The following is a 72,089-nucleotide window of genomic DNA, read 5'->3' as shown; positions in this document are numbered from 1 at the left end:
GGGCCAGAAGAACATTCCCTGCATCCTTCCTTGGGGTCAGAGAAAAGACTGCCTGACCTGGGGCATCTTTGGAGAGTCCTACTGGACAGAAGGATTAGAGATTCCCTTTGAGCGAATGGAGAAGGAACCAGCTTCCTGTTTGCGATGGAATTTGCAGTGAACCACAGAGCTTCAGAGTTGAAGAAGGATTGACTCTTCAGTTTCTGTGCTCGGTGAGTCCTGTGAGTTTGGTCTCGGTGGGACCATGAGGAATCACTGTAATGCACCACCAATCATGGGCCTCGATGTAGCATTGCTGGCCGAGCCAGTCTCACTTTCTCTTTCTTGCACACTGGGTGGTGTAGACCCTCTGTGGTGCGGGTACCATTTAATGTGTGGCCCAGGTGGGAGCCCACAAGGACAGCCTGCCCTTCAGCACATGCAAGGGCAAACTAAGTTTAGAAATCTGTTGGCTAGCTCTGTTCACTAGAGGCAGAGTAACTCTCTTGAATTGTCCGGGTTAGAGTTTTCACATCATGATGAACCCATACTCAAGATCAAGCCTCCCCTAAGTGGGGAGGGCTGAGTGCTCAGGTCAGCATACCTGATTACATCATCTCTTTTTGCCCTGAGCTCTTCTATGGCTCCCTACTGCTTCTAGATAAAGATAAAAGTCTTTAGAAAGTCTACAAGGCCCCCACATGGCATACTTTCTGGAGAAAGGTGCTCTTCAGATCTATCTTACATCATTCTCAGGACTCCAGACAGTCAGGATCTCTTACTTTTATTTTTTTCCTTTTCTTCCCCAACTTATTGAGATAAAATTGACTTAAAACATTGTCTAAATGTAAAGTGTATAATGGGTTTCCCTGGTGACTCAGTGTTAAAGAACCCACCTGCCAAGCAGGAATTGCAGGTTCAATCCCTGGGTTGGGAAGATCCCCTAGAGAAGGAAACAGCAACCCACTGCAGTATTCTTGCCTGGGAAATCCAACGGACAGAGGAGCCTGGTGGGCTACAGTCCATGGAGTCACAAAGAGTTGATATGACTTAGTGACTAAACAACAATAACAACAAAGTATACAATGGGTTGATTAGATATAATTGATGTCATATATTGCAAAATGATGACCACCACAGCATTAGCTAACACCTCCATCACTTCACAAAGTTACTGTCATGTGACGAAAACGTATAATATTAACTCTCTTAGCAACCTTCAAACTACTATATATAGTATATGTATAATGCAGTTCTGTTAAATATAACCATCCTGCTGTACGTTAGATTCCTAGATCTTTTTCATCTTATGACTGAAGTTTGTACCTTTTGACCAGCATCAACATCTCCCCATTTCTTTCACTTCTTAGCCCCCAATACCCACCATTTAACTATGTTTCTATGACTTTGACTTTTTAAAAATTTCACATAAAAGTGTGATCACACAATGTCTTCCACTACCTGACATTTCACTGAGCATAATGCCATCAAGGTCCATCCATGTTGCCCCAAATGGTGGGATTTCTTCTTTCTCATGGCTGAATAATATTCCATTGTGTATATGCCTATACATATACATGTATATACATATACAAGTATATCTATCTATACACATGTCTGTCTATCTATACATATATATATACTACATTTTCTTTATCCATTCATCTGCTGATAGACACTCAAGCGGTTTCCATATCTTGACTATTGCAATGAATATGGAAGTGCAGCTATTTCTTTGAGGATCTCTTAGTTTCTTGACTTTGTCATACTCTTTCCAACTCAAGGCTTTTGCACATGTTACTCTTATTTCCTGGCATGCTCTCCCCTATCCCCAGCCCCCCAGTCTTGGAAGCCTAGGTGTCACTTCCAAGAAAGCCTTCTCGGACCTCCCAGATTAGATCCTGTTATATACTCTTAAAGCTCTGGTAGCATTTTCCGCAATCAGAAATACTTAGAGTTGTGTGATTATTTTCTCTTCCCCCTGTTACAATTTAAGTTTCATGAGTGTGAGGCCTATGAGTTAATTTTGTTCACCACCCAGCATAAATTATATAGTCAACAAATATCTGCTGAAGGAATGAATGAAGAGGGGATAGCCAGGTTGCCTATAGAATCCCTCTCATCTTTTAGCACACTCACTTCTGTCTTAGATTGTATGGAAGATTTTCTACCTTACTACTAGTTGAAGGGGAGAACCACAGATAAACTAAGTAGCTCTACATGATGCTCCTGTGATGTTTGAGGCTTGGCTCTTGTGAGATATGATCACTAGTCTCATCTCCTCCTGTTTTATTAATATCTCTTTGCTAAGATAGAGTCCAATCCCTGCCATGCCTCTTTCCTTTTCTCCTCCCTGTTCTTAGGCTTATAACTGTTGTGTGAAGAAGGTGGCTTTCTCTAGGCAAAGTCCAGAATGCTATCTGGTCCAGGGAAGGATGTTGGCTCTTATCCCCTGAGTTCTAGCTCTAGAGCTAGGCTTCTTGGATTGGTCTACGCTGCCTCACAGGAGACCGAGGTGCAGGTCATCTGAACTGCCTGGGATGACATCAGAAGAAGCTTTAATATCTCCTGAAGCAATTAGCATTTGGTTTCTGCAAGTCCCCCAGGACACTGTATCTTGAGACCTTGATCAGGGGCAGCTGAGAAGCCTGCCTCGGAGCATCCCATCCCCCAGAGAACTAGACTGTGGATTGCTGGCTGAGCTCTGAGCATCCCTGAGCCACCCCAGTTGTCTGCAGTGGGTGTGCTCCACCCAAGCGACTCCCTCACCTGCCTGTCCTTGGGCTCCCCTGCGCTGAGTCAGCAACACGCCCCCTGTGGCCATCTTGGCATTACGCAGTCCAGCCAGGCCAAGTCTGGTTACAATGAGTTGGTTCATCTGGAAGCTCACATCCTGTGCTGTTTTCCAGTATGACATTTAGCCAACTGGCTCCCAGCGGTGAAGAGCAGCCCTGGGAACGGAGGCTGCTCAGGACTCGTGACCCTGCACCAGCCCACAGGCAGGGCGGTGCTGGGGGCACGGCCATCCTGCTGCCAGGCCTCCCCTTTTGTTCCATCTTGGTTCCTGTCTAGCAGCCCGTGGTTCTGGCTGGCAGTCAGCAGTCCGCCGCTGGCGCTTGCTGGTGGCTTGGCTCTCCTCCATCTATCCAGGGCATTTGGACCTTCTTCTATGTTCTGCTTGGGAGTTTGGGAAGTGAGCCAGTGGGCCTCCTTAGAAACTGCCTCCATCGATGTCATTTTCCATCCTCCTCCTGAGTGAGACATGTTTCTTTATTTTTTCCACATGGACACCTTCTCTTGCCCTTGGCTCAAACCTGAAAACCTCATGTAATATCTATACTGGGGTGAGGGAAGGGATGTGTAGGAGGTGGGGGTGGCAAAATCGGGTTCTGTTTGGTCACCTGTACTGGATGAATCCCCAGGCTTCTAAGTCAGCCAAGAGAGGAGGTGATCACAGGCCTATTTCTTGGCTCCCGGACTGATAACCTGTGGCTTTTATCAGGAATTCTCTTGTGCTTCTGTGAACACCAGGGTTGACCTCTGTTATGGGCTGAATTGAGTCCCCTCTCACCCTAATTCATATGTTGAAGTTTTTACCCCAGAATCTCAGAAAATAATTGTATTTGGTGAGAGAATCTTTTCAAAAGTTAATTAAGATAAAATGGGGCTTCTCTGATGGCTTGGACGGTGAAGAATCCACCTGCAATGCAGGAAACTCAGGTTCAATCCCTGGGTTAGAAAGATCCTTTGGAGAAGGGAATGGCTACCCACTCCTGTATCCTTGCCTGGAGAATTTCATGGACAGAGGAGCCTGGTGGGCTATGGTCCATGGGGTCACAAAGAGTCAGACATGACTGAGTACATGCACAGACAAGGTAAAATGAGATCATATAGATGGACCCGAAACCAGTATGACTAGTGTTTTTATAAAAAGAGGAGATAAGAGGGAATTCCATGGCAGTTCAGAGGTTAGGACTCTATGCTTCTACTGTAGGGGGCATGGGTTTGGTCCTTGATCAGGGAACTAAGATACCGAAAGATGAAGGGCACAGCCAAAGGAAAAAAAAGAAGAGCTGAGAGAAAAGGCCATGTGAAGACAAAGAGGAGAAGGCAGTCATTTGCAAGCCAAGGAGAGAGGCTCTCAAAGAAACTAACTCTACTGACAGCTTGATCTTTAACTTCTAGCCTCCAGAATTGTGAGAAAACACATTTCTGTTTTTAAACCACCCAGGCTGCGTAGTTTGTTATGGCAGCCCTGGCAAGCAAATACAGCCCCCTCCAGACATAGCAGACAAAATTTTCAGAAGGGCCAAGCCAAGAGTGCAGCAGGTGAGATGATCTGGTTTTGACCAACTTCTTCACTGGCTGCCCAGATTGGTGGTAGCCCTCTGGCTTTTCTAGTTCTTTGTTTTTCAGGCAGCTGCCAATCTCATCTTGTTTTGGTTGTTGGCCAAATAGCCACTGTTATTGGTGGCTAACAAATAGAACATTTCTCCTCTTGTTTCCTTATGAAAATCTAATGATATGAGCCACGGAATCTCAGCATCACCAGCATGCCTGGTTCTGCCCTCTAGAAGCTCTCATTCTATTGGGGAGAAAGTCATGGAGATCATTTCACTGCAGCATAGTATGTGCAATGCTAGTGGTCAGCAGAAGGATATTAGACCACAAAGGAAGGCAATCTGAGCCTGCCTGGGGAGGTCCTGGAGGGCTTCTTGGAGGTGATGGCAGAGCTGGAAGTCTGTTACTTCTGTGACGATAGGAACTCGGTCTTGCTCCCCTGCCTTCGCCGGTGGAATCTGACACAGTGCTTTGTATTATAGTAAGTGCTCATCTGGGTTTCCCCGGTGGCTCAGCAGTAAAAAATCCGCCTGCCAATGCAGGAGACTCAGGAGATGTGGGTTCGATCCCTGGGTTGGGAAGATCCCTGGGAGAAGGAAGTAGCAACCCACTCCTGCCTGGGAAATCCCCATGGACAGAAGAGCCTGGAGGGCTACAGTCCATGGGGTTGCAAAAAGTTGGACACAACTTAGCGACTCAACAACAACAACAGCAAATGCTCATCTAGGTTGTTGGGTGAATGACCCTCTTGAAGTGCCTCCCAGCTTTATGAGTCTGTGATTTTACGGCCTCAGAGGCCCACAGCAGTAAGATGGTGGAGGGTGTTAATGGCAGACAGCACAAGGGATGAACAGAGATGGGGGGTGGGTTGCCATATGCAAAGTCACTTATGAGCAATTAAACTGGGAGGAGGGTGGAGAGCATCATGAGCGTCCTTCCCATCTCGGCGTCTCTGGGAGAATCCTCGGGCGTAACAACAGGAGCCCAGCCAGCGCACCTGCCCACGTGCGTGATCAGAGGCGACGTCTCCCTCTCCACAAAGCGAGGGCTGGTCAAGCCCCCTCGCAGCTGTTTCCCGTGGAGAGGAAAGCCCCTAAGTTCCCAGGCAGTGTAAACTGCCCGTGTGTTTATACAATATGCCCCGTGGCCCGAGAACACGACAACGCCTCAGACGCAGAAACTGGCAGCTGGTGCGGTGGAGATTCAGGGTGCTTGGAAGCAGGGAGGAGGGCATGGGAGACGGGATGCTTGAATGCCAAATCAGCGTGGCTCTCCTCTGGAGAACACCCAAATGGATCTGAAACCGAAGCTTGGAAAATAACAAACATCCAAGCCTTTTGAAACCCAAGTTGTGCCCAGACATCTTTTAAAGCTGAGCGGCTGACCCCCAGACGGTGTGCTGAAAGCGGGGGCGCGGACACTGCCCAGCACCCTGGGGCAGCTTCTGCTCCCTGCCCGAGGTCTGCAGGAGCTTTGCTAAATGCACAGCTGCCTGGCTGTTGCAAGAGGGAGCAGAGAGAGCCCACTGGTGAGAGGGTGGGAGTCGAGCAGGGTTCTCTCTCCCTGTAGGGGGGTGTGGTGCCTTCAGATGAGCTGTTTTGTTTCACGCTGAGCTGAGCTCACCTGGGCGATGACCTTGTGACAAGCATACCCGGCCAAATCCAGATCAGCAAAGAGAGGACAGGAAGAGGAAGAGGAAGACAAGCGGAGGCAGCCATGCGGAGCGGTGACTGGCAGAAACCCAGTCACAACTGCTGGTTAGCATCGTCCTCAGTCCTCCAGCCAAAGTCGATAAAACCCGGATGAGGGCAAATCCTTTTGTTAATCTCTCAGCCTCTCAAAATGCTGGTTGAGACCCCGGGGAGCCAGGACAGGGGCATTGGAGTCCCCAGACGCTGTCTGAAATATAAACCCACCCTGAGGCTGCCCTGGGGCCGGAGCCCCTCAGGGCACCGTGTTGGTTCAACATCCTCAAGGGCTCACTGGGACTTGGGAAGTGCTGGGGGACCGGCTGCCTCAAACATCTATTTTAAGAGAATTCACTGGAGGCCCAGTGAGGCTACCGACCTGGGGGAAATTCATGATAATAGTAATAAAAGTAATAAGAACGATGATTAGTTACTGAGTGCTTGATCTGCTCAGTTGCTGTGTGAGGTGTCACAGCAGCTCATTTTGTCCTGTTGAGACCATTAGGATCCTCTTTCTACAATTGAGAAAATGAGGTTCAGAGAAGTCAAATGACGTTCTCAAGATCACAGAGTATGCAGAGGAGCCAGAATGCAAATCCAGGAGCCCTAACCCGAAAGTCTGTGGGTCAGTGTGACCTGTTCGTGGGCAGAGATCCTCTTCCTTCAAAGGGTTCCAGGCTGGGAGGAGGCATGAGTATTAAACTAGAATCAAGGTGTGCTCTGGATCTACCCGAAGGACTCCAAACCATTACACTCCACTGGCGTGATGGACAACTTCTCGAATCTATTCTTCTGACCTGACCTCAGGAAGCCAGAGTCCCCCCAGGTCTAGGGTATGTATGTCTGGCGACCCCGAGTGAGGAACACACCTTACCTGGGAATCAGTGTAATCATATAACCAAGAAGAGGTTAGAGAGAGAGGGCGAGTCAGTTGTTTATACCCAGAGGCCAAGAAAGGAACTGAGGAAGGTCCTATAGACTCAGAGTCTGCAATTCCACCCCCCAACCAGGCAGCCCCGTAAGCTCCTCTCCAGCTTTCCCTTCCCCACACCTTCTGAGCCCTTCTCCCGTAACAGCTAGATGTCTCAGGTTGCCTGGAATGAAAACTATCCTGGAACTTAACAGAGGGAGCTGCCAGATTCTACCATCCTTCCAACCTCTGGGCCTCTGGTTCCCCTACCGGGTGCCCCGAGCCCCACCCCCTACCCCCAACCCCAACCCCCAGACATCCACTCCTTCCAGCTCTGTGACCAGGTGGACTGCCTTTCTGGAAGCCAGATTCTCTTTCTTGTTTAACGTGACTGTGTCTTGGGAGGCTACTGGGCTGCCCATCTGGGGAGGACATGCCAGGGTCCCACAGGGCAACAAGCCATAACCCCAATGCATCCCCTCCTCTTCCTTCCAGGAAATACGTGAGAAATCCCAGTCTCCCCTTCCCCAGCCTGACCTCGGGACTGGACATCAGGTCGGGAGGGTGAGATTCTTTTCATTAGTAAATTAAGGGGGAATCTCTAATCCTGTTACCCTGTACGCTCTCAAGCCTTCTACCCCATGCTGCCTCTTACTCTCTGATTTCTCAGGAAACAGCCTCAAGGTGACAAGTGCTACCAGCTGCTCCCTTGTATGACCAGGGGGTCTAGAGTGGAGAAGGAGAAGCCTTGGAGGAAGGAGGAATGATCACAGTGTGAGATTTCCCTCCCCTGGAGCTGGCGGAGCTCGCTGGGAATTAGCCAACGAGGCAGGGGTAGTCCCGAGTGAGGCCCGTTCTGCTCTGTGCCCTGGGTGAGCGTCTGAAGGCACCACCTCGGCTTCCCGCTGGGTTCCAGGAGAATTAGTCCCTCTCTTAGGACACCTTGCAGCTGGCAAGGCAGCTAAGAGCCAAGGGTTTGTGTGCATCGTCATGAATTCTCTTAGCTGTCTCTCTCTCTTCTTCCCAGAGCTGTCTGCTCTCCTCATCCCAAGCCCCCCAAAGACCCCCACCATGGGTTCCCTCCTAAGTACTCATCTCCCCCCCAGCCCTCACAGCCAGAAAGGTGGCACCATCTCCGCAGCCCTGGGCTCCAGGCTCCCTCTGTGAGGCAGGGGTTGGCAGCCTATGCAAATCAGTTTTGCCTGGAGACCTTCTGAGAAGAAAGGGAAGCTCAGAGACCTTCATCTTCTTGCCCTGCGTTCTGGGAAGCTGCGTTTTTCTTTGCTGCTGCTTTCAAGCGAGCTGGATCTCATCACAGATATTGAAATGGGGCGTGATTCTGAGGAAGCGCCTGAGAAGTGGGAACTTGGCTTGCCCGCTGCCTTTGAGGGCCGGTGGGGGGAGAACCACAAGCCCGTCCAGATCTTATCTCCTCAGGAAGGGGCAGGAAAACAACACAGCAAAACAGCTGCCGGCCGAGAACGCCACCCCCCGTGTCTTCACACTACACACCCACTTGTGGTGAAGTTGCCGTTTCCCATGAAGATGAAAGTGGAGGGTGAGGCCCGCTAGGGATTCCCTGAGCCCCGGATGGGAGGCTCAGCCGGGTGAGGAGGGACCGTGGAGCCGGTCTCTGGGCACGGACTCAGCACTCAGCACCCATCACCTCCACCTGCCTGCTCTCCCTGGAGGCACCTGAGAGAGGCTGGGCTGTTTCTGCTCTCTGGGGTGAAGGGGCAGTCCATCACCCCACACTTGTTAAATACGCACGGTCTCTGCCAGGGCTCTGGGGAACCCAGTGAAATCCAAGATAGTCCTGCTCCACAGGGAACTTAGGGAAAAAACCAGTGGGGAGATCAACCGCAGAGAGAGGAAAACTTAAATAATACACAACACACTCACATACAGAAATACCACGCAGGAGCGGTTACAAGGTGGCACATGACTAATTGGCAAATTAAAGACACGTTCACTCTCGGTTTGCTCCCACACTGACATTTTGCTGAAGAACGGAACACAGGCTGCAGCTAGCTGAGCTGGGGGTGGGGAGCCCCGAGTAGGGCAGCAGGTCACGCTACACTACCTCCACAGGTCTCCTGTTACTCTGTCGAAGGGAACTGTTTTCCGAAAGGGATTCAGGGCCATGTCTGCCACCCTCTCAGGAGTCAGTAACACCTGCTCGCCTCTGCCCTCACTCTTTCCACTCCTGAGACACCTTCCCTTCCTCCACTGTCCACTGCAACACACGCTAACCCCTGCCAGCAGCAGCTTCTGTTTGTGTCGGCCAGGCCGCTCTTTTCTCAGACCCCAGGATGAATTTCCATCAAATTACTCATAGGAATGCAGACAGAATTTGAATTAAATTGGTTTGGTGACAAATCCCAGCTCTGCATTTATCAGGCATGTGGCTGTGACTGTGGGCCTCAATTTCCTCATCTGTAAAGTGGGTACAAAAATAATAGTTTTGGGGATTGAAAGGGGTTGTGAATGTGAAACACCTGGAGTGTGTTCCAAGCCTCTTGCTGTGTGGAAATTCACCAGGCTATGCTAAAGTGGTGCTTCTCAAACCTGCAAGTGCCTTCATCACTGGGGGATCTTGTTAAAAATGCAGATTCTGATTCAGTAGAACTCAGTGGGGCTTGAAATTCTACATTTCTAGTAAGTTTCTCACTGATGCAGATGCTGCTGGTCCCAGGATCACACTGGGTAGTAGCAAGTTACTAAAAGACTTCTGGTTAGAATCTTGCATTTCCAGGATTTCCCTGGGTGTTCACTGCTTACACTGACTCCTGACTGCTCTGTATTTGAAACTTCCTGCCTCATCGTTCTGGGCTCTGTTTTGTCCCATTCCTGTTGCTGACTTTCTTGGCTCTTTGACCGCTTCAGTCTCCAGCTCTACACTTCTCTCTGCTGGACTTTGCCCCCTAGAGTGGCATTGCTCCTGCAGATACCCACTTTTAATGTTTCTGGCTTCTTCTCACATCATTCTCTTACAATTTGCTGGAAGTCACCTTTGGCTAAAACTCATCCCATTTTCCTTTTTTTCCTGGGCTGCCAGGAAGCTTACAGTTAAGTTTATGGTGCGTTTTATCAGTTCTCCCCCCAAGTTTTATGATAAAGTTAGTTTCTTCCCACACCATGTCTTTTCTTCTTTTATGACTTGGTTCTTAAATTTCTTAGTTTTGCTGTATACATTGCCATTGGTTAGCAGAGTGGTCTTGGATAGGTCACTTAACTTCCCTGGGATTCAGTTTTATCCCCTATGAAGTGGGGATAATAATAGTACCTACCTCAAAAAATTTTGGGGACAATTAAATGAGTTAAATCTGTAGAGTTGTTAGAAGAGTGCTTGGCATATGATAAGCACCACATGAGTGTTATTTATTGTTGTTGTTATTTTATAAAGTGCTTCAAATCCTTTGACAAGGAAGATGGGTGCAGTTGTCATCACCATCATCAACTATGTTGATATTAAAGTGCTATATAATAGATCATGAAATTATCTTATTATCTTGGAATACTTGAGTTATGGTACAACTTATAAACTAGAAAGAAATGAATTTAGAACCAATTAAATTATTTATAGTACTTATTTCTTATCTAAAAACAGGTAGTTCCAATGGAGAAACAGACAGAGAAAACAGACTTATGGACATGGGGAGAGGGGAGGAGAGGGTGAGATGTATGGAAAGAGTAACATGGAAACTTACATTACTATATGTAAAAGAGACAGCCAATGGGAATTTGCTGTCTGGCTCAGGAAACTCAAACAGGGGTCTGTATCAACCTAGAGGGCTGGGATGGGGAGGGAGATGGGAGGGAGGTTCAAAAGGGAGGGGATATATGTATCAGTTCAGTTCAGTCACTCAGTTGTGTCCGACTCTTTGCAACCCCATGAACTGCAGCACGCCAGGCCTCCCTGTCCATCATCAGCTCCCAGAGTTTACTCAAACTCATGTCCATTGAGTTGGTGATGCCATCCAACCATCTCATCCTCTGTCGTCCCCTTCTCCTCCTACCTTTAATCTTACCCAACATCAAGGTCTTTTCCAAGGAGTCAATTCTTCACATCAGGTGGCCAAAATATTGGAGTTTCAGCTTCAGCATCAGTCCTTCCAATGAATATTCAGGACTGATTTCCTTTAGGATGGACTGGTTGGGTCTCCTTGCAGTCCATGGGACTCTCAAGAGTCTTCTCCAACACCACAGTTCAAAAGCATCATTTCTTTGGTGCTCAGCTTTCTTTATAGTCCAACTCTCACATCCAAAGGTCCGTCTAGTCAAGGCTATGGTTTTTCCAGTGGTCATGTATGGTCAACTGATGTTGAAGCTGAAACTCCAACACTTTGGCCACCTGATGCGAAGAGCTGACTCATTGAAAAAGACCCTGATGCTGGGAAATATTGAAGGCAGGAGAAGGGGACGACAGAGGATGAGATGGTTGGATGGCATTACCAACTCAATGGACGTGGGTTTGGGTGGATTCTGGGAGTTGGTGATGGACAGGGAGGCCTGATGTGCTGCGGTTCATGGGTTCACAAAGAGTTGGACACGACTGAGTGACTGAACTGAACTGAACTCACATCCATACATGACCACTGGAAGAACCATAGCTTTGACTAGACGGACCTTTGTTGGCAAAGTAATGTCTCTGCTTTTTAATATGCTGTCTAGGTTGGTCATAACTTTTCTTCCAAGGAGCAAGTGTCTTTTAATTTCATACCTATGGCTGATTCATGTGGAGGTTTGACAGAAAACAACAAAATTTTGTAAAGCAATTTTCCTTCAATAAAAAATTAAAGAAAAAATCAGGTATTTCCAATATGAGTGAAACGGAATAGAATTTGTCCTTCCAAACTGTGTGTCTTTAAACCAGCACAGTCCATGGAGGTACTGTATAGCCTCCACCCTCCAGAGTGGGCTTTGAGCACTGCAGTCGTGCCTGAAGCAATTTTCTTGAACTTGTTCACTTCTCTTTTGCCTGTGCTCTGGCGTTATAGTTCATTTCAGCTCCTGGCTCTTGGGCCTCACCTCTTAAAGCTGGCCCAACTCATTCTGTAAACCTAATGACTGGATCAGCTGAGCTGATATGATTCTGTTGCCTTCTCGGGCTCATGGTCTTTTTGTCTGCTTCTGGAAATCAACCTGTTGGCTTCCATTTGAACTCCTAGGACTTTATTAGGTGGCTTTCTGGGGTTTTCTCCATGCCTGCTTCATACCCTTATGCTTCCTTCATTCATTCCCTCTGTGAAATTTATTTTGTGTCTTCTCTGTGCCAGTCACTGATACAAGTCAGTAGGGAATGTAGAAGTAAAAGAAGTTCTGGCTCTCACAGAGCTTTAGTTGGGGGAGAGAGAAAATAAATTAATACATACTGTGTACTCTTATCTCCCTGCTACTCAAAGCATAGTCTGTGGGCCATGTTGGAAATGGTGTCTAGAAAATCAAGTAGACATACTAAGGAGGCAGATTTAAGCAAGATGTTTACTTGCATCTCTACCAACCACATCATTTCATAGTTGAACAAGATGAGTTTGTGTGACGTGAATAGGCCTTTAACCAAGGGCACACAATTAGTTGGTTGTAGAGCTTATTTTTGGTCTTTTCTGCTCGTGACACCCCATCTTTTCCTACACGATGTCTAGGTCAATGAATTACTAAGGCAAATTGGTTTATTTAGGGGAATTCCCAAACCTGATGGGGTTGTGGAAATTTAGGAAAATCCATTTCTGATATTTTCTGTTCAAACTTCATTTCTAAGTCAGAGGGCTCATGAGTTGGCTCCCACTAGGCAAATCCTGAATCTCTAATCTTATGTGTCCTAAACAAGGAGCGCGTAGGTGTGAGCGACAGTGATGGTGCAAGTTCTTTTCTGAAACTCTGAAAGAGGGCTCTAGGCAAACAGATTAAGAAAGGGTTTCAGAGAGACTCATAGATTCATATGCAAATATGGAAATCGAGGCTTAGAGAAGTCAAGTGACTAATTCAAGGTCCCACTGCAGGTTAGCAGCTGGCCAGAGCCCAGAGCTAAGTCTCCTCAATCATATCAGAATTTAAGATCTGAAGTTGGAAGATCTAAGTTTGCTTCCCATCATTTCCATTAGCCAAGTCCCTTACCTTCCCCATAGACCTCAGCTTCATCATAAGGGTAAATAAGGGTTCATCAGATGAAATGATTTACATAAGGTAGTTTTGTGAAATTGCCTTTTTTCCTACCATAACATATGGCATTTCTTATGCCAAAACTTCTAAAAGAGAGGAAATAATCATTATCCAAATTGCTTCTGCATTAGGACGAGGACACTGACTCGGGAGAAATGCATGAACCTCACACATGTATACATCTGGTTAACTCCTTGTTCAGTTCTCTTCATCTCCTGTGTGTGTGTGCTCAGTCACTCAGTTGTGTCCAATTCTTTGCGACTGCATGGACTGTAGCCCGCAAGGCTCCTCTGCCCAAGAGATTTTCCAGACAAGACTACTGGAGTGGGTTGCCATTTCCTCCTCCAGGGGATCTTCCCGATCTAGGGATCGAACCCACATCTCTTGTGTCTCCTTCCCTGGCAGGTGGATTCTTTAACACTGTGCCATCTGGGATCTAGTCAACTGCCTTTTCAGCTCCCTTCAGCTCTTAAAGTGGTGATTTTTAAAACTTTCTCCCTTCTATCACCTCTTCCATTGTTCTCAGAGAAAATATTGGCTGATGAATCAGAGTTCAATCTCCTATAACTACAGCGGACAAACATCTGTATAAACTTTCATCTTTACCTTCTCCTGTTTCTGAACTGGCATTATCATACCCTTTCTTCCCATGGTTAACTCCAATTTCCACGTAGACTTCACAATGCAACTCAGAGGTCACAGCACCTATCCTTATCCACCTTCTCTTCTCAGTCATATCCTGATCCACCTTCCCTTGACTGATTGACACCCCCTTCTGTTCTCCCAGAGCACCCTGTGTCTCCTTTACAGGCATGAATCCCATTGTCTTAGGTATTTGTTTACTTGGAAACCTCGCTCACTAGAACACAGGGATTCTATTTACTTCTGTATCCACATGGTGTCTGGTACATATATGTTTTCACTAAATGTTTTTTGGATGAATGAATGTATGTGTGATGCTTACTTGGGTCACTGATAAAGATGACTTTATCATTTTCTGTTTTATCATCCCTCGTGGGTTTGAATATCTTGGTGAGAGAAATGTCTCCAAGTTGCCTGGGCCCTCTGCACCTTCCAGCCTCAGGTGGAAATGAATGGAAACAGAGGTGCTCTCCTTGGCTCTGCCCTACTGTGCACCTGTGCCTTGTGTCTGAAATCTTCCTATGGATGGTGGAGGTGAGGATGTTGAGAATGGCTTCTGGAGGAGGCAGGCCTGCCCTGGCCAAGTGTTAGAAACTCTGGTTTAGAAGTGTTAGAAACTCAGCTGTGAGCCTGCTCTTCTTTCTCCTGCTGGGAACCTTCCCTGAGGTGCTACAGCATTCTCTGCCCTCAAAAAAATCTCTCCCCAGGGCCAGCGAGTCAGGCTCATGGGCCTCTGAGTAGGTGGTGGTAATTGGTATTGGTGATTGGTATCAAAGCAACCAAGAGACAGAGGCAGAGGGGGATGTAGGAGAGACAGATGAGAAGGGGATGGGGCTGGCTTCTTGCCTCCTACCCCCCTGCCAATCGTGTGATCTCAACCTCAGTGACTCTCTCCACCCATTTCCATCTGTCCTCCGGTTGCCCATCTCGGGTACCATAAGAACTTAGAGGTTTTGGATGGGGAGGGCTGAGTATTATAAAAGCCCGACCTCAGTAGAAGTGAGACTGCAGTGGGTGTGTGAGACATTTAATGTTCTTTCACTGCCCTGACAGCACCTCTTTGCCCTAGCACTGTTCTCTGGCTGTAGAGGCCTTCCTCCCTGTCCCTTTCCATCCTAATTCCCCCCACACTACGCTCTTCCTGCCTTCTGGCCTGCGTCAAAAGTCACACATCCCGAGGAATGAGGCAGGGTGGTTAAGAACTTGAACTCTGGAGGCAGTCTGACCCGGGTGTGAACCTGGCCCCACCATGGACCGCTGTGCAAGTTACTGACCCTGAAGATGGGTTTTCTCATCCAGCGCGTGAGCAAATGTTATCCGCTCATGGTGTTTGGTGAGGATTATGTTAGATAGTGCTTACAAAGGGCTTAGCATATTTTGAGCTCATAACAATTAGTGACTATTGTTGGTTTATAGCTATAACTCTTTCAGACATACCTTAGAAATAACCACTATTTCCTTGCTGTTACTAGGGAATATTGTAACAATAATATATAGTAATTGTAATAACAGTGTATATTATAATAATATGCTGTGTATGGTATATATGCTCTATAGTATATGTAGATATATACTTAACATGGTATTAATATAATTATCTATAGTATATATACTATAGATAATATATACCATTATATATTTATATTTAATATATATATATTTAATATATATATATTTAATAACATATAAATATACAATATAATATAATAATAATAACTTTTGTTAAATGCTTACTATGTGCAGATATTGTTCTATGAGCTTTATATGTATTAATTCACTGAATCCTCTCAAAATAGGCATAATCGTTAGCCAAATTTTATTTTATTTTATAATTTTTATTTATTTATTTTAATTGGAGGCTAATTACTTTATGATATTTTGAGGGGTTTTGCCATACATTCACATGAATCAGCTGTAGGTGTACATGTATCCCCCGTCCTGAACCCCCTCCCGCCTCCCTCCCCATCCCATCCCTCAGGGTCGTCCCAGTGCACCAGCCCTGAGCACCCTGTCTCATGCATTGAACCTGGACTGGCAATCCATTTCACATATGATAATATACATGTTTCAATGCTCTTCCTCAAATCATCCCACCCTTGCCTTCTCCCACAGAGTCCAAAAGTCTGTTCTTTACATCTGTGTCTGTTTTGCTGTCTCGCATATAGGGTCATCATTACCATCTTTGTAAATTCCTTATATATACATTAGTGTACTGTATTGATGTTTTTCTTTCTGACTTACTTCACTCTGTAGAATAGGCTTCAGTTTCATCCACCTCATTAGCACGGATTCAAATGCATTCTATTTAATAGCTGATTAACATTCCATTGTGTATATGTACCACAGTTTTCTTATCCATTCGTCTGCTGATGGACATCTAGGTTGCTTCTGTGTCCTGGCTGTTAGAAACAGTGCTGCGATGAACATTGGGGTACAAGTGTCTCTTTCAATTCTGGTTTCCTCAGTGTGTATGCCCAGCCGCGGGATGGCTGGGTCGTATGGCAGTCTATTTCCAGTTTTTTAAGGAATCTCCACTGGTTCTCCATAGTGGGTTAGCCAAATTTTATAGACCAGAAACTGAGGAGCAGACAAATCAAGACACTTGCGTAAGAATATAAGTTAGTAAAGATGAAGACCAGCATTGGAAACGAAGCGGGTGGTTCCAGTGTGAGAGTTTGCTGTGTGTGTACTGGGCACCCACCCCTGGCCTGTGAGTGTCAGGGTGTGTTGCCTGTGTTTGATTCATCTTTGTAGCCTCCCCAGGGCCTTGCTCCAGATTTGCATTGGTCCTGGGTGCCTGTACAAAGGAGATGCCATGAGTGAAAACACCAGCTCTTCAGCAGCTAACTGCCCAGGGAAGAAGGATGCTGGCTTTCTGGTGCCCATGTGCCTGCAGCCCAGGTCCTAGTTCCCAAAGCCCTCTGGCACATGTCTGGCCTAGCTAAGCTGGCTATATCTGAGCTTGGCAGCAGATTTTCATCCCCAGGGAAAAAGCACTTAGAGTATACCAGGCTTTCAATAATAGGGCAAAAGAACCATCAAACTAATTAGAGCAAGGAAAATAGAGGTTCATTTTGCAGCTAGGGACTGTGTCCAAGGAGCAAGCAGAGGTAAGATATAGGGCACAGGCATGGACTTGATTACGTGGGGTTGGTCCGCCTATAAAGAGAGATGATCCTCAGGAGTCTATCCAAAAGAAAAATCTATTGGGGCCAGTAAGGCCCTGCTGAGCCATCTGCCCCTGCCCCTCTCCAGGAGGACCTGAGGTCATCTGAGGACCACTCTTTGCACCATCATCAAAAGACGAAATTGTATGGCCAAGTGAATATAGCATGGCTAACAAGTCACTTAAGTCCTCTGATTTTATTTTTTGTCCTTTAGGTAGTGAAGATGATAATATAATCTGTCTCCTGAGTTTGTTGGGACAAAGTGAAACATTTTCATTGTAAACAGTGGCAAAAATACCTCATATCTGCAGAATGTTTTGATAATAATTAAAATCATAGCAATAATAACATCTAACCTGTATACAACACTTGCTATATGTCAGGAACTCTTCCAAGTGCTTTTCGTATATGAATCCTCACAACAGTCTTTATGAGATATTCATTTAATGGAAGACAAACTAAGGCACAGAGAAGTTAAGTCAATTGTCCAAAGTCACATAGTTGGCAAGTAGCATGGCCAGCATTCAAAAACAGGCAGTCTGACTCCTAGTCTATGCTCTTAATTACCATTTGGTGAAGATGAATGAGAGCATTTATAAAGTATGCCTGCATCCATCATCTCAGGGAATCCTCTCTGCTTCCTGCAGAGCACAACTCCTTGGAACTGGGGAAATGGGCAATTCTTTACACTGAACTGAATCTGCCTCTTGGAGAAATATCCTGAGTCTGCTACAGGTTCCAAAGCCTGGGAAAGCTTGCCTGATGCAGAAAAATATCGAGGGTCATCTTTGTTGTTACAGGTAGAACAGATAGTCTCCAAACTCTCTGGGTTCCCATGGTTCTGACATCTCAGTGCTGACTCTGTCTGAGTGGAGGTCCCTCAATAAATCAGAACACAGGTATTCATTTGGCACCTACACCATGCCCAGCATAGGGGCACGGGGGCATGCTGTATAAAGAAGCAGGGTATGGTCTCCATTTGCAAAGCATTTGCAGCCTAGTAGGGGAGGATCAAATAGATGAAACAATAGACCAATTAATAAATAAGATCATACCAGTAAGTAATAATGTGATAATATAAAATCATTTTTATTGACAACGAGACCATAGGAGATGAATGGAACATGTTACTAACTGTGTCTCATTCATCTCCTGGTCTTTTTCTCAAAGGTCTGAGTTTTTGTAGAGACATGTATGCAACCTGAGTGACCTGTCCTCCCTTTCCAGGGAAGAAAAGAAAATTCCATGTAGAAGAACATTTTTCTCCCAGCCACTCATGCCATGTTCACCAAGATGTATCTTTGTCTTTTCCAATATTTTTTTTTTTAAGCAGAGATGGTAGAGAAGTAAATTTGAGGTCTGTTATGCCTGTAATAACTATCATAGTGACATTAGCAGAGGGTACTGGAAGTCAAAGGGTTAAGTCAGATGATGCTCTTCCTTCTCCTCCTTTTGTGGTGTGCTCTTAATTCTCCAGGAAACTTGAATCTCCTTCCTAACCCTGGAAAAGTAGGGTGCTTCAGCCAGGGCACCATCTGAAATCTTTGGGGAGCTTTAGCCCTTTATCTCCTAGCTGGGAGGCAAGTTGCCTAATCTCTTTCAGTTTCATTTTTCCTCTTCTGTACAATAGATACATAAAAGTGAATGTGAGGATGGGAACTTCCCTGGTGATCCAGTGGCTAAGACTCCAAACTCTCAGTGGGGCCAGGGTTCGCTCCCTGGTCAGGGAACTAGGTCCCACATGCCACAGTTAAAGCTCCTGCATGCCGCAAGGAAGATCCCGAATGCCGCAATTAAGACCTGGTGCAACTGAGTAAGTAAATATTTTAAAAAAGTGAACATGAGGACGAAGTGAAATAATTAACAGAGTGCTTATTATAGTGAATGGTACATACGTTTTTCAAAAATGATATTTCTTGTTAACAGCTCTACTACCAATACCCTCAACCATTATCATCACCATCATTGTCCCCACCATCTTTAGCAGTATCATTGCTATCATCTACATCCTCTTCCTCTTCCTCATCATTGCCATTATCACTATCATCATCAGCAGCAGCAGCATCGCCATCATCTAACCAGTACATTCCCATGTCCCTTCTCTTTGTTGTTGTTGTTTAGTCTCTCAGTCATATCAGACTCTTTGAGACCCCTCGGACTGCAGCACGTCAGGTCTTCCTATCCTTCACCATCTCCCAGAACTTGCTCAAATTCATATCCATTGAGTCAGTGATGCCATCCAACCATCTCATCCTCTGTCATCCCCTTCTCCTCCTGCCTTCAATCTTTCCCAGCATCAGGGTCTTTTCTAATGAGTTGCTCTTCGCATCAGGTGGCCAAGTATTGGAGCTTCAGCTTTAGCATCAGTCCTTCCAATGAATATTCAGGGTTGATTTCCTTTAGGAAAAGGAAATCCCTTCTTTTAAGACCTTTTAAAATGACTGTCTGGCTAATATGATCAACATCAACTTCTTGCATGACAATGGCTTAATTTGTCAGCCCCCTCAGATAATATCTTTATTCAAGTTTTCAAAGATGAGGGATTGACTTACTGAAAATGGATGGCCCTTTGGATACTCCTCAAATCTCTTCCTCTGCAGCTGTTAGATCTGTTCCCAAGATAAATTCTTTCACAGAGTTCTCTGTTTTCCCATGAATAACAATGGAGACAATGCAGGTAAATGAGACCTTAGCTCACTAAAATCATTTCCCTTTTCTCCACTAACTACAGTGTCCTGATGAAGAGAAGATACTTCTTTTTATTTTAGCCCTTAATAGTGGGAGTGCCTGGAGGAGAACAACAGAAATGTTGAGGTTGTGATTCTGAAGCAAAAAAAGCAGAGTTAATTACCTTTGGCTTCTCAAGCAGATTTCTATGTGCACAGTTGTGTTGCATTTTTGGAACCTGTGGCTATACTTTGAGGGTTCCTGAAGTAGAGAATTACCTGTGCTGTATCCAGAGTCAAGAGTTCACAGGAGTATGGATATAAACACCACTTGAAGACCCCACTAGAGAAGCCCTGGAAAGATGTTTATTTGGTAATTGAGAAGGGAAGGGGGACTCATTCTGCAATTTTTGCTTGGGGGCTCTCCTGTAAAGTTCCACTCTGCAAAGAGCTGTTTAGTTCCGTTGAATTTCTTCACCAAGTCAACACGAATGGCAATGTGGTAATGAGTGCAGAGACATTTCCGATGTGGCATTTCTTTTCTTGCCTTTGAATAAAAACACAGTCAGACCTTTGTGTACAATACGGATTCTGAAAGGCCATGGAAGGCAGAGTGGGAGGACCTCTAAGGCATCCCAGAGGAACATTGAGCACAAACACAGCACAGGCCAACTTGCCTCAAGGCTGGGAGACTGAGGGCTTCACTGCAGCAACCCTGCTCTTCCTACACACTCAACTGAAAGGAACTGGAAGGCAGCCCCTTGGCATGTGCATGAGGTTTGATCCATTCATCCATTGAACAAATATTTATTGAGTGTCAGCTAATGCCAAGGCTATTCTAAGTGCTGAGGATACAGCAGTGAGCAAAATAAGGCAAAAATCCCACCTGACATAAATTTGCTTTTTCTCAGATTGGCTTAATATTATTGCTGTGCTCACTCTGATTATATATGTAACATAGTACATGGACGTATATTCATATATATAACATATATGTGTATAGTCTTAGATTTTTACCTGTAAATCTTAGATTTCTTGGGTTTATATACAAATAACATAATAAAAATATAAATAAAATATTTTAAAATATATTTTCTTAGATTGCATATTCCAAGAATTTAGGGGTTGAGTTCATTTATAATTATCTGCTTACAAAGCCTGGAATCACATCATCCATTCACCCAACACATTCTTTCTGAATGTCTACTCTGACATTGATGATGGGGATACAGTGATGAATAAGATAGAACATCTCTTATACAGATTATAGTGTAATTTAGTGAATATGGAGACAAAGATAGTGATTCTATGACTTTTGGGCATTTCATTCAGGTTTAATGATGTACAAATTTAAAGTCTTATGTTTAAAAAAGTATGCCTTACATCCAAAGAGTAATGCCATATTCATTGCTAGTTGACACATTTTCAGCTTTGACAACTTTCTCCACTTCTTATATGGTCTATTTTTTAGCTTTTTATTTCAAGGTAATTTTAGTTCTATAGAAGAGTTGCAAAAATCAAGTACAGAGAATTCCTCAATACTCTTCACCCAGTTTCTCCTAATGTTAAGATCTTATATAACCATGGCATATTTATCAAAACTGAGAAATGAATATTGGTATAATTATAATGCTATTAACTAGATTATAGACTTTATTTGCATTTCACCAGTTTTTCAATTAACTTTTTTTTTTTTTTCTGTACCAGGATCCAATCCAGGATCCCTTGTGGCATTTAATTATCATGTATCTTTAATCTCTTCTGGTCTGTGACAATTTCTCAGTCTTTCCTTCTTTTTATGACTTGGACAGTTTTGAAAAGCACCATTCAGGCATTTTGCAGAAGGTCCCTGAATTTGGGTTTCCTGATGTTTCCTCATAATTAGACCAGAGTTATGGATTTGGAGGAAGAATGTCACAGAGGTGAAGTGACTTTCTCATCTCATCAAGGGTGCACAACATCTCCGTGACTTCTTACTGGTTGTATTGACCTTGGTTGCTTGGTGAAGGTGGTGTCTGCCAGTTTTCTCCACCATAGTTATTCCCCACTTTATATCCTCTGCATGCTAGAAGTTAGTCACTCAGGCTGTACTCACAGGGACAGGGGATTAATCTACCTCCTGAAAGAAGGCCTCCTTTCTTCTTCAGTTTTCCTCACATGTCCTGCTTTTTGAATTAAGGGTTTTAGGGATCATGGTTTTCTTTCCTCTTTAAGTGACACCAAAGTTTATAAATCGAATCTCTTTGCACAGGACTTTGTTTAGAAAATCCTTCTTCAATTTACACAAATTTTTATCGGGGGGAGAGAGAATGTTTTCATTTAAGGGTTCTGAAGTTCTTGTTACTTATAAACTACAGTACTACAGATGAAACACTTTTTCTTCAGTTTAATGCAGTTTTACCAGAAGCTTATTGTATTTTAGAGTAAGTGGCTCAGTAACAGTTCAATAGTGGAATCATAGAACTCTGGACCTGTGTGATAAAAGAATCATTTCACTGAACCTCCTCAATTTACAGATGAGGAAACTGAGACCCTGCAAGGGGGCATGGCTTTTCTTTTTCTTTTTTTAAATTGAAGTATAGTTGATTTATACTATTAGATTAATTTAGGTGTACAATATAGTAATTCAATATTTTTATAGATTTTTCTCCATTTAAAATTATTACAAAATAATGGCTCTAGTTCCCTGTGCTGTCCAATGTATCTTTGTTGCTTATTTACATATAACTTGTGGCTTCCCTGGTGGTTCAGATGGTAAAGAACCTGCCTGCAATGCGGGAGACCCAGGTTTGATCCTGGAGAAGGGAATGGCAACCCATTTCAGTATTCTTGCCTGAAGAATTCCATAGACAAGAAGTCTGGTGGGTTACAGCCCATGGGGTCACAAAGAGTCGGACATGACTGAGCAACTAACACTTTCGCTCTCACACTTCTTTGTCTCTTAATTCCATCTGTCTATCTCACCCCTCCCTCTTCCCTTTCCGCACTGATAACCACTAGTTTGTTCTCTGTATCTTTGTCTGTTTCCGTTTTGCTCTATATACATTCATTTATTTTTTTCTAGATTCCACATATAAGTGATTATATGGAGTATTTGTCTTTTTCTGTTGACGGATTTCACTAAACATAATGCTCTCTAAGGTCATCCATTTTGTGCACATGGAAGAATTTCATTCTTTTTTTTAATGGCTGAGTAATAAAAACCAAGTGAGATATCACCTCACACCTATCAGAATGGCTGTTATAAAAAATGACAAACCCTGGGAGATGGTGCAAGACAGGGAAGCCTGGCATGCTACAGTCCATGGGGTCGGGTCACAAACAGTTGGACACAACTTAGTGACTCAACGACAAGTCATCAAAAATAATACAAATAAAGAATGTTGGCAAAGATGTGTAGAAAATGGAACCATAAATACACTGTTGGTGGAAGTGTAAAGTGATGCAGTCACTAGGGAAAGTAGAATGGAGTTTCCTCTCAAAACTAAAAATGGAGCTACCATATGACCCAGTAATTCCACTGCTGGGTACATATCTGAAGAAAAGATAACACTAATTTGAAAAGATATGTGCACCCCAATGTCTATGACAGCATTATTAGCTAATATATGAACTGGAGGGCTTCCCTGGTAGCTCAGTCAGTAAAGGATCTGCCTGCAATGCAGAAGACCTGGGTTCGATCCCTGGGTTGAGAAGATCTCCGGGAGGAGGGCATGGTGACCCATTCCAGTATTCTTGCCTGGAGAATCCCCATGGACAGAGGAGGCTACAGTCTGGCTACAGTCCATGGGGTTGCAAAGAGTCAGACACACAAAGAGTGATTAAACACAGCACATATGAACTGAAGTGCAACCTAAGTGCCCATCAACAGGTGAGTGGATAAAGATGTGGAATATCTATACAGAGGTATGGCTTTTCTGAGGCTGTTCAGCTGGTCAGAGGGGTTCTCAGGGATCTTTTCCCCTGGATATTCCGTACCCACATGTTCCCCCCTGGTCTAGAGTCTTCAGGACTCAATCCCTGCCCTTTGTTAAAATCTCCCAGGAAATCATAGGAGCTCCTTCACACTAGCATGTAAATCACTGATTCCACTTCTGCTTCAGCCCTTTAGAGAGACGATTGCCTCTAAACAGGGATAAACACTTACTTGTGGTTCTCAGCCTTGGCTGTGTAACAGCATCCCTGGTGGTTCATTGAGAAATGAGGAAGCCCAGGCCCCACTGGAACCCTGAAACATGAAAAATCATCACAGGTGATTTTCATGCACCACCAGGCCTGGAAACTAGCCCTGGTTGAGTGAGAGGTTCTATGTGTGGTCCCTGCACCATCATCAGCTCTGCCTAACTTAGGAATTCAGAGCTGGGGGCCTGAGCCAGGCTCCCTGAACTGGAAACTCTGGAAGCGGGGCCCAGCCAACTGTCTTTTGTTAAATCTTCCAGGTGATTTCAATGTGCGTTAAAGTTCCACTGCTTTCAAGAAAAAGCACCATGGTCTAACTGGTACATTTGATCAGGAGTTGGGGAAACATGGAGGGAGGCCAGGGGTGCCTTCTGAAGCCACACTGCATAGATGCGAGGGCTAGTGTGTGGACACATAAAAACATCTCTGGTTATTTTTTCATCAGCTGACTCAAGCTGTCTGAGATTCAAAGACCATTAGCCATGTTAGAACCTTTTCTTCCAAGAGAATGGCAGTTTTACTTAAAGTGACGGCAACACACTGGGTAGTAGTATTGATCGGTGGTGGTTATGTTGGTGGTCATGACTGGCCCCCTTCCTTCCTCTTGTACCCCGCAAGCCACAGACCACAAGTAAGGCTGGTGGACAAGGCAAAGGCAGAGAATAAGGTATTGGTAAGGGAAGTAAATGATTTGATTTGTGAAGCTAAACTGGAATGACACCCCACTCCAGTACTCTTGCCGGGAAAATCCCATGGATGGAGGAGCCTGGTAGGCTACAGTCCATGGGGTCGCGAAGAGTTGGACTTGACTGAGCGACTTCAATTTCACTTTTCACTTTTATGCGTTGGAGAAGGAAATGGCAACCCACTCCAGTGTTCTTGCCTGGAGAATCCCAGGGATGGGGGAGCCTGGTGGACTGCCGTGTATGGGGTTGCACAGAGTCAGATACGACTGAAGTGACTTAGCAGCAGCAGCAGCAGAGGCCATGGAACTCTTATGCCCAGTATTTCTTTAATTATAAACTTTCTCTCAAGACCAGTGATCCTAAAGTGCTCACATGAAGGGTAATGTCTTCATGGCCTGAAGTTTGCACGTCCTGAGCATTGGCTGAAATGTGAGGGTGTTGCGGTTTTATTCAACCACTTATTATTGGGTGTATATTGATGAACAAAAGGGATATGTTCTCTAGCCTCAGGGAGTAGGATGAAAAATAAACAGGTGCAAAGACTGTTAATGAAGAGAAGACAGAGGAAAGACACTGTGTGAGCAACTGGCAGTTTCTCTGACCTTAGGTCTGGGCCACAGCTAAGTCCTCTCTGGGTGAGTGATGTTTAACCTGAAAACTGAAGGTTTAAGAGTAATTGACCAGGTGAAGGCATGCAGAGGAGGAAAGGAAAGAGTGAGAAGAACATGAAAGAGCAGAAGCGCTCACGTGAAAACCTCAAGTCGAGAGAGGGTGTGGTATGGAAGTTTTAAGAACTGCAAGCCGACTATGCCAATCCTAGAAAGTACAGGCCACCTGATAGAAGGTGAGGTGAGAAAGGTGGCAAGTCCGGATCCCCGAGGGCCTCGGAAGTTAGATGAAGTATTTGCGCTAGGGCCTAGGGGTGATTGGAAGCCTATGAGAGGTTTAAAGATGACAGTGGAAGAAGATGACAGATTTGCATGAAAAATAAATCTCTTGGCTGCATTTTGGAAAGTGGATTGGAAGGGAGAGGAGGGGGTGTTGGAAGCTGGGAGGTGTGTGTTACACAGACCAAACTTATGAATGTTTGCTTAGGAAAAATCTGAAAGGAACTAGGAAATTATGAGATTAAAATTGTGTTTTTGCTTATACGCTTTTTTCAGTTTTGTTTCTCGGATGGAGCAGGTTTATGGCAGCTATCTTCAAAAAGAGCTTAAATATCCAATATGTGATGGACCTAGACAGTGCAGGGGTGACAGAACCAACGCTAGTTAAATACTAGTTGCTTGCAAAGCATAATATAAAACATGGTGCTAGACATCATGGGGGATTCCAGGAAGATTTGGCCTTTGCCTACAAGAAACCAACAACTGAGTTATGGAAATAAACAGGAACACTTCAGTGTCCATGGAAAATTCCAGCAGTAAGGGGTGATCACAACTGAGAATGGAATCATACACTCTAAAAGAGTGTTTGAAGTAGTTTCATGGAACACGTAGGTCTCAGGCAAGGCTTTGAGGATCCTGGGGAGTGAGCAAACAGACAAGAATGGGGAGGACATTCCAGTTCGGGGGAGTAGGAGGAGAAATGTGTGCAGTGATTGGATCCACATTTGTGGTTTCAACTTGCCTTGGTTTTTAAGGAAAGTCGACCCAACCTCAGACGAAACAGCACAGCATGCTAGGTTTTGGCAAAGAAGAGAGTGGTGAATGTTGCCATCTTAACTACTGGTCAGTTTTCTGCTAAACCTGCTGGAACTGCAGCAGAGAGGGGCCTGTGGGTGGACTTGCTGAAAAGGCATTTGGGGTTGACTTGAGGCCTGAGAAGGGTGGGTGGGCACCTGAGGCTTTGCCACAGAGGAGCACGGTGGGCCTTCCCTAAGTGACCAGTCAGCCCAGAAACCAGCGTGCTCTGGTCTTTAGAACATTACCCGATACCAAGGCAGTTTAGAAGTTACATCTAACAGAAGGGGCTGTTTCTGAAGCTCACCCCCTCACTCTCCCAGAAGCCCAAGTGCGTTGACCCTTCCCACTGACAGAGTCTGCTCTTGACTAGGAAGTTCAGCTGCTCTGAGGGGTGGATTCGGCTCTGAGTTGCCCTCACGTTTCAGGGACAAATTGCCACTTGGTGGTCACCTGCCACCATCCTGGGCTGGTAGTGAGGTGGTTGAAGAGCAGAAGGCCCAAAACGGAACCCTGTAACAGAAGAGTCAGGTCTGGGCCAGGCTGAGAGATGACAGGCATGTCTCTGAGGGGGCTCCTGGAAGACGCCTGTCACGGTCAGTGGGCCAGGATGAGAGACTGGGCCAGATGATCGGGTAATACAGGGAGTGTAACTCAGTGTCCACAGGTGAGCTCAAAGAGGATGTCAAGGGGCTAGCCTTTCCAAATGTGTGTTTTCTGTGCAGATGTCCTGGGACTGCCTGGACTGAGGGATGGGGAAGCTAAAAAATGGGGAGACCCAGAGACAGCCTATGGACCCCACCCCATCTTCCTTGGAGCTGATCCTCTTCTGTTTGTTTTATGGGGATCTGCTTAACAATTCACTCGGGGATTAAAAAAGGACTCTGATGATAGAAATCAGTTAGTGAAGTGAAAGTCATTCAGTTGTGTCTGACTCTTTGCAACCCCATGGACTATACAGTCCATGGAATTCTCCAGGCCAGAATACTGGAGTGGGTAGCCTATCCCTTCTCCACTGGATCTTCCTGACCCAGGCCCAGGAATTGAACCAGAGTCTCCTGCATTGCAGGTGGATTCTTTACCAACTGAGCTATCAGGGAAGCCCAGAAATCACTTAAAGTTTTATCAGTTAAATGACTTTCCACAATATGCTGTTTTGGTTCCTGCTTGAAAGAATGTCCCCCAAAGAGGAAGGTGCTTTTTGAGCACCATGAATCTGCGATGCCCACTGGGGTGGCAGTGATGAGCCCCAGGACCTGCTCAGGGGTCGTGGGGGCCAGCAAGCGGAAGGGAGAGGCAGAGAACTGCTGGCAGGAGGAGGAACAATGGGCCAGTGTGAGTGCGCCCGAGGGCCCACGGAGGTGACGGTCCACCAGGGCTGTGGAGGCGTGTTTGTCCAGGCAGGAAGCCACAGGGGATCCCGAGCCAGCCTGCCTTGGCACATCTGCCACCACACCTGAGGCAGAGCCCTGGGCACCTTGAGGATGGCAGGAGCTGAGCTGGGAAGCCCGCCCCAGTCTACCTGGCAGGGCCAATTCGTTTCTGGTTTCCTGGTTGCACTTGATTACCCCCCTCCCCACCCCTGCTCCGCTCCCCACCCCACCCCCCCCAACTGTGTCCAAGTTGTCCAACCTTCTGTTTTTGTCACCTCAGAGTTTCACTGTCCGGGAGACACAGCTTGAGCAGGAATGGAAGTGGGACACTAAGATCTAATGACAACTATCCAGGGTGAAGGGTCCTGCAAAGATGGGGGAGCCTCATTGTTCTCATTGACACAAGTTGAATAGATGGTTTTAGGAGCTCTTCATAGCTCTCCAATTGTGTGAAGACTCTTGGGCCAACACAGGTAAAACCATATCTTGGTGGGCAATAGTAACTGTTGACAAGATGGCACCATTTCTGGTGTCGATGACTTGGGGAGGAGGCCTCTCAGAACAGGTGGTGGGTTGGGCACAATTATCTGTGAAAGAGTCGGGGTGAGCCCACATGGAGACAAATAGTGGAAATGAGTGGGCAGTAGAGGTAGAACATGGCTCTGGTGTTCATTTGAACACTGTGTATGGAAAAGGCAGGGTCTGTGAGCCAAGGGAAAGAGTTGATCATGGTGAGTTCTGAAAGCCAGAGTGTTGGCTTGACTTCACCATGGCTGGTGTTGTACATGTATATTTTGCATAAAACTAATCTAACCCTCACAGAAATGTTATCATCTATGTATTCAGAGATGATAAGTAAACCTGCCTAAAGTTGGTGGAGGCAGGATCCAACTTAGGCATTTGGCTTCTGAGTCTGGACTCTCCATCACAAGTTATAGATACACCATTGCCCAGGTTGGATGCCTGCTCTCCCCAAGGTTCACAACCAAGCCATGAGGGATGAAAGAGTCAGGCCAGGCCCCCCTTTTTTAGAAAAGACAGCTAGATATTATTGTCAGGAAGATCCCCTGGAGAAGGGCTTGGCAACCTACTCCAGTATTCTTGCCTGGAGAAACCCATGGACAGAGGAGCTGGGTGGGCTACAGTTCATAGGGTTGCAAAGAATTGGACATAACTGAAGCTACTTAGCATGCACGCATTGTAGAGGGCAACTGGGTAAGGCAGAGGTTCTCAAATGTAATCCCTGGACTAGCAGCTGCAGCATCACCCTTTGGAGCTTGGAAGAAATGCAAATTCTCTGGTCCTGTCTCAGATCTACCACATTGCAAACTCTGACAGTCATGATTTTGACACGTGATAAAGTGAAAATCACTAACTTGTCTCTGCCTTTGCCTATCTAAATGACTGTGGGAAGGTGATTTCGTCTCTCTGATTCTGGTTTCCTCATCTTTAAAATGAAAGGCTCATTCCAGATTCGTTTACTTTTTATTAGTCCAACAGGTACCTACCATGTGACAGATTCTGAGACTACAAAGACACGTGGCCTCTAGAATGGAATAAAATGACAACCAGGTGGCTTGGGATCATCAATGGTCACCACTGTAGATTCAATCCGAGCTAATTCTTGCTGGGATAGTTGTCAGAAAGACTTTCTCTCTACACCTCCCCTTTCTCCTAACTCAAATATATCTCCCCACGGTTGCCAAAACCACATTTAAAGGGAGTATAACTCTGACCCTATTGCTTCTCAGTTAAAAATCTCCAATGGCTTCCTGTTGTCTATGCCTTCCAAGAGGATTGCAGTGAAGGGCCAGACTGCTTGCGATCCTTGGAAATGTCAGAGGCCTTGACACAACTCTGCTCAGCACACATAAGCCTGCATGACAGTTAGGAGGAAGGATTCCTGGCCAGCAGAGGTCCTAGGTTCTACAGCACACAAGTTCATGGCTGAAAGAAGGAAAGGATAAGATTCTTATGCAATATTTGGCAAAACTCTGATCTTTCTTGGGGCTCATGTGACATTTTCCTGGAAAAACCTGGTTAAGTTTCCTGCCCACATTTCAAAACCTACAAAACATTCAGAGCAGAAGAAAATGGATGTGATGGCTCAAGACTCTTCATGGTGTGAGTTTCGTCCGTTGTGGCAACTGGAGCCATTGTGCTCACCGATCAGCAGCCTGAATCAGGCCCCTGGGACTTGGGGATGGCAGTTAACCTCGATGGGCTGGGAATTTGTTCAGGTGCAGCTGCTACTGCCTACATTGTTGTCTCACTCTCTGAAGAAGAACAGGAAACCGGTGTCGATGAATCTGTGAGAGTTTAGTGACCACACGCTCTACAACTGGCATTGTGCCAATTTTTCTGGATACAAAGGAAACCTGAGATGCTTTCCCAAGGAACTCAACATTTTTTTCACCAGAGGAGGTAGTCTTCCAAGATTTCTGCAGCCCCCAAGCTTGTTGTCATCTACACACCAGGCAAGCCACACTCAAGGTAAGGTGGGTCTGGGATTGCATAGCATCTGTCTGGAATTTGCTCTGAGTATCTTCCCATGAAGACCACCTCACTGGTACAAAATAGTCCCCTTGTTTCAGAAAGGTAAGTGTTCTGAGTTGCATCCTTGGCTCAGCATGTAGGACTGGAAGCCTCTAGAGAAAGAAGGAAGGCAAGGATATCTGGGTCATATTAGATTCTAGGCTTTTTGGCTCAGCATCCCCTGGTAAAATCTTTTTAGGCATCCATGGCAGAGTGGGAACCTCACCAGAGCCTTGACCCCACTTCCTGCTTATCTGACTGAGCATGGGCCTCCCTGAGTTCAGTTTCTACTTTTCCACTGTGAAGGCAATGGCTGGTGCTTAGTTGGTATTTGCTGAATGTAGAATATCTGGGTTTAGTGTCATTGATGATTTTATCTGTATCCCTTAGCTGAACTTTTCTAACTGTTTTTCTAAATGTGCCCTGTGTAAATACCAGGCTGGAGGCCTCAAGATGTTTATTTGAAGAGAGTCTTTTTGATCCACTGCTTTTGCTGTTCTGATGAAAAGAAATTTGTGCTGACTATCTCTCCTCCACCTCCGCCCCCTCCCCAGCTCCCACTAGAATGGAAGCTCTTTGAAGTCAGGGACTTTACTTTCTTGTTCACTGCTATATCCTCAGTGCCAAATACACACTGGATGACAACAGGGGGACAGTCAACAAATATTTGCTGAACGAATAGATAGCTGAATGGATGGTGGGTGAATGGATTGAGGGATGGGAAATGAATCACTGATTTCCTGAGTCTTAACTCTCTTGGGAGGGAGTGTCATTGGTTGATTAAGAGGTGTGGAATCACACTGCCCAGGTTGGAACTCTAGCTCTTTTGATGAGCTATGTGTTTTAGTCAAGTTTCTTAACCTCATTCTGTCTACTTCTTCATCTGTAAAATGAGGCTAATACTTCAAAGCATTGCTAGGAGGATTAGATGAAATAATACGTGCAAGTATTTAGAACAGTTCCTGGCATATAGTGAGTGTCCAAAATTGGCCATCATTGGCTTTGTGAACAGGAAAGTACATGTGGGGGGCTCTTGGAATTGTTTGACCTCTGTCTTCTGCCCACCCCCACTCCAATAATTTTTGTGTGTGTGGTGTGACTGTATCTATTTGTGGAACACAGTAACTAACTAACATTTTTTTTTTCTAACTAACGTTTATTTATCTATTTTTAAAAGTTCTCATGCCAATCAGTTTATAGTTATTGTGATCCTGTTACACTTCTTGCCCTGCTTTTGTTTTGTATTTGCTTCCATACATAGTGGTAGAAATGCTGAGCTCAAGTCAAAAGCTCCCATATTCATTGTTAATAAAAGTAATACCAACAACAAGAATAACTACCTTTGTAGAGTCTATGTGCTGGGCGTTGCATACTTTGTTGGCTAAGTCATTGCCTGGATCAGGGGCCGTGGATATCCAAGTAGTGACTGACTGTTGTATCTGACTTTGTCTCTGGGTTTGCAGAGTCCAGGCTGAGCTTTGTTCACTAGTTTCTCTTTTGTGTTACTTTGACCACACATGCCTCACTTAGAGTTACTGCTTATACTGACTGCTCTGTCTCTGGAGGCAGATCTCTTTCCCTTTGGATCTTTGAGATGTCTGAAATTTTGAGTGATCTTTTTCCCTTTCTTGCCCTTTTCCGTCTTCCATTTACATTTCTATTCCCCTCTTCTTTTCATCTGCTCCATGTCTTCGTTCATTCATTCAAGTTGCTCTCCTTCCAAATTAGGGAAGTGGTAGTTCAAAAAAAGCAGCACAGCTGCTCACCCCGCAGCTCCACCTGTGACCGAAAGTTGCCCAGGAGCATGGCACGCATGCAAATAGACTTGTCTTGACATGCTGGAGCCTTTTCCTTTTTGTAGTAAACTAAACCTTTGATTCACAAGGAAATGGACTTTGGCTTTATTGTAATTCCTATTTTGATAGTGTGTGAGCACAAGTCATGAACTACACTTAGTGAAAATCCTGAGTCACTGGAGGGCTTGGTGTTTCAGAAACAGGAAGAGGAGGAGGTGCTTTGTTGCATTTTCAGAAGGAAGGGTGGATGACAAGCATCACCTCAATCGTTGGGCAAACTCCCTTCACTTTACTCCTCTGAGCCGTTTCAAGGGAAACGGGGTCTGACAGCATCCCTGAAAGATGTTGTTTGGGGGCCTCTGGTCACTTGAGGTCTTTTAACACCACACACAGAAGCAGGGAGACTGAGCAGTCTGCCTCATGGGCGTGCAGAGTGGGTGCCAGGCAGGTCACAGGGTCCTGGTCACTATTCCCTGTGTTGGGAACTACAGGAAAGGAACTGTCTCTGGGCTCAGCGTGTTCAGGGTGCCAAGCTCCCTCCTGTGTGTGGGAAGTGACAGTCACGTGTTTAAGTAGACAAGGGATCTTCCATGCTATGCTTAACCTGGAGCTTTTTGTTTTTTTTCTTAATTAGCTTTTTAGGGGCATTCCAATGAATAAGAGTTGAAAGAAGATAGATAGAAAAAGAAATCTCGAGAAAAAAAGGAAGGACTACATTTTGATTGCCTTCGTTAGTGCTTCTGTTACCAGAGTAATGTCACCTAAATTTTTTTTCCACGAAAACCAACTGATCAGCCAACTGAGTCATGGCTCCTCCAGACCTTTTGAGCCAGCCTTTCTGAGGTTGAGGCCCAAAAATATCTCTTTATAATTATTCTGTATAACTGGATGGGAGCTACTCTCTAGGCACTCTCATGGGAATTTCCATTATTAAAAAATCAGGTTTTTCATACCAGTGACAGTTGCTTGAGCACAAGGCCTATGTCTTCCTCACTTTGAAATAACGTAAGTATTTGTAGAAGTATCAAGGAAGATATTTTTCAAAGGTGGCCATCAAATGTGCAAGTCTGTGGGGGAAAGTATTGCTGGTGACGTGGAGGTGACATTAATTAAGCCTATTATTTAATGTGTAGTGTCACATGTCGGAAGAAACACATGGTGTATAGAGTAACCTGGGAAATTTTCTCTTGCAAGTGCTGTTTTCTACAAACAAGGACTTTTGCAAGTGTTGTTTTCCAAAACTCATGGCTAGCTAGTCCCAACGTAATTAGTTTTTATGATTATCTTCCAGGATTTTTTATGACAGTCTTGGGCCATAGGTCATAGTTATAACCACCTGACCCTTGGTTTTCTCATGAGCAAAATGGAAGCATGAACACTTGCCAGTTGCCTATATTGAGGAGAGGTTGTCAGTATGACTAGAGCCCATTCATCTAGTGCCAGAAGGCATTCAAGTATAGCTATAAAGAGTTGGGCATCCTCCAGCCTGCCATGGAGGCCAGGCTCTTACACATAATAAAGCCCTAGCTTCTAAACACTGGCATCCACCCAAGCCATTCGGACCTAGGTCCCTGCAATTTTTGTTCGATCAGAATGAAAGTAATTTCATTTTATCATTGATCCTAATCATAATATCTAGTTATTTAAAGCACAATAAAGCTGGAAATCTCAACCATTAAGGCCATTCTTTGATAAGGAGCTGCCAAGTAGCTGTCAGCCATATTTGTAGATGGTTCTGGGAACTGGGTGTGATGTGGTATGACTCCCACTACTTCTTTGGCAGGACCTGATCTTCCCTTGGAAAAGTAAAAACTGGTGAAACTCAATGGGGTCCCTAGTGTGATTGAATTTGAGAACAAAAATGTGAAAGAGAATTCAATTACGTAGTCTCTTGATCAAAGTGAAACAATGAAAATTAGTATATATAAAAGGCTGTATACTAGGCTATTACATTTAATCATTGCAAGTAATATTATTATTTTTTGGTGTGGAAGAAGAGAAAACTAAAGTTCGGAGAGTTTAAACAATTACCCAAGAACACACTGCTCTCAGTGTAGCCATATTTCAAACCAGATTCTCTTAAATAATCTCTCCACGGTGCCCTGCTGTCTTGCCCAGAGGCAAATTCTGTGGAAGAATGTAATGATATTCATTTGTAGGAGAAATGGATTTAGCTGACTCAGTATGTAAAGAAAACACAGGAGATGGAATATAGGCAGCAATGGAACTTGATATTATAAACAAGGATTACCCATATCACTTGGGGGTCTCATTCTTGTTCCAGCTGAACTGTGAATTTATCTCAAATATTTAAAAAAATTTTATCTCATAGTATTTATTTAAAATGAACAGTGGTTCTTAACCTTGAAATTCTCATGAACTCTATGGATTGTGTCCCAAGGAAAATGTATGTATACATGTAGGAACCCTCCCCCACCCTCTTTAAAATCACGCAGGTCCTTCCTTCCCCTTCTGCCACACCTCTAATGTCAAGAAATCTTTCTTCAGATATATAACTTTACAAATTGCTCCAAATTCCTGGGCCACAGAAAATCTTTATAGTCTAGGGGTTGTTCAACCTGCAGACATCAGATTTTCCATGCTCTAGTCTATTCTGGGTTCTTATAGAAATATTTTCTCTTTTTTATTTCAGCCTTAAGAAAATTTCTATAATAAACTTTATCCAGGTGTTTGACCACCTTTTGCTCCCATATTTTTCGCAGTATCCTCATGAGTTGTGCCTTTTATCTGATTGCTTCCTCCAAGAGCAATTTTAATGTGAGGCCTTGTATGCTTGAGGATACTTTTGTTATGCTACAACACTTGAATAACGGTTTAGTTGGATTTAAAGTTATAAGTTAAATGGTCTTTTCTTCCATACTTTAAAAATATTTTTTCATTGTCTATTTGTATCATCTAGTTTTGCTGTTGAAAACTATATTAATCAGTATGATTCTTGCTTCTCAGTTGTTAATATGAACTTCTCAATAAGTTTTAGACTTTCCTCTTTGTATTAATTTTTTAAAAACTGCATTATAGTGTCCAAGTTTAGTTTTTCTTCTTTTTTATTTTCTGGCCCCAACCAGAGATTGGAACTGTATCCCCAGCTGTATAAGCACAAGGTCTCAACCACTAGGCCCCCCAGGGAAGTTTCCCATTTTTCTTTACTTGTATGGCCTCACTGTTAATAAACCCTTTTTAATCTTAGATTTTTCATAATTTTTTTTTAATTTTAGGAATTTATTTTCAACATATATCCAAGAGAAGGACAAGATAAGAATAACAACTCTCACCACTGCTGTTTATCATAGATTGTCCAACATTATAAAGAAAGGAAAGAAGCAAGAGCTGTAAGGATTGGAAAGGAAAAGATAAAAAACTGTCATTATTATCAGAAGAGATAATCATCGCCTTTGCATAACCATAATAATCAACAAACAAACTATTAAAGCTAAGAGGGTTCAGCAAGTTTGCCAAAAATAAAATACCACAAATATTATTAGAATTTTTCTATATCAAAAATAACCACCTAGAAACTATAATAAAAAGTAAGATACTATTCAAAATGGCAAGAGAAACTAATTTCAAGACTTTACTTATCTAAGAATTCACTAGACTTCTGTGGATAAAAATTTAAAACACTAATAATAAAGAATGTAGAATATGATCTCAGTTGATACTAACAGAAAGCTATCCCATGCTTATCAGGGCCAAATTATTCTTATAACAATATCAATTCCCTCCTTTAAGCAATCAATAAATTAAGTGAAAACCAATCAAAATTCCAGATAGATTTTTTTTGAGGGGCTTGATAAACTTATTCTATAATTTTAAGATGTACTGTAATAAATAAAAGTGAAAACTATAAAGTGTAAATACAAGAACACACAATGAGATAAATGAAATAAAATAGAATTCAAAGTCAAGCCCATATCTGAAGTATTTCTATTTAAAGAAAAGACATTGAGAATAAAGTTAAATGGCAGGTTAGGAGAAGAAAATTTCTATTGAGTAAAACTGATAATACCTTTTATACCTTTATATGTACACAATTGTACATATAAAATATATAAAGAACTTCTGGCAATCAGCATGAAAAACACAGCAACCCCAGTAGATTGACTGGTAAAGAAATGAAGGGCATTTTAGAGAAGAGGAAATCTAGGAGGTTAAGAAGCATATGAAGAGATGCCCAAATTTATCAGCATTAGTAATGTAAAATAAAACCACGATGAAATAGCACTACATCTACTAGTGTGGCAAAAATTAAAAAGCTGGATGACACCAAGTTTGGTGGTGAAACAGAAACATACAAAGCCTTACAAACTGCTGGTGAGAGTCCAGGTTGTATTTGGTTAAATTAAATATATGCATATCCTTTGACCTAGTAATCGTACCTCTGGGCATATAATTCCAAGGAAATGTTCACATGCCTTTGTAAAAGGATATATATCGGAATGTTTATTGATGCTTTGTTTGTGGAGGGAGAGGTTGGAGACAATCTGGTTAAGTATGATGCAGCGCTGCATTCCACTGAATACTTTCAAGTCATTAGGAATGACAGATGGAATGTGTACATAGCAATGTGGATGGGTCTTACAACATAGTTTTGAGCTGAAAAGGAAGAAACAGTATGAGCTCTGTATTATAGCACCACTTACATGAACTAAAAATCCACATGCACAAAAGAATACATGTTTTGTAAGAACAGGTACAAATGTCTACAGAAAAAAGTATAGATGTTGACCAGATGAAAATAGTTGCTTTGACTGGAATGGTGGGTGTCTGATGGAGGTAAAAGAAGTCAGAAAAAAGAATAGGCATGGAAGATAGGAAAGTGATAGGAAAGTGAATGGATGGATAACACAATGAATGACTAAATAAGAGAAGGACCTTTCATGGACTAATGATGATAAAGTGCCATGGATGAAGAGGATGATAAAAGTCCAGATGAAAATAGAAAAATAATCTAGTATAGACGATGGTGCATAATGAACACTTAGTAAATACTTGTTGAAAGAAGAAATGCAGTCGGTGGTGAATCATTTTTGCAAAGCTAAGAGGTTCTTTACTGAATTATTTTAGGAGCTTTAATTTTGGCATATTAATTTGTTAAAAAATGTGAGCCCATGTATTTAGAGACATCTGGATGGCATTAACAGAATTACAGAATTTTTTCTCTTCCACTTCTTGAGGTATTACATAAACATGGACACCTTGTCCTTTTCCAAACTATGCCACATAGTTTGACTTTAATTCTGACTTATAGAAAATGTCTTTCCAGCAAATATTTGCCATTTTGATCAAGTCTTGATTTCCAAATACCTGCCTATACATGGTCATTGATATCCACTCTGATACATCTAATTTCTTTGCTGGAAGCACTGAACTAGATTCTGCTTCTGAGCTTTGAGTCTGTCAGCCATCAGTTCAGTTCAGTCGCTCAGTGGTGTCCAAATCTTTGCGACCCTATGGACTGCAACATGCCAGGCTTCCCTATCCATCACCAACTTCTGGAGCTTATTCAAACTCGTGTCCATCGATTCAGTGAGGCAATCCAATCATCTTATCCTCTGTTGTCCCCTTCTCCTCCCACCTTCAATCTTTCCCAGCATCAGGGTCTTTTTCAACGAGTCAGCTCTTAGCATCAAGTGACCAATGTATTGGAGTTTCAGCTTCAGCATCAGTCCTTCCAATGAATATTCAGGATTTATTTCCTTTGGGATGGACTGGTTGGATCTCCTTGCAGTCCAAGGGATTCTCAAAAGTCTTCTCCAACACCACAGTTCAAAAGCATCAATTCTTTGGCACTTAGCTTTCTTTATAGTCCAACTCTCACATCCATACAGGACTACTGGAAAAACCATAGTTTTGACTAGACGGACCTTTAAAACTGGACATGACAGTGGACTTGCCTACTAACATTTTTTTTTTGTCTACCACTGTATGAGATTTTATTTCTTAGAGCATTTTTGGGTTTGTTTTCTCCCTCCCCTCTTGCTAGAGGACAAGGATTTATCCCAGGGGATATAAACTTCTATTGATCTGCTCCAGGTTTTAATATTAGTGATCATAAGTTTCTACTAATAAGCATAATTCATATTCAGCTTTCACTGATTTCAACTTAACAAAGTGTAACTATTTAAAGCTCCAGTTCTAGACAGAACTTGTGTCTTACACCTAGCTTTTTACCTAATAGCCCTGTATGTTCTCAGTTGCTCAGTCATGTCTGACTCTTTGAGGTCCCATGGAATGTAGCCTGCCAGGCTCCTCTGTCCATGGCATTTCCCAGGTAAGAATATTAGAGAAGGCTGCCCATTTACTACTGCAGGGGAATCTTCCCCACCCAGGGATCGAGTCCACATCTCTTGTCTCTCCTGCATTGGCGGGAGGATTCTTTACCAGTAGCGCCACCTGGAAAGCCCCAATAGCCCTGTGATACTGGGAAAGTTAAATTTCCTAAGCATTTGTTTGTTCTGAACGACATGGTTAGAAGTTTTCTCAAAGAGTTGTGGTGACGAGATAATGTAGCTAAGGCTCCACACGGAGCTTGGTGCATAAGTAGTTACTATTACTTCATGGAAGTCATTATGCTAGGCCTGTGAGGAGAGACAAAGATGAATAAGGAAACCTGCTTAACTTCATGGAACTTGGAGAGAATGAAACAGATGCCCAAACTATAGAGCAATATGAGAGAGGACAAGTGAGGTCACGTTCCTCCTAAGAGACATCCAGAGAACTGCTTCTTCACTTTATAAACAAGGATTACTTGACTTGATCAAGGGGATGCAGTCAGTGAGTGCCAAAGCCTTGAAGGGAACCCATGTCTCTTCCGGCGGAGCCAGGCCTGATGGTTGTGTCCCTGTTTCTGTAGACATTCCTCATGGTGGCCCAAAGCCTTGTGGCACTCCTGCCTGCCAGGCCACTGACTGTGGACCTCCATGTCCTAAAGTCCAGAGGCTTTGTGGTGAGGGCTCATAACTCAGTCAGGAGATAGACTTTGCTGTTTTTTGAGTGAGTCACTTATGGGGATAACATTTCTTCTCAAGGCTTGCCCTCAAATCAATAACCCATTAGAGACTAATTCATTACATTCATCATTTCCTTTCACTGAAATTTTATTGAGAGATGGATGTGCTCCAGGTTCTTTGCTGGCACCAGGAAGCCAAAGATAAAAACCTCGTGGTCACACAACAACTTATTGCCATGTGACAAACAAAGAACGTGCTCCAGGGCCTGAGAAAAGAGAGACACATATTTTCTGAACCAGGATGTTTGGTGGGTTAGAACATTTTTCATCAGAAAAGGTACTGTTTGAGCTGGATCCTGAAAAAGGAGGTGATTTTCAGGTGAAGAACTGGAGAAGAGGAACCGAGGGAGAGAGGACGGTAGTGTCAAAGACAGGGAGCTGCACGGGGGCAGAGGTGCTTAGAAGACCACTGGGGGCCAGTGGTGGGGGCGGGCGCAGTGAGCCATGAGCCGGGAGAGGCCAATAAGGATTAGATCTCCAGGGGCCTTTTATGCCTCCAGCTTTGTGGTTGAAGGCGCAGGTGAAGAAGGCTTTTTAAGCTGGAGAATGGCATGATTCAATCTAGGTTGAGTGAGAGGGTTTTGAGCCAGTGTGGAAGGAAGAGCAACAAGACCCTAGACCTGCCCTCGGGGGGCTCTACTCAGGGGGTCTTGAACCCAAAGGGATGGGGTCATCAGGGCCTGAGCATGTGAACTCGAGAACCTAACGGCAGACAACAACGAACTGGGAAGGAGCCTGTGGCCTGACACCAAACACTATCCGAGGGTGTACCCCACTGCTTTTCCGTCCTGAGGCTTCTCGCTAGCAGGTGGTGCAGGCTGGGAGGGAGACTCCCTTCACAAGTCCTCAGCAAGCTCTCTTAGAGTAACCAGCTCCAGACAAAGAGCCTCACAGCCATCTTCCTTCTGCCTTGAGTGAGCGGGCCTCTTTTTCCATGGGCTCCTGTGGACCAGCAAGGCTGATGTTCCCCCGATTTCAGCGTGACTAGGCCTGGCCACTTTGGTGGTGGTTGGGGAGGCAAGGGAAGGGGCTAACGTGGTTCAAAATGGAATACACAGAAAAGCATTATTAAAAGAATGAGGAGGTTGTTTAGTGAGGCTTGAAGCGTCTACAGGTGTTTCCTCCTGTGTTGAGAACCCGTGTCCCCTGGGAATCGCATTTCCCGTCGAGCAGGGCCCAGGGCGGACGGAGTGCTGGCGACACCCGGGTGTGGTGGAGAGGCCTGAATGGGCGCCACAGAAAACCCGGGCTTTCCAGGGGGTCTCAGGGCCCCTCGCGGGCGCGGAGGGGGACACACGGCTGGACACACCTGCTCACGGAGTGCACACTCACGCACACTTGCCCGTGCCCCGTGCACCCCGGCCCACTCTGCGGGCCTCGTCCCGGCGCCCACGGCCTCCAGGGCCGGGCCGTCGTGCAGATGCGGCCGCTGGGCCGCGAGCGAGCGTGACGGGGTGGCGGCCGGCGGGCCCGCGAGGGCGCGCGGGCGGGTGAGGGCGCCCCACCGGCGAAGAGGTGCAGCGGCGCCCGGGTGGGAGGATGTGATGACGCGGTGCCCCCGCAGCGGGAACTCGGCCTTTAAAAGCCGAGGAAGCAAGCCTCCGAGCAGGCGGTGGCTCCACTGGAGGCAAGCACACCCGGGTCTCACATTAAAGAAGCCAAACTGTCTGCTTCAAAGAGAAAAGGCAACATCCTGTCGCAGGCCATGCTCTGGCAGAAACGTAAGTGGTTTGGGCCGTGGCTGCCGGAGCCGTGTCAGCGAGGGAGGGCCGGGGCTCCAGCAGGCAGCCTGAGCCGGGAGGTGCCGGGGGTGACAGGCGGCGGGGTCCCGGTCCCCAGCCAGGGCGGCAGAAGGGCGAGGTGGGCGAGGTGCAGCCCAGTGGAGAAACCGACCTGTGAGAGGTGATGCTGATTTTCCAGGTTGGAGGGGAACGAACGAGTGTTCCAAGGTGGGACAGCTCATCCTCTCTCCCACACGAATCACTGTGGTGAACAAAGGGCAGCTGATGATTCACCGAACAAAATTTGGAGGGGAAGGCAGTGGAGAGCTTTACCTGAGTGGCTTTACTTTTATAAACAGCTACTCTTCAGCCTGTGGTTCAGTTCCGTGGGCCCGTTCCTCTCTGGGTTACTGAGCTTTCTGCCAAAGTCACAGTGTGTCGCTGACTGCATGGGGAGGATGTGGAAACTCGGCTTGTCAAGCCTGTCCTCAACTGCTCTCCTATCTTGCCTCACACGGGTCATTCTTCGCCTCCTGTGGCAAGGCTCCTGGGTTCCTGCGCAAGGGGGCGTGGGTTTACCTGGAACCCTAGTGTTTATCCCTGGAGTTGGATGGAACATCTGTGAACTTTATTTTCCACATGTGGGACTGAACAGACACTCCTGTTATTAATAATTGAAGTCACACAGAGTTTTTCGGCAGCATTCCTTTCTCAGAAAAACAAAGTCAACTCAATAGCCTCGTGAGAGCTGAACCTTCCTGGGGCTCAGTTCTGTACTTCCTCAAGAAAGAGGTACCAAAAAATTGCTCTGTCTTTTTAAAGGTACTTAGGTCTTTAAAATGCCTTTTAATGAATTCAGGTACACCCTACCTCAAGCGAACGTAATACAAAAGAACCTAGGTTTACAGAAAAAGATAAATTAGGGAGCTTTATTTTTTACACAAGATAGTCTGTTGGAGCCCTTGAAGTTCTGAAAACATGTCTTCATTTAGACATAGCTTACAGTCACTTTATCAGCAGCTCATTGTTTCCTTTATTTCTTGTGTAAATTCTCCAAGAGTTGAGCTTGTTAATGTGTAATGTGAAGGAATGATTTCAAAGTTTCTGAGATTGTAAAGTCTCATCATTGTTTGATGTTGGCAAGATGCAATTTTTTTTTTCTTCAATGAAAAGAAGTGAATTCTAATTTGGGTTTAAGAATTATAGGAACCCTCCAAGATACCTAGGGATATTCTAGTATGGATAGTGGCTATTGTTCCCAGAAGAAGGGTGGAGCAAGATGCTCCCCTTCGGGGGCAAAGGCAGACGGCCCTGTGGAAATGCATTAATGGTGGCAGGTGGGCAATGATGTCCCTCCTGGGAGCTGCTGAGCCTCCGTGTGCCCTGTCCCTGACCCTTAGAGCTCAGTCTGTGGGTTTTATGTGAGCCCCTGCAGGGACTTCTGCCCTGGTTCCTACCTGCTCAGGGCAAGTCACTTTCTTCTTTTTAACCCTCAGGTTTCTTATATGTAAAATAGGGTAAAAATGATACCCACCAGTTCCACAGAGCTACCCTGAGTAAGCTGAGACGCCGTTGAGATGCTGTTGTCTGCTGTGGTTCTGCTTCAGTGCCTGAGATATGGGTTGCTTCCTTGTGTACATGAGCTGCCCTGTTTCCCGCTCTTGGTTACACACTGCGTTTTTCCTTCTTCAACTTCTCCTAAGAGAGTAACAGTTTCTTTTTAAAGGGATGCTAGAGGTATGTTTCCTGCTCACTCCCTGGAGGTCAGTCAGGTGCAGCAAAACTCCATCCCCAGGGAGACCACGTTGTAAGTTCATCCCCGGAATAGCTGTGGTGAATGATTCTACATGTTCAGATATACATAATCAAAATTCGTATTAATTGCTCTTTAGCACTTTAAAGGGAATTAGGAAAGGCCCTGGGCACTGGACCCACCCTCTTACCCCAAGTGAGGCCCTTGTCTAGGGCACTGAGGGTACCTGGGTGACTAAACCCTGTGGGAAAACCAGTAAAAACAGGGCAGCGTTGTCAGCCCACTTAGAATCACCTGATAGAAGGTCAGAATTTGAAATCAGACACCAAGAGTGCTGAAAAGGCACTTTCTTTTTTCAGAAAACACCCTCGAGGCATGAGCTGAAATGACTGTATTATGGGGTTCTGGAAAGGGTTAAGAAAACATTCACTTTGTAGATGTTGTCTCCTCCCTACTTGGCCCGTGACCCCTGTTTGTAGACTAAATGTGAACATGGGCTTTGATTCAGATCAGCCCCTAACTGTGGGCACACAGAGGCAGAAATCCTCAAGCCACAGCCATGAATCTGCGATTTGCTTGACTGGTCAGTTGGACAAAGAAGTCATGCTCCCTGCAGATCCACTTGCTGCCCCCTCCCCTCAGGTTCTGCACTGGGTCCAGCAGGTCCCATGTGGATGTGAAGGACTGACGTCCACCCAGCAAGAAGCCCTTCTTAAGTCCAACTAGTAACAGTGCTGTAGAAAAGCAGGCACGGTGCAGTGAGACAGGCCTGGGTTTGAAAGTCGTCTCTGCAGCTTAATGATTTAACCTTTTCACCTTCTTACAAATCTGGAAAATGGGGTTCTAATGCTTGCTTTACAAGGTTTTTGTCAGAACAAAAGTAGAGAATAGGGAAAGTGTCATCAAGTCTCCTGAGTATTAATGACAGTGGTACGAGAGAGCACTATCCCTCCTGGGACACCTCCCGTGGGCCCATCTTGAGTAATTTAGGGTTATGCCAAATCTTTTCCAGTCCTTTCCCACACTTTGATTAGAATAGTTAAAAGGCATATCAAAAGATTTTTGATTGATAGGACCTACATACAGTTTTCCAAGGGTCTGAATCAGACAGGGGTCTGCAACTGTGGCCTCAGTGACAAATCAGTCCCACAACCTGTTTTTGTAAATAAAAACTGATTGGGGCATGGCCATGTCTATTCATTTACATATTATCGAGGGTTGCTTCTGTTTTTGATACAATGAAACAGTCGAGTAGGTGCCCCAGAGACCATATTGCCTGCAAAAGTAAAACATAACTATCTGGCCCTTTAAAACAAGATTTTCTGATCTCTGGGTTTAAAATGATTTATGTAGTACTTTAGGTGTTCATTTCTCTGGGGGTTCTGAGTTACTGGGGGCTTGCACAATGACAACACCCATGGGAGATAAAGCTAACAGTCAATTGATGACATGATTTACACGATGCTGAAAAGTTTGATTTGGTTGACTTCTTCTTAAAGGCAATGGAACTGTGTATAGTAGACTCAACACTACTTGTTAGAAAATGAATGAATTGAATGACTGTTTTTTTAAAATTGTTATTCATGTTAGAGAAAGATCTACATTATAACAAAAGAATGGCTTGACTGATTTTCTGTGAACTGACTGCTTGACTTGATGTCCTATAGATTTGGCTTTGATGTTCCTTCATTGTAGTGCTCAAGGAGGCATCTTAAGAACAGGGTATACTTCTTATGAAATTATTATGGCATGAATATTTAATTTCAGATAACTTGAACAGAGATTCACCAAATAGATAAATTCAGGCCTCAAAATTCTCTGTAAGATAGAATTCTATACTTTACTCCAAGGTTCCTCTAGATAGCCAACTTTTTGAGAGCAGTTAAAAGTACAGTTAAAGATAAGAAAAACTTGTTATATGCATACAGTATTTGGAACTCTCCTGCATAAGTTCAGATGAACTTATAACTAGGAGTAATTTAGGTCTGTGGACTGCTTCTAATATTTCTATTCTGTTACAACCTTTAGTAATATGCCTAATAAACACCCTTGCTTCTTACCAAGTTTATCTATTGATTCAGTGGTTCTCGTTGATAAAGACAATTAGGATCCACAAGATGGTCAAGAATTCACTGCACAGGAAGAGGTTGAATAAGTGACACACATCAGCTAAACATACAGAGTAATCAGTGGAAGAGCTGATGTCTTCAAGGTGGACACTCTACTTCTTCTCCCTCTATTAACTAGATAAGAAAGCCAACCTTGCCCCCCTCTACAGCTCCAAAGTTCTTGAGTCAGAGGTTTTGAAAGCTCCCTTCTGATTCAAAGCTGCATATCTGGTCTGTTGTGAGGCACAAAAAAGAATCAAGATTGTCCACACTTATTAGCTAAATACCTGGACATTTAATTCACTTAGAAGTCCTGTAAATTTTTGCGTTTAAACATTCTTATTACAAAGTAAAGATATTAGGTTGTTTTTCACCTTCTAGTTTATTTCTAAAGTAGCTTATTTCCCACTAAATGAAGCTGTCCACCAATTTCTCACTTTGAGCCAAACAACCAAAGTTGGATCATTAGCCAACTAATGTTGCTAATTGTGATCATTAACATAATTTTCAGCTTTATGAAATGCTTAACGACATTGTGGTTTTCTCATTTTTGTAGAAAAACTCCTTGCTAAGAGTGGGCCTGCCTGGGATGGAGAGACCGCCTCTGAAACCCTCTTGTCCTGGTTGTGTGTTGTTGGTATTGTTCAGTCATGTCTGACTCTTTGTGACCCCATGGGCTGCAGCATGCCAGGTCTCCCCGTCCTTCACTGGTTGTATGAGGCTATGGCAAAAATTATTCTTGCAGGAAGGAGACTTGGATTCCACTTTCCAGTCTCTGGGTAATTAGGTGTGGGGCCTTAGAGAATGCCACCTAACCACTCTGGGTTGCAAGTTGGCCAGCTATAAAATGGGACTTCTCTTTTCCTGGCTGAGGGCAAGGGGACTGAGCTTGACTAGAATCCTTTTCCAAGTTGAGTTGCTGAGTCTTCATGAGTACTTATTCAAAATAGATACATATTTTCAAAAGAAAAAAATGAGTATTTTCAAATGCATCCCAGGTGATTCTAATGTGCAGTCAAGCTGAGAACTGCTGACTTGGAGGCTGAAATTGATGGCTTCTGATATCCTTTTGGACATTGCATTACTGTGAGTATAGCAGGTTCAATCCTTTTCGTGGAGTAAACATCAGCTATGGGGTGCTAAGGGCTTACCTGGTGCCATGCTGTCTATCAGATATTCTCTTTGATCAGTTTGGATTGCATTTGACTGCTATTGAAATGGCCAGAAAATACATGGATTTGAATAAATAGGAAAAGTGGTATACTTTCTCTTACATGGAAGTGGTGCATAGTAGCCTGCAGGGCTATATGGAAGCTGTAAGTGCCAACAGTGTCTCAGGCGACTTCTGTCTTTTTGGTCTGCTGGCCTTGGCATGTGGCCGTCGTCCTCAAATTTGCCTGCTAGTTGCCCTGTAGCTCCAGCCATCACATCTGTGTTTCAGACCATGAAGAAGAAGAATAGGGAAAGGCAAAAAGATCATGCTTCTCTATCATGTCCTTTCCCCACCAACGCACAACTTCTGCTGACATCTAATGGCCACTCCTATCTTTGAGGGAGAAATAGGGCCATTGTTTAGTTGGGCACGTTGTCAATCCTCTAAAACATAGGGGTCGATAGCAAGGAATGAAAGGGCAGGTGTTGGGTGTGGCAACCGTCAGTCTTTGCCACACTCGAATGTATTATCTCATTTAATCCTTGTAAAAGGTTCATGAGGTGGGTTCTGTTTTAAGCTCTATTTCATAGAGGAGAAAACGAAGCTTAAAGATGAGTCAGTAACTTACCCTGAGTGCTGTCTGGCTCACCTGTCCTGTCCCTCTTCCCGAGGCTCTTGCCTCATTCATGGGGCTTGGGAGCTTGCTTTGGGGGAAGTGCGGACCTTTCACGTTAGGTGAAAGACCATGTCACACGTGGGGCACTCCCGCTGGCAAACGTCTGTTCATACTTTGAAAACTCGTTTTTGGCGCATGTGTTTCAGCTTGAAGGAAATGAAGTCTTTGCTTTCCTGCTATACCTCCTTCGCTGGGCTCTCTGCAGATATTTTAGCTGCAATGGCAGATTCAAAGGGAGAGGGAAGGACCTAGAATCTCCCCAGAATAACACAGCCCATGTGTTTTCTGGGCAGCTCTGTGTGGAAGCTTGTACTAGGAGCCCAGGCTTTTGTCTTCTCTGTACTTCTTTCACTCTGAACCGTCTGGACTTTGGAAAACTCAGTCTGTCCCTTCACGTGTGTGTGTGTGTGTGTGTGTGTGTGTGTGTGTGTGTGTATAAATAAGGCATGGAAAGCCAGGTTTAGGGGATTATTTTGATTTACAGAGTGACAGCTCTGTTCTTTCTTTCCTCTTAATGGTTTTAAAGCTTAGCCCCTGGGGCATGAGTTTGAATCCTGGCCTTATGCCTCACTGGTTGTATGATGCTGGTGAGTCCCCCTACCTTGCTCTGCTCCCGTTTCCTTATACGCACGGTGGGAATGCAGTTCTTCATAGGCTTGTGGTAAGGGTTTACTACCGTGCCTGGCATTAAGTTAACACTCAGTAGCTGTTAGTTACTGTCATTATTTTCCTGTTCTCTCTCACATTACCTCTGAGGACAAAGTTTATGCAGCTAAGCCTACATTGCAGTCTGTATGACATCTGAGTTCTGCCTTTTTTGTGTGAATTAGCAGGGTGCATATTTCCCATCTTGTAACTCATGATGGGGTTAGTGGTCAAGACTGATGGTGAAGCTGGCCATTCTGTGACCAGACTTGGAACTTGGGCTGCAGTTTCCTACCAGCCTCATAAGGGGGAATGGTGGCAGGCTTGTACTGACTGGCAAACTTGTGTTTGTTTTTTAAATTCACAAGATTGGAATTGAGGTGTCATAATCTAGCTTGAAGTCTGCAAGAAATAGCACAAATGATACCGAAAACTGAAACAGCAATGTGCTGCCTCCTTTTCTTAGTAATGGTTTCATTAGTATCACTTTCTGGGAAGAGCAGGTAGCCAGAGAATTACAGACCAGAATCATATTCAGACCAGGTGTTGGGACCAGAAGGGATCTGACCATGCTTAAGAAAAGCTGAATTCCTTTTTGGTTCTCTATCAAGAATCATACATTTAATTGGAAGAGGAGTGCAAGGATTGGTAAGACTTCCAGGACTGAGGAATGCTGGGAAGATAGTGAAGGGAAAGGGAGGCAGAGTGTTGAAGACAGAAGCAAGTTTTAATGCTGAAAGAAACCAATACCAACTCTAGAAAGAAGGGGATAGAAGGAAAATCAACCATCTATTGATCATCCCATGCAAGCCTGCATCCAGCCAATAATGGGATTGTTTCCAGCCAGAGGAATCAACCAGTGAAACAAGTTATCTTCAGCAGGAGGGAGAGGAGAATAGAATCAGGGAAGGTGTCACCGTGGAGCATGTAGATGGTTTTGGATGTGCCTCCTCCAGAATAAATGATGATTAGACTTCTTGCTTAGATTCTGGGGACAGAAAAGGGAGCTTAGAACATAAAATACTAGCATTGGGAAGGAAACCCAAGGCTCTGTATGCTGGTGTGTAAAACATTTTTGTCACCAACCCCTTTATTCCAACCAAAATCACTGCAGAACTCTGATACAACAATAAACATGGAGCAGTTTGAGGAGGATCTTGGAGCTCTGATTGCTCCTTCACCCCCAGACTCCCCCACTTTCTTCCTTTTCTTGGCAAAAATTCACTTTATAGACATCTTTACTCTATTCCAGAGTTTTAGATCACAGCCTGACAATTCTGACCTGGACCAGTCCTCTACTCTTAGCAAGAACCCTGATAGCTGGTGACAGGTCCTTGGTTTAAATACTTCCAGGGTAAGGACCTCACTCCTAGAGAAAAGTGAGTCACTGTAGAACTTGTTGTATTGGTCTCCATGAAGCTCTGAAGCTATGAAAAGTCATGTTTTCAGTCTCCATAGCTACCTTGTGAATAAGGAAGGGGGTACATTCCTCAAAGTTTGACCAAGTGATGCCTTTCCCAAGCTTGTTGTTCTAACTTCTTCAGTATCCTTCACAAGGGATTTCCCCCACATCATAAATTTACCAGTTAGTAAACTAGAGACTTAAAACAAAAGCTCATTTTGACTGGCAGTTATATTCACATCATGCGTCAATTATTAGGGCTACCTTCACTCATGTAGGCTGTACCCGGGGCCACCATGAGCCTTATGTCTTGGACAGTTGGGCCTGTCCCAACTGTATACCCAGCTTTGGGTATACCCAGCTATACCCAAATGTGTAGCTGATGCTGGGTCTAAAGAGTCCTTCCTCCAAGGAAATGGTCCCCACCTGAAGGTCTCAGGAAAAATTTTTTTTTTTTTTTGTAGGAATCCTTTTGGTCTTAGAAATCCCAAACTAGATATTGCTTAAGTCAAGGAACAAACAAGTGAATGTCCCCTCCTCCAGCTCCTAACTATAGGTTCTTCCTGTTCTAGATTATACTGGCAATTCTAGATTCAGGCTTTGGGTCTCAATCTTAAAGAGGGAAGATGTACCTGTCTCCTCTGCTCCATCTTCTCACTCTGGTCCTGCCTTGCTATAGAATTTGGGTGAGAAGCCTGGGTTGGGTCACCCCTGGCTGTCAGTCTAGGTCCTTCCCCTGTTTTGATCCCTGTTGCTCTAGATAGAGCTGAGGCAGTGCTCAGTATGTCAGCCAGAAGTTTGCCTTGTTCTAATAGGTGATAAAGCTCCCCTTTCTGTTCACTAAAGAGCCCTCCCTCATGTAGTTCCATGTTTCCATCCCACATGTGAGATGTGCTCCTAGGCTTCTAGCCCTTTAAAGATGTATCTGTGACAATGGCCTCAGTCATGGCTGCATCCCCGTCCTTTCGGAGATACATACAGGTTACTCTGTCTGCCACTCAAAAATCTTCAAGGTGCTCCTTCCTGGAGTAGTCCTTAAAAACTAAGATACACCACAAATTTAATCCTCTGGTGGCTTTGGAATTAAAAAAGATCTTCTGCTCAGCTCCTGATATCTTTACAAGAGGTCAGTGCCAGGATTTTCTTGGCTCTTCTCTATTTAAACATGCTCTGTTTGCACGTGAGGTCTTTGATCAGTTTCTCTGCAGCATCATTGCCCTCCCTGTCTCCTGAACCGGGCCATCCTGCTGCTGGGGACATCAGGCCCAAGAATCTGAGGGATGACTTCCATGAATACAATGAAGGCAGGTTGAGAAGGCCCTGGGTATATTGAGAATAGAGACATTCCGTATTAGGATGCAGCTGGATGAGGGCACGTCAGGGTCACTGTACCAAGGCTCCTCTTCTGATGAGTAATGGGCCACAGATTTTTGGCTGAGAACAAAGTAGAAACAGCCATTTCTTGAAAACCTATTACATACTAGGTGTTTGGTTAATTTCATACAGTCCTCATGATATTCCCATGAGAGGGAGATCATTATTTTCATGCCGCAAGTGGAGAAATGAGGCGCACACAGTTTACATTATTTGTCAAGGGTCACACAGTGATAAGTAAGCTATGTAGTAGACATTCCAAACTAGATCTGCTTGAGTTCCAAATAACACCACACCACTTTTCAGTGCCAAGGATTTTAGGGTTGCGTTAGATGCTTCTTCCCTTCCTAATTGATATGAGTCCATCGTTAGAAGGAGGTGGTCTCTGACTTCACTGAGAGTTGTTGTAGCCTGACTCAAAAGGCTCCCTGCAGATAGGAGTCAGAAAGTTAGATCTGAGACTCTCTAGAACTCCTGAAGCCAGCTTATTTCCATCTTGGAATCTGAGTTTCTAGGTCTGGGTCTTCCCCTAGGGGACTGATCTACCAGGACAGGATAAGTGAAACATTTTTGGGGTTTGTCCAGGGTCGCTAGGCTGAGGAAGGGTCCTGAATGTCTGGGGCTACTTTGTTCTATCTGCGGTTAGGCTTCCATGCATGGTGTGGGCTGAGCCCAACCCCAGAACTGTCTCATTGCACTGGAGACAGAACAGTTATGCTCAGACACTCTCCTCTTCATACAGCCCCTGGAGACAGGGGCCCCCAACTTGCTGCTCGTTCAAGCCTGACTGAACCAACTTGAGGTGAAAATGAGCCAAACAAGCCCAGAACACTTCAACTGTGAGGCAGATGCATCTCTGTCCCAGTTTGTAATTCTAGGTTTGCTTGTGCTATGATCTGATTAAGTCTACATACTCTACCGGCCTAGATGGTAAGCTCCATGATGGCAAGGACGTGGTTTGCTTTGCCCTGTTTAAAGAGCGCTCTACTAGGGTCTCCTTGGAACCCCGAGACACGGTATGTGAGATGGGAGCCCTTTCTGCTCTGGTGACCCCAGTTTCTGTAAAAGGCGGGCAGATGCAGCTGGTTTCTCAGGTGAACCTATCCGCTGTCATTTCAGTCAAAAATACCAAAAATAAAACTTTGCGGGGAATTGTGTGGGTCTCAGTTCTCGCCACTCCTCATGTGAGCAGACTGCCGGTAAGCTTCTCATGGACTTCGCTCTCCCTCCTCAGCTGGGAGATGTCGTTTCTTGCGGGAATTGGCAGTCGAGGGAGTGGTTCAGGCCCAGACTCCCAGCCTGGAGGGAGGAAGGTTAGAACTGAGCAGGGGACCATTTGACACCGACCTCAGTGTCGCCCAGAGGGATAAATGAGATTTGCCCTGGTCTGGGGAGGCAGAATGTGAGGCAGAAGTGGACTGCACTTGGAATCAGAGGTCCTGGGTTTAGTTGATGACACTGCTCTTTACAAGTGCAGTCCCTGGGCAAGTCATTGAATGTCTCTGAGCATCACTTTCCTCATCCGTGAAAAGGAGGGTGAGAGGAAGACTTTGTCTATTTCAGAAGTTGTGGTGAAAGCATTTGTGTCAAATTCTCTGCGAGCCACAGGACATCATGCAGAGGTGAGAGTAGTGATTTTGAGCTCTTGGGAGTTAAGATCGTAAGCAGGAAACACACAGACCTTTGGAAGTCCTGCACTCAACATACCCGAGTCTCCAAAAACAGAGGCCTCACACTGACACTGTCTCTGGGAGTTGGGAGCAGAATCCAAGAGCCTTCCATGCTCTACTTGTTCTGCAGGAGGATTGGAGGAGGGTGGACGGCTGGGTGAGCGATGCTGAGCATTCTTGGGGAGGGACACCTCAGCAGTAGAGCCTTTGAGGAAAGAGTCAGAAGGTTCTGACACTAGAGGTCACATGGCTAACTCCACCCAAGGTCATGGGTGGCTCATCCAGAACTTTTGGGACAATTCAGGGAATTCTGAGGCTGCAGAGTGGAATGTTCAGACAGGAGCTTGGTGAATGAGAAGGGGCTCTGGGTAAAGGGCTCTCTACTTAAGCCTAACATAATTCAGGTGTGGGTGTGCTAAGTCACTTCAGTCATGTCTTAACTCTGCGACGCTATGGACTGTAGCCTGCCAGCCTCCTCTGTCTATGGGATTCTCCAGGCAACAGTACTGAAGTGGGTTGCCATGCTCTCCTCCAGGGAATCCTCTCGACCCAGGGACTGAACCTGTGTCCCTTAAGTCTCCTGCATTGGCAGGCAGGTTCTTTACCACTAGCACCACCTGGGAATTTGGGAGGGGTCTAATCACCCTGGGTGTGTCCATTCAGTGCCGAATTTAGCTTCCTTTAAATAGAGATTACTTGGCCTCTAGACCCCTTGGATCTGGGACTCTACAGTCATCCTAAGTGTCCCTTAGGAGCGTCCTTGGCTCCTTTTATCAGGGTGTTTCCTTTGGCTCCTTTAGGCCTGGCCAGGTCAGGGGAAGTCCTAAGTGACCGAGGACCTCCTTATGCGTTCTCCATTACCTATGGTTGCTCAGTGAGCTCTGTGGGGGCTGATGGGAATATGCCTCTTAGAATGGGGACACAGGAGGTTTTGGGGGGGAGTGGTGGGAATACCAACCGTTCCCTTCCCTTCTGCAACTGGACCAGAGAACATGGGCTCAGCTTCCATATTTGAGATCTCCTGATGGAGACACCCTAGTCTACACATGAAGACTCACTCCTGTTTGGCTTACCAGCAGCCTTCAAGCAACATCAAATCCTAATTCAACTGAGGGTTCACTGTCCTGCATCTTGTGTACACCTTTAAAGCCACCTTTGTTGTCCATCTGTCTGTTTCTCCTTGGCCCTGTTATGTAGATTGCTAAAGTATGTGAGTGACACGTTGCTAATTCCTGGCTGCAGGGTCTTTCTCAGTCCAGACATTAGTGAATAGAAAACCTACATTTACATGCATGTGGGATCTCTTTATTGGCCGATGTTAAAAAAAAAAGTAAACTACAATCTAGTGTAAAGTGAGTGGGAAAACCATTCTATAGCGTGTCAAGTCCAATCTTTGGCCAAAGCCCAAGTTCTTTCTTCCAGTTAGGAAAAAAAATCAGCCATTGTCCGTGAATGCAAAGAACAAATTTAAAAATGTGACTCAGACCTTCACCAGCAACACTTGCAGTAGTGTTCAGTTAAGGATATGAATAATCCTTTAGCTGAATTGAGTTAAGCTTTCCCCGGAGTCCTCAACTATCTTAGGTCAAGAACACAAATAAGCTTCTTTTCATTAAAGTTCAGAGTGTCAGCAACTTTTAAGACTTTGTTTTTAGTTAGAAGCTAGGTTAGCCCTAGACTTTGAATGCCTTGAATGCCTATTGTTCAATTATTTGGTTTTGGTTTTGATATAAAAGAAAAAATTATTGTATTTCTCCTTAGTGGGTCTTTTTTTAGTTTTTGAAATATTTCTGAAGGTTCATCAGCAAAGGAGAGTAATATGTACTGTGGTTATTTTGGAGTGATCAATACTGGGTTATGTGTCCTTCTGGGCCAGAAAAGTTTTGTCTTTCAAAATGGTCTCATGTGGCTGCATCCTCATGTTTCAACCAGTCAGTTGTAAATGGGAAGCACTGTCAACGAGATTGTCAAGATGGGTGGGATGGGTTTCCCTTCCTGGTCCCCTGATGATGGAAGTGTAGGCTCAGCCTGAATCCCTTAGGGCAGTGGTCCCGACTGGGGTTCAGCGCATGGCCTGGCCCCGCTGGCTCATGGGAGATCTGTGACCGGACAATGGCTGGGAGAAGAGCGTTCTTTCAAGAATATCTTGGGGGCTGTTCTAGGTACCTTCTGCCTGAAGAGGGCTCTCTTAAAGCTGCCCCGAGGAGATGCCTGGGTGTTGGCTTCACTGGGACCTACCTTTTTAGTTGTAGCTTTCTTACTGTGGTGTGAACATGGTTTGCATGGGGTCATTAAATAAACAAGTGCTGGCGATTTTGCATGTTTCCTTGGTGATGTTTATCATACCTCATCAAGGAACCGAGGGCCATGTTTATTTAAATCAGCAGAATCCTATGTTCCCGAAGCTTGGTGCAAAGCAAGCCTGGGCCCACATGCAGCCAGAGTGCTCTCTCAGGTGACCCTTGGGCTCGACTCTGTCATGGTCTGTGCTTTCCAGTGGAACAGCAGCTGCAGGACTCTTATTTTTGTGATGTGGAGCATGTCCGGGTGTGTGGCAGGGGGAACTGAAATAGCCTCTGCTGACTTTTTATACCTTCAGATTTTTTCGTTGCTCATTTTGGAAAAGGGAAGCCCTCAGTGGGGCCAAATTCATAGGTTTTTCTGTAAATGAGTTTTGTTTTTCTCCCAAACAACATTGCCGACTGACTTGCAGTGGTGGAGAGATAATATGACTGAACTTCTCAGACTAAAACTGGAGAGTCCCCATGAGAGTCAAGAGGCTTGTGTTTAGGTGGAAGGAGTTTTCTCAGTGCTGGACATGTGGATACCCCCAAGAGAGGTAAAGGGTCTTCAAACCACAGGATAAATGGTGAGAAAACTTAGGTTTTGAGAGACTATTACCTGTATCTGCAATTCGATTGGGGGCTGTGAAAATCTCTGGTCAACTCTGCTTTGGGAAATTGGACTTTCATCTCTGCTTGTGTGTTATTTTGATCTCCAGTTTTGTGTTCCTTGGCTCTTCCTTTATTTAGTAGTATTATCTGAGGAAATTATTTTGATAATCTTAAGATTTTCTTTAGTTATTTTATTGAGGGACCCAGAAGACCCAAGGCAAAGCAATCATGACTTCAGACAAACTTATTTTCCTCTTCCAAATTTCTGTTTGTGGGCTCATTTCTCATGCTAGTGGCAGTAGGGAGTCCAGAGTTCACTGTGGAATTATAGATGGTTATTGCTGCTTCACAAAGGTTGGTATGAAAGATGCCAACTGCAGGTTTTCCACCTTGCAAATACACTTGGGCCACTGGGGTCCTGTGGGAATTGTGGGCCAGGAGGTCCTTGGGAGCTGTGGGAGTTTCATGACTGCAGTAGGAAGAGGTGGGGACCTCGAAACTTCTCTCCAGATGGTGGTTGTTCCAGGGCACACCTGTTGACACTGTGGGTTCCGAGGAAGTCCAGACCTCAGAGTGTGATGACCTCTGCTCACAGCAGCTCCCCAAGCCCTCTTTGTTCATTGATTCAAAACCAACAGGAGGCAGGAAGTTCTCACTTGCCAAGAAGCAGGAAGTGCCCAGGTGGCTGCTTTGCAGTCTGGCGGTCCCCGTGTCCACTTCCAGGGAGGCAGTGGGGTCCGGAGTCCCCCTGTCCCTTCCCCAGAAGTGTATCAGCAGATCAGTGGGGGCTGAACCGTACACCTCTCTGAGGTGTGTGTGTGGGGGGATCATGCCTTTCTTGTGCCCCAGCTGAATGAAGTGTGACCACCATGCTCAGACCCCCAAATAACTCTATCCCTCAAGTTTCTCCTGAGTGCACAAGGCCTCAGGCCGCACGGTCTGCCTAAGAATAGCTAGAAACTCAACCAGAGACCGGTGTAGGTTGAGTGATATGGGCGTGAACCAATCTGCTGGAGCTGTGGGGAACCCTGAGAATGGGAGACCAGAGTGTGCGAGGGCAGGCCCCCCCCCCCAACCCCCACAGTGTCAGGCCACACCTGGGGCCTGCGGTCACCACTGGCATCTTCATAAGGGGAAGTGGCAGAACTTGTGCTGGAGGGATGCAGACAGAAGGAAGGTTAGAGGGACTCAAACACGTCATTAAGAAGTAGCTGAAGGAAACAGCATGGGAATCATTCTTAATCAGTTGTAGAGGTCGTCACTAACTATAAACAGAAACAAACTAGCTCTGTCCAGAGGGGACAAACATGAACAATATTCCTATTTTACTACATCCTGAAGCACTTGAGAGAGAGGTTAAAATTCATGAGCCCTGTCCTCAGTGAGTTGTTGATCACTGAGAAGCACAAATGCGATCAGAACATGGGTTCACAGTGGCTTTTTATGGCCGTCTTAACCCCAGGCTCTTTGCAAACCTAGGTTTAATTTTTATTTATACACTGATGCTTGATACTATGGGAGGAAATCACAATCAACATATGGTAATTCAAATATTAATAATAAAATTTGGCTATTTTTAAAAAATCACCAGCCAGTGCCTGATGCTATCTGTATTATTTTCCCCACTTCTTGCTGTGTTAATTTAGTTTGCATTAAATTATTCTAATGTTCTCACTCTTTCTTGGAATCCAAAAAAAGAAATAGCTGAAGGAATGGAATGTTTGTTCCGACTCTATAGGGCACCTCGGATCTGTCTTCAGTTGCTGGGAGGGGACCCTGCTACAAATATCAATGATGATATTAGCTCACATTTATTTAATGCTTTCTCAGTGTAAGCTCTATTCTAAGCATTTACATGTAATTCTCAAATTACCTTACCAAATACAAACCATTGTGATCCTCATTCTGCCCATGAGAAAGCTTTAAATGGATCATGAATTGTGAGTTTAATTAGAAGGTAACGCAAAGGAAAATGCTGCTTGTCACCATGAGGCAGGTCAAGTAGGAGCAAGAGCTTTCTGACAGCACTCTCTAGAGGAAAGTGGATGTGGGTGGGGAAGAGGAAGGATAATAACATGTGTTGAATGTTGACCACATGCTGGACATGGCTTTGGAAGCTTCCTATGTATTGTTTCAGTTAATCCTCACAAGAACCGTGTACGACAGGAACTATTAGCCCCATTCTACAGATGAGGAAATTGAGGCTCGGTATGTAAATCAACTGAGACCTTTCCACCTGAAACTCATAGCCCAGGTATCTTAGGCTCTAAAGTCCTTTGTCACTGCTGCTTAAACAAAGATGATGGTGCACAGAGGTCCCAGGGCGCAGGTCCCAGGCTGGCTTTCTCTGCTATACACTCCTGCTTCAACCTGAATTTCACAAGTTGTAACTGCTTTATCATTCATCTGTCCCACTAGACTGCAAGATGCATGTGGGCAGTGGCCACATCTATCTTGTTCAGTGCTGTATTCTCAGCACCCAGAAATATTTGAAAGAATAAGTGAATATCAGTAAGGATCCCTTGTTATGACAGGGGATGTTAGAAAGAAGATAATTAATCTCTTCTGGGATGTTAAAGGGAGATTAGGGATGAATTAGAAGGGATTCTAATCCCATCAGAGCTTCAGAATCACCGGAGGGATATTTATAAATACAGATTCATAAGCCCACATCAAACGCCCAGAATCAGACTGTTCGGGAGCAGGGTCTGGGTATCTGTCTTTTGTATCACTCTCCAGTCACTTCAGCTTACTTGGCCAGGTTCGGAAGCCCCTGTGAATGTATCTGAGTCTGGGGTCCTCTGACTCTCATGTAATCCTGCGGCTCTTGAACATCTCTTCCCTCTTCCCCCTGCTTCTCTGCCGGGGCTTCCAGGCCAGCCATGTGTGCGTTTGGAGCCGGGATGGAGGTCTGGTGCTGGTCAGGTTTGGGGTGTTATCAGCTGGGTATTTACTGAGCAAAGTTCGGTTAGGGCAGCGCTGTGGATCCGGGTTTAATAGATATCTGGGCTTCCGGGCTTTTGATTCAGAGCCCAGGTCCCTGGGCCCTTATCAGTGATACCATGTGCGCTGAAGGCCCCGTGCTACTTGCCTTTCTGGGCTGACCCAGGCCTGCCCTCCAGGGGTCCAAGGCACCAGGCTTCCCTCTGGGAGGGCAGACTGTCCTGCCCAGCAATGGCTGCTTTGGACTTGCTCTCCTGGTCGGAGAAAGCCCTGTGTTCCAGCCCGTGGTGCTTCAGTTTCCTGGCCTTGATGACAAAAGGCAGAGGGAACCTTCTCTGAGAAATGAAGCTGGATACTCTCTGGCCCCAGGCATATGGATCACCATTGGTTATTTGTCCTGGGGGCCACAGAAAACCTGGGAAGCACTCACTGCAGCCCATTCTAAATGTCCAGGAAAGGTGAAGGAAAAATGAGTTGGCAGCACATTTTAAGAAACCATCCAACCAATTAGTCAATCAATAACTTGTTAAGTTTATTATGGACATGCTACTTGGGAAGATATAGAGAAATAAGGTATACTATTTCACCTTGGGAAGTTTATAGTCTAGCTAGGGGCATAATAAATTTATAGCAAAAAAGGGATTACTAATTATTACATAGCAGACTACAGATTTATTTGAATGCTTGTATTTGAATTCTGTGAAAGTGAAAGTGTTCAGTCGCTCAGTCACGTCCAGCTCTTTGTGACACCATGGGCTGTAGCCTACCCAGGCTCCTCTGACCATAGAATTCTCCAGGCAAGAATACTGAAGTAGGTTGCCATTTCCTTCTCCAGGGCTTCTTCCCGACCCTGGGATCGAACCTGGGTCTCCTGCATTGCAGGCAGATTCTTAACCATTTGAGCCACCAGGAAAGCCCCTAATTCTGTCTCTGATTTTGTACTAAGCATGTACTGTGTGTGTGTGTGTGTGCTCGCTCAGTCGTGTCTGACTCTTTGCAGCCCCATGGACTATATAACCTGCCAGGCTCCTCTGTCCATGGAGTTTTCCAGGCGAGAATACTGGAGGGGGTTGCCATTTCCTTCTCCAGGGCACCTTCCTGACCCGGGAATTGAACCTGCGTCTCTTGTGTCTCCTGCGACACCTGGGGAGCCTGTGTTATGCTTCCCATTTACTGTGTCAGGGACTCCTTACGATGCTCCTTTGATAAGAAATTGCCAGTTGAGAGGCACAGAGAGATGTGCCTGTGACTCACCCAGGATCACACAGCTGGAAAGTGTCAGAGGCAAGTTTTGAGGCCAGTGGCTTCTGACTCAGAGTCCCTGCTCTTACACCATCCTCTGCTGCCCCCTATGATGAATTCTAACCTGTCTGGAAGTGTTGAAGAGATTGTAGGATGATGCAAAGTCTGTGGGTCCCGGTGGTCAGCTAGGAGGGTGGTAGTAGCAGTCTTGGGTCAGGAAGAATCTCAAGAGGTTGAGAAAAGTGAGAGGAACTTCTGACCCTGGGAGATCGCTGGTAGAGATGAGGAGGGCAGACCTTCACAGAAGGTGGAGAGGAGGAATCTAGACAGAGCTTCTGGTCCGACAGGCTCCACGTGGTGTTTAGTGTACAAAAAGTTTGGGGAATTGGATTGAGATCATGCTGTGGTGCTTGAGCCTGAATCGTCTGGATGGAGGGGAGCCTAGAAGGTTTGGGGCAGGAGGGGTGCTAACCCTGGGAGGAATGTCCTAGGAAGTCACGTGTGGTCCCGCACCTTCAAGCACAGTTTAGGTGAGCAGGCAGACCCTGGAGGAGAGCGGGCACCTTGGGCTGGGGTCTGTCTGTACAGGGAGACGAGTACCAGTGATGCTGTCTTTGCAGCCACAGCTCCAGAGCAAACCCCGGCCCCACCCCGGCCATACCAGGGCGTGCGTGTGAAGGAGCCGGTGAAGGAGCTGCTGAGGAGGAAGCGGGGCCATGCCAGCAGCGCGACGTCGGTGACGCCGACTGCAGTGTCGGTGACGCCGACTGCGGTGAGGGGGCTGCTGTGATCAGAGAGAGAGAGAGTGTGTGTGTGTGTGTGTGTGTGTGTGTGTGTGTGTGTGTGTGTGTGTGTGTGTGTAGGGGGTGGGGCGTGGTCCAAGGGGGCCAGGCGGGGTGTATGTCCGTGCTCCATGGGATCCTCAGTGAGGGTATGAGGACCACACGTCGCAGAGGTGTGGCTGCTGGAGATTGGGCCCAGGGCAGAAGAAGTTGAGTCACTTGAAGTGGGGTGAGGAATCCCACTTGGGCAGCAGTGGTCTCACACGTCCTGACAGGATTTGAGGGTCCCCCTGGCACAGGGTGAGACCTGTTACCTAAGTGCACAGCATTCTTGTTCAAGAAACACCCGCCCCCTGGAAAGTATAGGTGGTGCTGGTTGGGTCGTGGGGCAGGTGCTTGTTCTGACGAGGGGGGTTCTTGCCCTCCATCCGCCTCCTTTGTTGCCCTGGGACCCTCTGGACGAGCTTCCTGCAGACAACTTGCTAGAGGTGGCTGAACCCTGCACCCCATCCTCCTTCCCCCCTCTAGGTGATGCTGCCCCACCAGCCCCTGGCGACCTACACTGCAGTGGGTAAGAGCTCCCCGCGGCCCCGGCCTCCTCCCAGCCCCTGGTCTGGGTGTCACGGGCAGCTCTGTAACCTCCTCCTTCCCACAGGTCCTTCCTGCCTTGACATGGAGGTCTCTGCCTCCACAGTGACGGAGGAGGGGCCCCTGTGCGCAGGCTGGCTCTCCCAGCCCGCCCCGGCTGCCCTCCAGCCCCTGGCCCCGTGGACGCCCTACACCGAGTACGTGTCCCACGAGGCTGTCAGCTGCCCCTACTCGGCTGACATGTACGTGCAGCCTGTGTGCCCCAGCTACACGGTCGTGGGGCCCTCCTCGGTGCTGACCTACGCCTCCCAGCCGCTCATCACCAATGTCACGGTATGTCACACGAAGGCATTTATGCAGAGGGTGCCCTTCTAGAACCTGGGCTGATTTCCTGCCCCTGAGCTTCCTTGCTCTTGATGCCCAGGATAATCAGGTCATCTAAGCCCACCCTGTCCTCCAGGGTAGAGTGTAAGGCGATCTGACACTAGAGACAGAACTCAAAACACTACCCTGTAGGTGGTTCTCACTCCATCCGAAGTATAGTTTTCTGAAAAGTTGTGTCACGTGTTGCTCACCCTAGAAATTTTCTTACAAACCCCATTATTGGGTGAATGGTTCAGGGAGGCCTTCTTTCATTCCCAGTGACTTCAAAGGTCTCCCATACAAAGGCTGACAGCCTCCTTTATCATGCCTTATGCTCCCTGGGCTGGCACGCCCACCCGCCTGCTGGTCTGCCCTCACTCCCCTGCTGCCTCGGACACGGTGAGCCTCAGGGATGGGTCTTAGTTTTTCCTGAATGGGGAACCAGGTGAAGTTTGCATGGGGTCTCTTGCCAGCCTCTCCTTTCTACTCAGATGATTTAGGGGGTGATTATTCACCCAATACTGGGATTTTTCAGAACATTTCTAGGCTGAGCAACACGTGACACAACTTTTCAGAAAACTGTGCTTTTGATGGAGAGAGACCCACCTGCAGGGTAATTTGTTGAGTTCCACCTCTGGTGTCAGGTTGTCTGACACTCTGCCCCTTCATTCACTAGCTTTGTGACCCCAAGCGCAGTGACTTAATGCTCTGAATCTCAATGTTTTCATCTGTAAAATGGGAATACTAATGAAAGGGTTGATGTCATGATCGATGGCCTATGCACCTAGACTGCTTAGAATACTTCTTGGGTTCATCCTGGTTTCCAGAATACAGAAAGCACTCAATAGATACGAGTTATTATGATTGCCTCAAAGTTGACCAATAGCATAAACCAAGTGCTATCCTCAAGTGCTGGATAGGAAAGAAAGGGTTTGCTCCCCTAGGAATGGAGGAAGGAAGAGAAATAGTTTTATGTGGATGGTGCCTGTTTGACCAAAGGAATGGGACTCTCCCAGGTGTTCAGAGGGGAAAAGACAGTGGTTACAGCCATATCCAGCACCGGTCCAAGGAAGGCTGTGGGAGGCAGAGCGAGGCTCTCATGAGTCACTGCAAAGCCCATCCATGATGAGCTTGCTTTGGTCCCCCAACCCCCTCTGTTTACCTCAAGGTCCAATGTTGTCCTGAAGCTCCTCCCCTTCAAGCACCACCCAAGTCTGGGTTGCAGGACCCCTCCCCCTCCATGCCCACCCGCTGCTCAGCAAACCAGTGGTGGGACCTGAATGATGGTGGATGGGAAGCAGTTCATTCAACACCCCTCCCAGGCAGCTCATTTCCATATTGGAGGCCTAGAGTGGGGTGGGGAGTGGTGGACACAATGGTTCCCAACCTTTTCAAGACCAAGAATTCCTTTCATTATTTATCCTTTTCATCAGTCCTACCTCTTGCTTTGAAAAGTTCTGTGTATCAAACAAACCATATTTATTAAGAAATAATTTATTTGTTTTGCCATTCTGTAAATTAACTCATCAAAGCTGGTTAGAGCTAACAATTTCCACTCCTGATCCGCAGGAGATAAGACCTGTATGAAGGGTTGATGTAATTCTATCCCTGAGCCAAGAAACCTGCAGTGGTAGTTGACCTGCCCAGGTTTATGTAGGATTTCCATTTGGATTTTTTAAATACTAGAAGTGATAAGGCTTTGTTGGGAGGCCGAAAGTCCTCTGAGACCCTTTCTGGCTCTATTCTTCTATAGAAAAATACCCTAAAGCCTTGCTACTCAAACTGTGATCCTTGGACCTGCTGCATTGGCATCACCTGGGATCCTATTAGAAATGCAGATTCCAGGTCTGATCAGACCTCCTGTACCAGAATCTGCTTTGCAGCAAGGTCCCAGAAGATTGAAATAAGCTCTTCCCCAGTGGTAAAGAATCCACCTGCCAATGCAGGAGACACAAGAGATGTGGGTTCAATCCCTAGGTTGGGAAGATCCCCTGGAGTAGGAAATGGGAACCTGCTCCGTTATTCTTGCCTGGATAATTCCATGGACAGAGGAGCCTGGTTGGCCACAGAGAGTCAGACATGACCGAACACACAGTACTAATGACTCTAACAGCTTGTTCTCAAGACAGAGTGGCCACTGGAGGAAATGTGACAGGGGACAGAGGGTGATGGGCGAGGTTTTGGCCTCTTACACACACATCATTCCTTGCAAAGACAGCCCTCCCCTCCCTCCTTCCTCATCAGTGGCATCCAGGCCCTGGTTTTGGCAGCCTGAGCTGGGACTTGTAGGATGGCTGCCATGCAGGTGAAAGATACTGTTTACAGAGCGCCTGGGAGAATGGCCCTGACCTTTGGCGGTCCCTAGAAAGGCCTCAGGGGACCCAGCTAAGCAGCAGCAGAGGCTGAGGTAATGGGAGGCTAGAGGAGCTGAGCTCAGGGGGTCCTCAGGATCCCACACCTGCTGTGTGGAGCCAGGACAGTCTTTGTGTCTAGGCACAGCTGTGGCCGCTTGGCAATGCAGCTGCTCTGCTGTGTGACAGGCTTGTTGTTTAATACGCTGTTTTATCATTGATTTTAAGATGCATGTCACCCCTCCACACACATATTTTGATATCTCTGAAATCTGGATGCATTTTCTATTCAGTGAAATCTGGAGAAGCATCTGTTCTTCGCTCAGCCCTGTGATGTCAGTCCTTTGGGTAATCTGTTTTACAGATGAGAAAACAGAGGCTTCAGGTGGGGACGTATGAGAGGGCATGTACCTAGTGAGTGACAGAGGAAGGGATGTGGAAGTTTGGCTTGGGGGAGGCTTTGCACAGGGGAAGGCAGAGCCTTCTGGAGTGAGAAGGGCTGAGGGGAGGGAAACAGAGATCCCGCAAGGACCGTGGTGAGCAGTGGGTAGCCAGGGCTGCTAACCACCCTGCGTCTCCCCCATCACAGACGAGGAGTGCTGCTGCGCCCACCGTGGGGCCCCCGCTGGAGGGGCCTGAGCACCAGGCTCCCCTCACCTACTTCCCGTGGCCTCAGCCGCTGTCCACGCTGCCCACCTCCACCCTGCAGTACCAGCCTCCAGCCCCAGCCCTGCCTGGGCCCCAGTTTGTCCAGCTCCCGATCTCCATCCCCGAGCCAGTCCTTCCGGACGCCGAGGACCCCAGGAGAGCCATCGGTTCCCTGACCATCGACAAGCTGCTTTTGGAGGAAGAAGATAGTGACACCTACGCACTCAACCACACGCTCTCCGTGGAAGGCTTTTAGGGCTGGCGCCCACCAGAGAGCCTCCTGTTCGGCACCCTGTTTCCTGAAACTGGGATTTAAAAATGAGCCTGGGATCAAACCCTCAGATTCATTTCTGCTTGAAGTTGCCATTTCATAACTACACTTTCTACCCCAAACTAGAATTGTAAACCAGACTTTCTCCCACCCTCTCTCCCTTCTTCCAACCCTCCCCATTTTTCTTACTCACCCTTTTTTATTTCTTTTTCCATTTCAGTTCCCTTTGAGGAAGGCATTAGGGATTTTAAAGATAGATTTGATGGCAGGTGTTGCCTAATTTCTGTGGCCCAGGATTTTCACTTCTGTCACGTTCCCTTCCTGGAGAAGGCCCCTTTCTTCAATGCCCCCCCGCTTCACGGTAGCTAGCAGCCCCACTGAGCCGTCTGCAGGCAGTGACGTCCCATGCTTTGTTGTTTTGAGATGGACGGGGTGCCCTGTGAGAAGACCAGCCCTGCCAGCATCTCCAAGCGCAGAACCAACGCCGGAGGCCTTGAGTGTCAGTTCCCACAATTGCTCCTTTGTTTGCTGTTCTCAGCTTTGGCCAGCTCTACAGTCTAGGCATCAGGGTCTCAAGGCCTGGGGCTCAGCGAGGTGATGGTGGGGGTTGGGAAGGAACATCAGAGTGGGTAGGGGCTGGACCGGGGCGGGGGGTGGACAGAGGCGGGGTGGGGGCTTGGAGTGCGTACATGGGGGAGGGCATGGGGGCAGGGGAGCGCAGAAGGACTGAGGAATGGTTTGCTTTAATTACTTCGTTATTAAGAAGGGGAATGTTCTTAAGAAAAATATAGCTTTAATAGATGGTTTTGCTGTTCTTCTTTAGGATACTTGCAAGGCCAGCTGAGTTTTCGTAAACAGAATGATTGTATATGTCTTTCCATGTCCAGACCCAGCGGGGCTGAGTGCAGGCCAAGATCCACTGAGACCATGGTTACTGGGTCCTGGCTGAATGCGGCCAATGTGCCTCTTGTACTTCCATAGACCACCCTTGTGTGGAGACAAGACCTCCCCGCCAAGCACCATCCTTCCTGGGGCTTCTAGAGCCTCAGTCAGAAGGACGGCCAGGTTTCATTTCCATTTTTGTTTTTATTTTTTTGCTGGAGAAACATCAGATTTGCAGGGACCCGAGCACATTTGCCACCAGGGTGCTCATCTCCCGAAAGTGGCTGTATTCGTGGGAAACTAGCATTAGTTGGAGGACTCCGTAGAGAAGTAATGGACTCTTCTGGGGAGTGACATAGATTTGTCATTTTAAATAACATTTTGGAGAAAAATTGCCTTTTTTTTGGATTTTTTTCAGCTTTGGATTTATTTTTGACTTAACTTTCTGGTATCTGCCTAAAGTCCCCAAAACAGATATCTTGAATTGTTTTATTCAGGCTTAATTTTTTTTAGATTTAAAAGCTTAAAATAGCATTTTAGATAACAAATTTCCATCTTTGTCAGCAGTGGTGTGAGTAGGTAAGAGAGAAGGAAGTCTCAGGACTGTTTGATCAAAAGCCCTGGTTTCCTATAAAAAACACTATGCAAGATTTTCCCACTTACTATTTGAAGCTTTGAGAACGTGCAGAAGCAGTCTCTATTAGGGAGTTTAAGTCAGCAAAACTAGCAAAGAAATAAAATAGAATACTTATTTGCTAAGATTGAAGACGTGTTTTTTTTTTTTCTTCTTTTCTTGAGGTCATATATCTTGGTTGTAACCATCCATCTACGTTTCTTCCTGGGGTTTTCTGTTAAGATGGAAACATTTTCAATAAAGATTTGCTCAGACTTTTCTGTGCTGAAGTGTTTTATTTCTTATCAGATTAATCCCCTTAGCTTGCATTTCCATGTCAGGCAGTGTCGTTCAAGGAAGGAGCTTATACTAGTCTTGTTGACTTTGCAATGTGACCAGCTGCCAGGGAAGATAAGTCTAGCCCCACTCCCCTTGCAGCCCATTTCTCCCAAGCAAAACATGCAAAGCCAGGAGGCTTGGTCTCCAGAAGAGTAGGGATCTGAGAAGACTGAAGAAAATATTTTTAACCCTATTGCTCTTCCTCTTATCCGTGGTACATGAGTACCTGCTCATGATGGTGGGTGCCTGGGGATAAATCAGCCCCTGGCACTTCCACAGCAGGTTCTTAGAGTCCACCGATCAGAACCCAGGGACATATGACATGGTGCTGAGTGCTGTGCCCAAAGGAGGCCATCTATTAGGACCAGACATCACAACGAAATGGGATCTCTAGAAGCCAGCCAGCCTCCTCTGACACCAGTCCTTGGCATGCGGAACATTTTGGAGGGGTTGCCTTTTCCTGGTGATTTTCTGAGTTACTGAGAATCTCTGAGCTCACTGCCTTCATTGGTATTATTTACTGGGGTGATTGTCTTTTTTTAATGATCTACTTTATTCTGCTGTGTCGCTTATTTCCAGTTTGGGGGGACAAAAATACATCTAGTTATTTGCCTCACTTTAGATTATCAGCACCATTGTCTTCTTTGTTTATTCTTCATGTAGATCATAATCCAGAAAAAAGATCTAGAGGGTAAGGGATTTGAGGCTATTTTCTCTAGATTTACTAAGGTGCAACTGAAGGGGAAGACCTTTCACAAACACACTTTGCAGCCCTCACTCACCCCTTATGTGACAGAAGGGTGAACCACTTGCACTACGACATGAAGAGAGTGACCGGTTTGGTGTAGACTGGTGCTTTACAGGATTCTGATTCACAAGCCTGTCCACTTGTAACGTGAAAAGAGAGATCAAGGAGAAGATGAGTATGTGATAAGGTGAAGAGGCTGGACATGTGCAAAATCATGAAATTGCATGGCCAAGTGGCTCAATTCTCTAAACATTATTTTGTACCCATATGCAAGTGGAAGTTTGAAGACGCATCCTCAAGCTAAACATGAATTTTTGAAATCAGACATCATAGATAACTTATTTTTTACAAACTTACTTCCAATATGAGGCAATCAATAACTCCTCATTGAATTTAATTAATTTGAGAGATCATTCCATTCCATTTAGGAAATACTGAATGGAAGACTGCAATTGATTATAATAGATTCTCCTTTAGTAGACTTACAGATACGTGATGTTTCTCAGGTTTTTTTGTGTTTGAATGTTGGGTAGGAACTTTCGTAAATTGGTGTTCCTAATCTGTTTATAAGTTTTTTCCAAGTACAGCTATGACTACTGTGGGACGGTTTAAAATTTTTAAATTTTTGGAAGAACACTTAGATTTATCCTCAAAGCATTTTTTGACAATAAAATATTGCAACTTTTATTTAAAATAAAACACGAGTTGGTAAGCCTTGTGAGACAACAGGCTGACAGCATTCCCATTTCAAGGGTCTCTATCCTCAACACAGTTTGAAATTTACAACATAGCGCTGTTATCTGTAGGCGTGATGTGGTACATCAGATCTCTAGAACTTATTCATCTTGCATAACTAAAATTTTATCTCCATTGATAAGCAACTCCTCTTCCCCCCTCCCCTTAGGCACTGACAAACGCCATTCTCTTCTTTGCTTTTATGAGTTTGATTATTTTAAATATTTCATGTAAGATATAGAATCATGCAGTATTTTCCTTCTGTAACTGGCTTATTTCACTTAGCATAATGTCTTCAATGGATAAAGAAAATGCATATAAATACAATGGAATACTATTCGACTTAAAAAATCCTATAGGTGACAACATTAATGAACACTGCAAGAGGTATTCGTTCATTCACTGAACATTTTTATCAAGCGCCAACTCTGGGATACACAGGCATCATGGATTATTACAGATTTCTGTTTTGAAAAAAAATTTTCCATCTTGGTGATTCCAAAAATAGAAATTTAAAAGATGAGGTAAGTATAAAATAGATAATTTTTAACTTTTATTTATTAATGATATAAAGGTACTTTTGACCTCATTTACTATAAATAATATTTAGAGGGAGAAATGTTATTGAATATGTCTAATTGCTTTAAAAAAATCTTTGTAATGTACTAACTTGAAGATCTGGGTCTAAGTTCAGTTTATTTCAATACCTTTTGAATAGATATCATAGCTGAAAAAGATACCATACAAAGATATTTAAATCCAAATAAAAATAGTGTGTACTTGGCTATGCTAAATAAATTACAGAACTCATTTCAAAATCAATTTTGCAAAGACAATTTTATTATATTTTCCATTAAAAAATCTAATTAATTCATTTTAATTGGAGGATAATTTCTTTACAATGTTGTAGTGGTTTTGCCATATGTCAACATGAATCACCCATAGGTGCACATGTGGCCCCCCATCCTGAATCCTCCTCCCACCTCCCTCCCCACCCCATCCCTCTGGATTGTCCCAGAGCACCAGCTTTGAGTGCCCTGCTTCATGCATCAAAGTTGCACTAATCATCTATTTTACATATGGCAATATACGTGTTTCAATGCTATTCTCTCAAATCATCCCACCCTCCCTTTCTCCCACATAGTCCAAAAGTTTGTTCTTTACATCTGTGTCTCTTTTGCTGACTTTCATATAGGATCGTTGTTACTGTCTTTCTAAATTCCATATATATGCATATATACTCTATTGGTGTTTCTCTTTCTGACTTCATTCTGTATAATAGGCTCTGATTTCATCCACCTCATTAAAACTGACTCAAATGCATTCTTTTTTAAAAATAACTGGAAGTGGCAACCCACTCCAGTACTCTTGCCTGGAAAATCCCATGAATGGAGGAGCCTGGTAGGCTACTGTCCATGGGGTTGCAAAGAGTCGGACACGACTGAGCGACTTCAATTCACTAATATCCCATTGTGTATATGTACCACAACTTCCTTATCCATTCATCTGCCAATGGACATCTAGGTTGCTTCCACATCCTAGCTATTGTAAACAGTGCTGCAATGAATATTGGGGTACATGTGTCTCTTTCGATTTTGATTTCCTCAGTGTGTATGCCCAGCAGTGGGATGACTGGGTCGTATGGCGGTTCTAGTCCAAGTTTTCTGAGGAATTTCCACACTGTTCTCCATAGTGGTTGTACTAGTTTGCATTCCCACCAACAGTGTAAGAGGGTTCCCTTTTCTCCACACCCTCTCCAGCATTTATTGTTTGTAGACTTCTTGATGGTGGCCATTCTGACTGGCGTGAGACGATATTTCATTTGGTTTTGATTTGTATTTCTCTAATAATGAGTGATGCTGAGCATGTTTTCATGTGTTTAGGCTTTATTTTAAAATTTGGCTAGTAAATTTCATCTTAGCTGATGTCAACTAGTCTTGCAAAATCATTGAAGATGTTAATTTTTTATTATTTAACACATTGAGTAAGAACCCTCAAACTCTTTATTTGGAAAATTTTAAATAGACTAAAAATTTCCATTTCTACTTTAAAAAAAATGTGTAAAGATACAGGTGACACATTCAACTTAATTGTTGTTAGCAATAATATTACATAATGGTGGAAGCATTCCTAAACATCCACTAGACCTCACATTATAAAGTTTTCTCTGTTACTGAATTTCTAAAAGCATTATTAAAATATCATCTATACCCTGATGGCTTGGATTAAATGCAGATTGTGTTTAAACTTTTAAGCTAAGTTTTTTTTTTTTTAATTTGCAGGTAGCATATTTTGGACAGTCAATTTATCAATCAAAAAGATCAGAAAATTTAGTATTATTGTATTTTAAAAAATTAATAGTAATTTATTTTTAAGCTTGACAGTTCTTTGGGATTTTCCGCCATGAGATAATGAGTAATTCTCTTCGTGGTGAAAGAATCTCATATCATTATAAAGACTGTATCCTTTAAAGCTGTTGTACTTATAAAATTAATCACACTGATAATCACCCTGTAAACTTCAAAGGTTGCTGAATGATGGAAATGAATAAGCTGAGCAAGGACGTCATCATCATCCCTCCTCCTATGCGCAGCTTCTGCTTGTCCCTAGGGACATTTTCAGAGCCATCGGTCACACATATCTAAGTTGGGGGGCCAGCATTAGTCCATATTAGGTGACTGATTTGTCCTGGTTGCCTGGGACTTTCCTGGATTTAGTCCTGTGTTCCAGGAAATCCTTTAGTCTGGAGTAAATTGGGACCTTTAATCACCTCAGTCTGCATATTAAATACAAGTAAATATTAATTTTTTTCTTTCTCTGTTTTTTCCCTTATAAATTAGTAGATTTGTGTCTGCACACCAATGGATTGTCTCATGTGATCCTTAGGTTTCACGTGTCCCACTTCACAGCTTGTAACTGAGGTTCTTGGTAAAAGCTCCTCTGGGGACCACATGAGGGATGCTGGCTGTGGCCTTAAAAACTCTGTCATAAGTAAGGGGTTCTAAGTCAGAGATGTAGGGACACCATGGATTCTACAGGGAGTGATCCTGGGGTTTCTCATCTGAGACACTTCAGTTCAGTTCAGTCACTCAGTCGTGTGCGACTCCTTGCGACCCCATGAACCCCATGAACAAGGGGTGGTGATAGCATGAGACACATATTACATGTGGGCTTCCCAGGTGGCGTACATGATAAGGAATCTGCATGCCATGCAAGAGATGCAAGAAATGCAGCTTCAATCCTTGGGTTGGGAAGATCCCTTGGAGGAGGAAATGGCAACCCACTCCAGTATTATTGTCTGGAAATTCCCATGGACAGAGGAGCCTGGCGGGTTATAGTCCATGGGGTCGCCAAGGGTCGAACACAACTGAGCACCCGCACACCACACGTTACATACTGTCTCAAAACTAAAGTCAAGTTCTCACAAAAGGTTTTCTTTATCCAACCTGGTCTTAAAGCAACACCTGTACTAATAAATCAGTGTCAACTCTTCTGGGAAAGTCTTAAGAGAAGGCACATTATCCTTGAGGTCAGGGTGATGGCTTCTTTTACCCAATTCAATCAGGTGGGAAACTCTGAATAGGGGTCTCAGCCTAGATGGCACATTAGAGTCACTTGGGGTGTCTTCAGAAATTCCTTTCCTGGGTCCAGACCAAGACTGAGGCCAACTAAGCAGAATAGCTGGGAGTGAGAACTGGGCATCAGGGATTTTAAAGCTCTGAGGTGATTTCAGCGTGGAACCCAAGCCCAGAGCCACAGCTCACCTACCCTCCAGTGTCAGTGGTGTAGGGATGGCTGTCTGCAAACTGACAAGGGATTTCAGCAACTCGTGTGTGATACATAGAATTGATGCTGTGCTATTTTGTTTTTTCTAAATTAAATTTTTATTGGCGTATAGTATAGTTGCTTTACAAGGGTGTTAGTTCCTTTGTGCAGCAAAATGGATCAGCTTTTCACACACACATATACCTGCTCTTTGTTGGATTTCCCTCCCATTTAGGCCATCAGAGCACTGGGTAGCATTCCCTGTGCTGCATACTAGGTCCGTTAGTAATCCATTTTACACATAGTGTCAATAGTGTCTACGCATCAAATCCAGCCTCCCAAATCATCCCTAATTAAATAGAACGGCATCTCTTTCTGACTGAAGTAAGTCAGAAGAAATTCTGTTCTCTTCGATTAGTGTTGTTTTCCTACCAAGCCAGGCAGGGGTGTAGTACTGAACCATCTATTCATCAGAGGGTGGAAGCTTAGTGGTCTTAGCAATCACTCTATAAAACCTGTAGAGTGGATACATTTGGTGGAGAGATAGCAGCTAAAGTCATTTTATCATCTGAGCCACCAGGGAAGCTCAAGCTAAAGTCATTTTTAGGTGCCCATTATCTGACAGCATGAAAATTCTCTTTCAGTATGTGTAGTTCCCACAAGCAAATGCAAAAATGAAAGGTGAAGGAAAGAGCAGGATGTTAGAATCTGTTCCCTTTTGTTTCACCTGTGTGCTGATAAACTTCAGTAACGGATTGATGTGTTCAATACGGAGCCTCCTGGGCCAGCTGAAAATGCGATGGGGACAACAGCGATGGCAGAATACCCCAGACAAGCTTACGGTGCGGTCAACTCAGGAGCCCCCCTAGGGAGAGGACTTTGTGATGTTCAAACTGAACAAAACATTAAAGCATAAGCCATGTGGGACTGAGAAATCTGCTTTTTCCAATAAAACTAAGCCTTGACCAATGTCCTTACTTGCTATCTTAGATTCCATTTATGTCAGTGCAGAAAGACCTTGATGCCTGGAGGGCCTCCGAGAGCTGGAGGACTAGGAGCCAGGAGTCTAAGGAAGGTTGTCACCCACTGCAGGGAAATGAGACTGGAGAGCCTTGTTTCACTTACCAGCTGCAATAGCAATGGTGTGCTGGGTACTTGGGGAATTCAAGGAAAAGTCAGGCATAGCCCTGACCACAAGAAGCTCAGGGTTAGGACAAGTGGAAGGTTGCGGTAGAATGAAAGAAGTGGGGGTGGTAGATCTATACACAAGTCTTAACTGTCCCACCTTCACTAATGAAAATGTTACTGCCGTCTCACTTAATCCTCACAAAAGGCAAATGAAGACTATACAATTTTAATTCCCATTCATAGGAGGAAGAGACAGATTTAAAGCAGCTAAGTAATCTGTCCAAGTTCACACAATCGTGAGTGGCCCACCTTATCTGATGCTCTTCTTTTTAACCACTTTGTTGTACAGTCAACAACACTGACTCTAGTCTGAAGAGCTCTGTCACGGGTTCTAAGTCATTACTCAGTCTAAGAACACCAGGAATTCTAGTGAATAATCCTGTGGTTTCTGATTTGAGA

The 72,089-nt window shown here is 45.0% G+C and overlaps 1 protein-coding gene across 1 annotated transcript; it reads left to right on the top strand.

The window, feature by feature from the left end:
* Nucleotides 1-40,356: 40,356 nt before the first annotated feature.
* On the top strand, nucleotides 40,357-65,190 carry POU2AF1 (POU class 2 homeobox associating factor 1). The gene is made up of 5 exons (XM_061144451.1): nucleotides 40,357-40,557; nucleotides 59,038-59,189; nucleotides 59,728-59,770; nucleotides 59,855-60,120; nucleotides 63,091-65,190. Exons 1-5 carry the CDS (start codon nucleotides 40,542-40,544, stop codon nucleotides 63,403-63,405), a joined length of 792 nt encoding a protein of 263 aa, XP_061000434.1. The 5' UTR covers nucleotides 40,357-40,541; the 3' UTR covers nucleotides 63,406-65,190.
* Nucleotides 65,191-72,089: the final 6,899 nt, after the last annotated feature.

The sequence above is a fragment of the Dama dama genome, chromosome 1 (genome assembly GCF_033118175.1).
Source record: "Dama dama isolate Ldn47 chromosome 1, ASM3311817v1, whole genome shotgun sequence".
In the NCBI taxonomy this organism is placed as follows: Eukaryota; Metazoa; Chordata; class Mammalia; order Artiodactyla; family Cervidae; genus Dama; species Dama dama.
This window is presented reverse-complemented; position numbering and strand designations above follow the sequence as displayed.

Excerpts from the sequence above, each read along its gene's own strand:
- POU2AF1 (XM_061144451.1), top strand. Across the intron at positions 59,190-59,727 it reads TGTCGGTGACGCCGACTGCG|GTGATGCTGCCCCACCAGCC; the intron begins GTGAGGGGGCTG and ends TCCCCCCTCTAG. Across the intron at positions 60,121-63,090 it reads CGCTCATCACCAATGTCACG|ACGAGGAGTGCTGCTGCGCC; the intron begins GTATGTCACACG and ends CCCCCATCACAG.